The 72089-nt window shown below is 40.2% G+C and overlaps 1 protein-coding gene and 1 long non-coding RNA gene across 2 annotated transcripts; one reads left to right on the top strand and one right to left on the bottom strand.

Moving 5' to 3' along the window:
* Positions 1-35428: 35428 nt before the first annotated feature.
* klf5l (Kruppel like factor 5 like) lies at positions 35429-60705 on the top strand. Its single transcript, XM_080867761.1, has 4 exons — positions 35429-35695; positions 46944-47877; positions 48807-48866; positions 57237-60705. The coding sequence occupies exons 1-4, from the start codon at positions 35555-35557 to the stop codon at positions 57413-57415; spliced, it is 1314 nt and encodes a 437-aa protein (XP_080723887.1). The 5' UTR covers positions 35429-35554; the 3' UTR covers positions 57416-60705.
* Positions 60706-69794: 9089 nt separating this feature from the next.
* On the bottom strand, positions 69795-71452 carry LOC308387296. Its single transcript, XR_013969916.1, has 3 exons — positions 71408-71452; positions 70981-71263; positions 69795-70853 (listed from the first exon to the last, which is right to left on the bottom strand). It is a non-coding gene; the product is annotated as an uncharacterized lncRNA (long non-coding RNA).
* Positions 71453-72089: the final 637 nt, after the last annotated feature.

Below are 72089 nucleotides of genomic sequence, written 5' to 3'. Positions count from 1 at the left end.
CGTCGTGCTTGCATTGTTGCATCCAGTATTAGGTCAGAGCTGTGGCCAAACAAATATTGACAGGTGTCATTCATTTATTCCTTACAGTAAATGTTCTCTATCTTTACAACTGTGCAAACAAAATCATGTGGGAATTTGTTAATGTTTTACTTTATTAGCAGTTCACAGCATTCTGAATGTAACTCTAAAGGTAAACGTAAATCTAGGATAAATATGTTACACTTGCTCTTTTTACATTTATTCTCAGCAGGGTTGAAAATGAAGCCCCCATGAATGCGCCAGAAACTAGAAATTTTTCATTGGTGACTTGAGGCTGGCTCCAAAAGTCAGTCCACACAAAGTGTTATTAGAATGTCAGATTTTACAGCAGAACACAAAAGCTGTTTTTGGTCCATGTAGCTAATTTCCACTTTCATGAGAACAGTACACGGGTTAAAATTTTCATAACTCACCCAAATTAATGCTTAAAGTTACAGCTTATTAGGAGCACAGCTGCTTATCAACCTGTTTTTTTAGTGTTTAAATGAACAAAAAGTTTACGTTTCTGCTGCTCAGTACCTTTGGTGAGTGTATTTTGTCATCTGCCATTTAATTTCAATGTGAATTACTGATGAATTAACCACGCATACCAGCGAGCACTAGCACTGGCTAATAACTTCCCAGGTACACAGATATGCTTGTTTTAACTTTGCGAGATGCTGACTGGCCAAAACTGTGCTCCATCAACAAGTGGGAACCATCTACCCACTTCAGCTTTTCCAGTTTAGTTGGAAAGCTCCAAATTTCCTCCAGAGGGAGCTCAAAATTTATGGTAGGACATGTTTTAACCCTCTGATTTATAAATCATTTCCACTGATGGTGGTGTTTTTGAAATTACAGGGGTTTTTTTGCCAGTTTCAGCTTGTTAGCAATATATTACATTTAGTTTTACAGTACCACTTCACCGCCACACTTTTTTTCTTCTCTCTTCTTTCTGTTTTTTTAACAACTGAGTCACACAAAGGGCACCAGTTTCTGTTTATTCATGCATGTTCTGTAAATTACACATGAAGAGTCCTGAAAATTACATCATCCTTTGTACAAGTCATCTCAGTGTCAGCTGTTAATTTAAAATCACCCATCAAGAAGAAATAAATCTCCTCAACCTTAATGGTGCTTTCAAAAGAGTCCAAAATCCATTAACTTTTAGTGTCCTGGCAAAAAAGGCATGTTTATTACACTGACGAGCCATTGTACAGAAGACAGAAAAGTTCCACTGTAACAGATTCCCTTTGTGAACGTTTTAAAGACAGAAAATAGGTTAATCACTGCCTTAAAAGACTGGAAGTCAGTTTAAAAGCCTATCCTTTGAAAAACAGGTCTGCTGCACAAATGAAGCCACAGCATGTACTTATCTCCTCTGAAGCCCCTTTGACCCACACCAGCACTCCTCTCTCAAAGCCCTGCCCACAATCCCTCATCAGACCAGAGCTGAACACATTCCCATGAGAGCTCCCTGGAAGTAGGGAAGCACACCGTATGACAGTATGTCCCAGAGGTGCAGAGGATTAGCTATAGTCTCTCTGGAGGGGTCATTAGACTGCTGTGATTATCTCTGATCCCTCTGACAAACACACACACTTGGATGCATTGATCTTTCTTCGTTTGGTTCACGTCTGTTTACCATAAGACCTTGTTGCAGGAGGAAATCTGACACCTCACCTTGAGAAGACAGTATGCGTGTGTTGACATCATCAATATGAATTATTGTGGCTTTACAGTGACAGAATTGAACAAACAGACCAACCCAGTCTGACACCATCAGCAAAGAGGACGTGTGGGTGGCCACGCTATGCAACTGTGGCGCAATCTCATAGTTATAGTATATACACTGTATTGCTTCCCAGAGTCCTACTTTCAATTTTATTATGCCTATGAACCCTGTAGGAAGGTTAGACCTTTCTTCTTTCTTCCGGCTCTACTGGTCATCTCTATGATATATCTAAAATCATACTGGATGAGTTTAAGTACGTTCACTTTATAGAAAACATGTTTTGTCTATTTTCAGCTTTCTACATATTAGTTTTACACCGTACTTTTACATAAAACTAAAAGTAACTAATTTATTCTGAAATAAAAACCCCAAAAAGTGTGTAGCTCTATTCTCTGTCAGTGCTTCACATTTTAATTCTGTTTAATTCTTTTAAGATGTAATGCTCTACTTCTTCCAGCAGAGGGAGCCATGAACCACAAACATGATCAGACCAATAAACTGCAACAAATCCACAGAGTGTGATCCTTTATTTCTTTTTGTTCTGTAACTTAAAACCAAAACCTATTAAAAATAGATTCAAAGTGCATGAATTTCAGGCCGCATAAATTAAGTTTAACTAGTGGTGTAAATCAGGATCAGAGTCTCTTTTCCAGTTATTGCACCTGGAGTGCTACAGAAGAAATTAAATAGTACTCTCAGCTTTAGGGTGTGATTAGGTTGTTGCAGTATTTATGTCTTGTTTGTGCCAGTGAATTTTCTGTAAATTATATTCTTTTAAGGGGCACTTTATAGTGTAAGGTAAATACTCTACAACAGTGGTGTCCAACTCCAGGCCTTGAGGGCCGGTGTGCTGCAGGTTTTAGACGTGTCCTTGATCCACAGCTGATTTAATTGGCTAAATTACCTCCTCAACATGTCTTGAAGATCTCCAGAGGCCTGGTAATGAACTAATCATTTGATTCAGGTGTGTAGATCCAGGGTGAGATCTAAAACCTGCAGGACACCGGCCCTCGAGGCCTGGAGTTGGCCAAGCCTGCTCTACAGTAATATACAGAAAATCCCAACAATCAGACAATCCTGTATGTTCTGGCACAGGAGGCAGGATAAAGGACACACTGGCCCATATTGATATGATAGCATCACATATTTGCTCAAGATTTATTGGCAACACATCTGTGATGAAAATCTCCCGTTCCACCACATCTCAAAGGTGCTCTATTGGATTGAGATCTGTTAGATTTGGAGGCTATCTGAGGACAGCGTACTAATTTTCATGTTGAAGAAACCAGTTTGAGATGAGTGTAGGCGGGATAGGCACAGTCTGCAACAACACTCGGGTATGGCATTTCAGTGATTTCAGTACAGTTGGTACTAAGGGGCCCAAACGTGCCTAAAAAATATCCCCCACACTATTACAACAAAAGCAGCCTGAACCGTTTCCACAATGCAGGGTGGTTGCATGCTTTGATGTTGTTTATGCCAAATTCTGAGCCTACCTTCCAATGTCTCAGCAGAAACTGAGACTCTTCAAGATTCAGAGATTTTTTTATTGTCAATCCACTGCATGTACAGGACATACAGGAGAAACAAAATAGTTTCTCTCTCACCTTACTGTAAAGAAGAATTAAGAAAGCAGAGTGAAACATTTGAATGTAACTTGTGTGAGAGAATGTGTTACAGTCCAGGGCTAGTCGATATGGTATTGTCAGACCAGGAGCAGTCCTCTCAGATGTGCACTCCCAGGAACTTGGCACTGCTCACTCTTTCTACAGCAACACTAATGCTGCATGAATAACCTTTCCTGAAATCTACCACAATCTCTTTAGTCCTTTCTACATTCAGGAAGTGTTTGTTGTTTTTGTAAAAACACCAATGCCTTATTCCTGTAATTGGTTTCATCATTGTTAGCAATGAGGCCCACTACAGTCATGTCATCTGGAAACTTGACGATGTGATTGGTACTGGATGTTGGTGCACAGTGGTTGAATAGACACAGCGGGCTGACAACACATTCTTGTTGAGCACCAGTGCTCAGCGGGATGGTTTTTGGATGGGTCCAACCCACAATGCCAACCCACACATTTTATGGCCTCCCTTTGAGGACCCAATTACATAAAAAGGGTATGTTTGTATGAGTTCTTTACGTCTGGGTGGTTGAGGGCAGGATGGAGAGCAGCAGAGATGGCACCCTCTGTGTTTGACCTGTATGCAAACTGAATGAAGTCATGGGAGGAGGAAGAGAGGGAGGACAGGCTTTTTGTACTGCAAAATCAGCCGCTTAAAGCACTTCATGATGATGGAAATCAGTGCTACGGGCTCATAGTCATTAAAACCGAATTGGAGGGGCTTCTGTGTTATGAGTATAATGGTTGTGGCTTAGAGACACATTGGGAGATGTTGAAGACGTCAAAGAGCTCACCGGCACAGTTCTTAAAAACACGACCGGGTATATTGTCCTGCCCGGCGGCCTTACGTGCCTTGATCCTAGAGAGGATCCTCTTCACACTGGCTGGAGCCAAGCAACAGTGTTTGTGTTTACCTCAATGTTACTGTTGCACACACTCTCCCACCATGAGTCCTGCCTCCTTCCATAAAGATTTGTTTGGTGTGGTAGCTTGTTAGCCAAGCTAGCTATCTGATTCAGAAAAGTTTGGTCATCTTTTCTGAACCATTTTCAAGCAGACACATTGCACTTGACAAGGCCTAACATGAACATTAATTGCTTCACTTGGAGAGGGAATCACTTGGAAATGACAGATGAGGATTAAAAACCCCACAGATCCTTTAAATCAAGTAAGCACAGTCGTCATCCCACTCCCAGCAGGCGGGAGATACAAACAATTACTCACCTCAGAGGAAAAACGCACCCTCACCACCTTCAAGCTTTTTTTTCTATTTACCATTACGGTCTCTTTTTTAAAACATAGATATGTTATTCTCTGTTAACACAAACATTTTACCAAAGGAAAAACAGGGAGCCTGGCTGACTCTGCAAGAATTACTTAACCTGAAACTTGTAATGAAACACAAGCTGTATGTAACCGTAGTAAACTTAACTGATGTGATCTTTCATGCAGCGATGCAACTCAAAGGGCTTGACAGCATAAAATAAAAATGAAACATAACCACTTTTATATTTGTAAATAATAAGCATACACAATGAAAATAAAGTATAAAGTTTAGATACTGGAAAGTTCAATTACCCCAATTAAGACTTTAAAAAGATGCGATGAGGCTGCAGAGTTTTAGGGAAACTCTGTTTAACAGTAGGTTTAATCATGTTAATAGACAGTTTTTCAACTTCTGTTTTGTTTTCTTGTAAATGTGATGTTAGATGTTATAGTGCTATGGTTCTGTAAATTCAACCATAACATTATATAATACTGTAATCAAAATACAATTTTAAAGAACTGAATAATAATTTTAATCTATCCACAATTTCAAAAGCAATTTTTGACAACAGGAGACTTTTTTTTCCCCACTCCATCTTAAATGATCTCAGGCCAAGACCTCAGGCTCTGCATTTAATCATTGGATATCATTATAATAGTTATTAGCTATAGTTATCTCTGGCTTTCCTCTGCAGCATGCCTTTGACCTGTCTTCCTCCCCTCACCACCAACCAGTCGTAGCAGATGGCCGCCCCTCCCTGAGCCTGGTTCTCCTGGAGGTTCCTTGCTGTTAAAGGGGAGTTTTTCCTTCCCACTGTCATCAAAGGCGCTTGCTTATAGGGGATCATCTGAATGTTGAGGTTTTCCCTGTATTATTATAGGGTCTTTACCTTACAGTATAAAGCACCTTGAAGCAACTTGTGACCAGACTCTATATAAGTAAAACTGTCTTGAACTGAACCGAATCGAATTGAATTGAAGGCAAGATCTTGTTCATGTCTGTTTTTGCACTGGAGAGTTTGAAGTTACATCTGTAGATGCAGCAATGATTTGTGATCATTGTTAGTAGGTTTCAGAAGTGTTTCCGAGCTCTTGCACTACAGAATCACACGTATTTTTAAATCCCAAGGATCATTCAATTTAATATTGTTTTTAGCTTTGTTTTCCACATACAGAGATTTTTCCAGGGAATCAAGCCACAAATTCTTAGGAATAAATGATAATTCAATGCCAAATATTCATGTCACGTGTCTTTTGTGTTTGAAATTCCTTGTAATGCTTCCTTATCATGAAAGGCAACACTCTCCAGTAAAACTAGCTAGAAAAACCACAAAATGCAATGTTTTTTCTCTCACGTGTTTAGTGTTAATCTACTCTTATTAAAATGTGAACCAATCCTTCAATCCCAGTGATGTTACAGGTTTTTGGATTAGGTATAATAAATCAGCTTCTCTCTGAACTTCTTATTGATTATGTCTGAGTGCGGATGTGGGAAGTTTAAATGTCTAGCATTTAAAATAAGTTATATTAATTCTCAAATAGCTGAATTTAAGTCAAAATAAGGAACAAAAGCGTGTTTTTGCTGCTTGGACAGATAATGTATGAACACAAATGTTGGTATTGGTACAGTCAGTTAGCTCTAATCTCCATCCATCAACGTTTTATACATAAACTGTCAGAATGAACCGGGGCAAAGGTTGCAGCATATCAGTGCTTTTGTTGCTATAATCTCACAGAAAGCAAAGCAAACCAGCACTGACAAATAGCCCACCCACTCACACCCTTTTGTGTCTCACTCACTCGTCTGTATTTTTGAAAATAGCGTAAAAAGAAAGAAATATTTCTCACGCCAACTCATTGTTATCAGATTAAATTGCTGCGTGTTTTCCATAGGTTCCCATGAAATGTTTCAGCTGCCATGTCAAGTTCTACTTAAAGTTCGAGCGTATATAGTAAGATCCCCAAGACCAATCCCAGTTAATGATTCACATCTTTGTGATTTTTCAACTTTTTAAAGTGTTTGTATATTTTCTGTAGATTAACTAAATGAAACACTAGAAAGAAAGATGAGAATCCTTTCTTGCTGATTACTTCTGATAGCAGCAAAATGATGTTATGTTGGTGTGATAGCCTAAGGCAGTGGTTCCCAAACCTTTTTCGCTGAGCCCCCCTTTGTTTTACAGAAAAATGTTCGCGCCCCCCTCGCGCGCACACGCACGCACGCACTAACACATCCTCCAACCACACACACATATTTTGCTCAATTGCGGTTTATTTCACAACTCAAATATTTAGTAAACAATTAAGCAAATACAAGTAATCTGCAGGTTGTAATATAATAAACTACTAACTCTGTTACGCTACGTCCGCACCTACACAGGTGATTTTGAAAACGCAGCTGTTTCGTCCACACGTTTCGAATCACCGAAAACGGAGATTTTTTTAAAACTCATTTTTTGCGTTTACGTGTGGATGAGGAATACAGAGTTTGTCATGCAACATCAAAGGTATGTGCCTTTTTTTCACGTCAGCTGTGCACCACGTTATTGTTTACATGAGATGAATTGCAGAATGGCACATAGTCAGATTAACAGTATTTTGTCTCTATCTTCAGGTTTTACACGCTTACATATACACACGCAGTTACTGTCCGTCCATTTAGAAAGGCAGAGGCGTCCCTGTGTGATTATTTTACGTGTAGTTGTTTTTTTCCTGTGTAATAATATTCAACATTGCTGTCAATACACTTTTCAAAAAAAATGCCTCTCTGTGCAAAATGGGTTTAAAAACATAAACAACTGTGATCAGCCTGATGTTATTTGTATCCAGCTGTAACTTTACTGTATAAAGGGCTAACATCTCCAAAATGTCAGGAGTAGTTAGTCATTACAAGAAGTGTTTGTGAACTAAAAATCAAGAATGTGGGATACTGTTTGTCCGGGATTTGAAGAGCCCAGCGCTGCTCCCGATGAAGGAAAAACCAATTCTGCAGGGGAGACCTACCTCGGCACTTGTGCAGGTGAAAGCAAAGAGAAGATTTGCTTCACCATGTTTTCTAGTCTTTGGCTTAGAATGAAGCTGGTTTGGAAACATATTCAGCTATGCTTCATCTCCTGCTTTGCTTTTGTGTGTGCGCCCCGTGCTAGCAGTGTCCAAGCGTTGTTGTTTTGTTTTTTTTCCCTTTTCATGCCACGCCCCCTGCCTGCGCCCCCCCCAACAGGGGGCGGGCCCCACACTTTGGGAAGGTCTGGCCTAAGGCATCTGAGGTGAAATCTTATCTCATGCCGTCATCAAACGTGCTTCACTTATGAACATGGTAATTTTTGCTATGACCCTAACCTAAGTTAGTTTCCCAATTAGGAATAAGCAAATATCAAATCGCTGCCTGCTGACCAAGTTTTTCAGTATCTCAAGTCTTTATGTTACCCTGATGAGCATAAATAAAAATAGGCAAAGGCAATCTTAAAACCTAAAGACTTTTATCCATTTACAGAAACAGAAGCTAGCTGTACAGTTTATCAGGGCTTTCTGCTAAATCTAACCAAAGCTGTGTCCATAAAACGAATCGAACTTGAATGAAAAGTCAAAATAGATAAAAGAAAAGAATCTTCCAGCACAAAGCTTTTTGCACTTTCTACTTGCTTGGCACCACAACCAGTTGGTTAGGGTTGGAATACATGATGGTTTAGGTCGAAATGCACTCTTTTGCAACACATTTCCGATTGCCAGGGTCCCAAGCTCTACCACACATACACTTATTATTTGCCACTCGAGATTGCATAACTGTAAAACTCAGATCAGGGTCTACAAAGAGCCAATGGAGACATTTTCTGGGGGCGTGCAGTCGTGTTTGGCACCACATTTTCCATGTTTCCTGTCTTGGATTTCTTTGGCCCACTTCAATTGTCATTTTCGCTGAATGCGTAACCGCTTAAGATCTTTAAGAAGTGCTTTGTTTGCAGACATGTGCAAGCACATTTTTAAGCCTGAGTCATCGTCAGCACGCGTCAGTGATGATGTCACTACAGTCACCCAATAAACTGACAGCAAAAATGTTGCTGGAGTAGGAACAAGGGTGAGTGGAAAACTCCTCTATGACAGCTGTGCACAGCTGAAACACAAACCTTGACCTGTTTAGCAGTTCAAAATATTCTGCGCCATATTTTAAGAGTTATTTAACATCACAAACTTCTTTTTTAAGTACTGCAAGAGGAGGGTGATGAATACAACAGTATATTATAGTAATAATTCTTTCACTGTTACAGGCTTTCCTTTTATCTGATCGAATCTGTTTTAAGCTTCAGCCCTTATAACCTTTACATAAGAAAGAAAAGAAAGAAGATGCGTAAATGGACACACTTGTGAAAATGTGGAATGTTTTCTTTTGCAAATAGATTAAACCAAAGATTGTTTCTAGGGGATACATTGTCTTAAAATTCCCTTTTATTGTTGTTCTTTATCAGTTAAAAAAAAAAATCACAATGAGTGCACAGTTCACAAACAATATTAGTGCTAGGTGTATGTCTGTGAAAGATTATTAGATCAAAGATTAAAGATTATCATTCTCTTTGGATATATTGTGAGTAAGGCTCAAAGAAACAAATACTTATTTCAGTTGTGTGTTTGTACACCTGTGCAGTTTCAGCCTGACTGTTCTGCTTTAAAAGCCAGTGCTACACAAAGATAAAAGCTTACGATTAGAAATGAGATTCTTGTCAAATTCGATGCAGGAAAAACAGCATCAACCAAAACAAAAAAAGCTTCACTGTAATCACATTCTCTCCCCTTTGAAGACAAACTCTCTGAAAATACTGAACACCTCAGCTCTTTTACATTTTAAAAGGGGTGACCTCTTTTCATCTTGAAATCAGACAGCTTTCAACAAGAACGGGTTATCCTATAAATACTGATTTTATTTCTTTGTTGTGGCAAACTGTAATGTTTCTGCCATGTCACAACCAGCCCTAACACTTCTAAGGTATTTTTTTCTCCTCACATGCTATAGCAGGACTCTTTTTCACATGAAAAAACAAGTCAGAACCATAAACCGAGCATTTGTCCCACAGGTTAAAATGTTGATAATCGTGGGAATCATCACATTTCTCTTTTCCTCCGACTGTCTGTATCATCCTCTGATTGAATAGCCTGTTATCTTTGACTTTAGCACTGATGAGATAACAGTAAAAACATGTTGGAAAAGAGGATTTCGGGTAAATTACATGGTGTCAAGATCCGGTACCGTTTAAAAAAACATTTTTAGCTTTCATAAAACATGCTAATGAAAATATAGAAAGAAAGAAGAAAGTAGATTTACTGGAGAATTCCTGCCCTGGAGCTATTGTACTTTTCTCTTGGTTATAGCTTGTGGTTGCCAAAACACAGTTTGATGATTTGGTGTAAGCACAAACTGTACTGACTCAGCCAATCAGGTTTCACGTATGTTGTTTGGCAGAGGGAGGAAATGGTCTGGTTGCCACTGATGGATCAAAGAAACGCTCCGTGCAAGCATTTGTTCAAACATGTCACTGTATTGTTCGTAGCTTCGTTTCTTCCAGCAGGCACTAGCTCCATTTACGTGGATTTAAGCAATTATCAATCAACAGCAAACACACAATAGTAAGATGTAGATTCTGCTCTCGTCGATACCTGTTAACAGTTAGGGATGGGGTTTTTTAATCCATCATCTTCTGCCGCAGTGTAAAATGTATGTCTGGACCATTGATGACAAAGGCAGAACATTTTAAAAGGAGCTAATGAAATGCTCAGTTGTCATGAGACAATAGTCCATGCTTTCCAAACGGGATTGTTCCCTCTACGGCCTCCACAGACTCTAACGAGCTCCCAACCTACACAGAGACCAGGATTCTTACACGTTTCTGTCATGTTTCGGCTGTGTGGCAGGCAGGAGAAGGACCCAAACGCAAACTCAAAAACACAGCTTTAATGCTGGCATAAAGTGAAACACAAAAAACAGTACTAAACTTAAACTGGGGAGACTAAAGCACGAGGAGCCACAGGGAAAAATCACACAGCTATGAGGGAGACTACGACACTGACAAAGAGAAACACAGGGCTTAAATACACAGAGGGATAACGAGGGAATGAGACACAGGAGGGCACAGCTGGGAGAAATCAGGACTGGACGAGACAGAGACGCAAAACTAGAAACACTCACATGAGGCATGGACCTTCAAAGTAAAACAGGAAGTATCACACAGAGACGCGAACTAGACACAGTGGAGACAGCAACTAAGAAACAGAGACAAACCATAAGGCAGAGGTCTAAGAACCAAAATACACAGAGGGAAATACTCAGCTTTGAACACAAGAGACTAGACTAGAGGGAGTAACAAAAGACCAACCATGAGAACATAATGCACAATGCAGGGTGACAGAAAACAAGAAACTCAAACATGCAAAGACACACCATAAACAGAACAGAGGGGGCACAGAGAGACATGAAGGGCAGGGGAGACTTAACATGGGTTGAAACACAAGGGGGAACTAATAAGCAAATGAACATAGGAGGCCTAATGAGCTAAACATACTATAAACATCAAAATGAACTAGAACTCAAAACACTGGGTCCTAAGACCCAGGATCGTGACAGTTTCCTTCAGACTCTACTCATTCATATCCACAATGAGTGACTCGGGAAAATAGTGGCATTTTTAGTTTGCAGATGGAGAACCTGCAATGCCAAGAATTCTGGGGGGGGAAAGGAAAATGACGTTACATACATCAATAATATGTGTGGTAAATATATCTGTAGTTAAATTTGGAAAGAAAAAAAAGAAAATGTCTTAATGATTATTTTATGTGCCCCTGTTCATGATTCTAGCCTACATGTGTATGTCAGGGAGTTCAGGGAAGCCAGTATTGCTTGCGCAGTCAACCAGGCGTAGCGCATTCTCAGTCATTATTAATGGCTGTCAATTTATCACATAACACCACAGCGGGTAATCAGCTTGCAGGCATACGAGGCGTCCCCTTGCTGCTGTGTTTAGGCAAGCCTAACCCTCCTAGAACATTTGTGTGTAACCAAACTAATATCCCAAAATTTCATTATGATTTTTGTTATTCTGTTTAAATGAAGAATCTTCTTTTTTAATGATTGGAGTGACCAGTAGGGAAGTTAGAGTGGGCACAAAAACACATGACTGTCACGTGAGAGGGGTTGCACCCAGAAAACCATCTGTTTCTGCGCTTTTGTGACATGTGCACTTTGGTTAAAGTGGAAGAGAAGGTTAAATGTAAGTAAACAAATTAGTCTCAATACAATGGAGATTTTATGTTTTAAAATAAACAACATTTCACTACCTTATGATAGCTAAACAAGTAAAAACTGTGTTGATGATATTTTTGCTATTTTCTTTATATAAAAGTCATTATTCTTCTTTCAGAATATATTTACTTGCTTCTTGGGAACAGAATTTTTATCATAAAAACCTTACAAATATGCACACACACACAGATTGCGTCCGGCCTCTGGGGTTTTGCCTGCCAGTAAATAAAACACTACTTGGCTGTCATCCATTCAATGGAGCATCGTTTTACTGTTACACTATGGTGCCTAATGCTCCTGTTGACACGTTAAGGATGTCGTGACAGGGTGAAGTTACACTTGTCTGACACGGTGGAACCCAACTCATCAGGATACCGGTAGGAAGGCTTTGTATGAACAAGCACCGCAGACCTGTTTACAGATAAAGGTGAAGACAAGAGATCTCCCAACTAAACAGGCTTTCAAGTTTTTGATGATCTGTAGTTATACACATATTATATAATATGCATATATTATACAATCACATTAGTTGTTCTAGAAGGTTGCCAGAACTACACACTTTTAAGTTGAATTGTAAAATTATTATAGTGGCTTAAGAGGGATAAAGGAGGAGTCAGTGTAATGTAGAAAATAAAAAACTTGGAAGTGCAAAAGAATCGCGTTTATTCTCAGAGTGAGTCACTCCCATTAAAGTGTCCAACATAACCCAAAATTGTGGTGCTTAGCACTGTTATCCCACTTTAAGATGAGATAACCTACTAGCTGTGTGAGGCCTGTCTGCACAGAGTTTGTATGTGCATGCATCTTAGATTAAGTGCTGATTCTAAATTGCCATGATTGTGAAGAATTTGGACCCAAAATGCAGATTTCAGACAGGATTACATTTAAAAAAGCAAAACTTTATTTACACAAGGCTGCAAGTCCAGGTGGTGCAAGGACCAAGGAAACATATGAGGGGACCACTCAGGCAAGCAGGGCACACAGTACAACATGACAATGAAAACTGAGGGCTTGTTCCCTGATTACGTTGTGTTACAGGCATGACCCTTTAAGGGTGAAGCCTGATGGGAAATGTATTCCGGGTGGTGAAGGGACGTGTGTGGGACTGCCCCGTTGTTGTGGGTGTGTGTGGAGCGAGGGAGAGAGAAAAAAGGGGGAAAATCACGAGTAGCCAAGGAAGAGACGGAAAGAAAAGTATTAAAAGGAATATAATAACTTCCACGACAGCCAGAGTTGTGTCAGCGATGCTCGTTGTGAGTAAACTGTTACAGCCCACTGGTTCGCGCCTTGGAAGAAAATATGGAGGAAAAGTTCCGGTGAAGCAGTTTTCCTACGCCTCCTTCTGTCTTTTTACTAGCGGAGTTGACCCGTACAGTAAGCTAGTGGGGAAAACAAGGCACAGGTGAACAGAATCAACTAATAAGCAAGAGGCGAAGCAAAACTGGACATAATGCACATGAGACGAGAGACTATCAAAATAAAACAGGACACAAACTTAACTAAACCTAGCTGAATACAAACTTGCCAGAATGTAAAAGTCGTTTTCTCCAACCACTGAGACTGATGACTATATTTTTTTATCACTGTAGTGGCACTGTGGGGTCTACCACCCAGGCTGTTACCTGTGTCAGATGTTACCACATGCAGTTCATCAGCCAATTTCTTACATTTCTGATGCAACAGGATGCCCATTTCATTTCCTCAAGTTTTTGCCTTGTATGGTCATGAAAGGCAGAAAGGATTTTTATGGGACTGTTTGAGTAAAAATGAGTAAAAGTAAACAAGAGTACATTAGAAGGGGACAAAATGAGATGATGTGATTTTTATAGTTAAGGAAATTACTTTTTCTCAGAGATAATCTATCAGTTTTATCTTTACAACACAACATAACTTTTTTAGGTTAAAAAAAAGACGCCCAGATGATTTCCCGAATTGCATAAACATGTGGGAGGAACCTCCATGAAGGTGTGTGAACGGAGGTATTGTAGTCCTGGCAGTAACGACAAGAGTTTACATTTCTTACCCTTTCTCTGTAGACCACATTGAAAGTAAAACCACCTACAACTACAAAAATCCCAAATACAAAATGTGTCCAGACCATAGTGCAGTTGCAGTTGTAACTCGGACACATTTTAATGGAAACATCACAATTATTTTTATTTACTTTCTAACAAGCCCTTATGACACAGCAAGGTAACCTGTTGTTCAATGGAAACCTTGCTGCTAGCAGACTGCAAACAGGTTTCCTTTCCAACATTAACTGCCAAACAGATTAATATTATATAAACTGCAATACCCACATAATTACGCTTGGGATAACCAACTACCCGAACCAGCAAAGAAACACATTAACAAAAAATATGCTTTGAATTTGTTTTGTTTGAAAATCATCAGGAATGGCTCCAGTTTTGTTTTTCAGTCTCCTAGCACCCCGATTGTATCACGTTTTCCCTAGTTTGCTTGTCATAACCCCCATATTGATTGGCCGGTGAAGTGCACATCTAGTTGGAGTGTTTTTTGCTTGTCACACTCTCTGCGCTCAGCTCCATCACCTCAACCTTCAGATTTGTCCCTAGTCCCCACAAAGTACCATGATCTCAGTGAGGTTTTTAATAAAAATCAAGCTGTGTTACTTCCACCTCACCAGTTCTATGTCTCCACAATTGATCTCCATCCTGGGGCACCGTTCCCCTCTAGCCAGCTATTTAATTTGTCTGGTCCACAACGCGTGGCCATGGGGGCGGGAAAAATAAGGCTGTCATCTTCTCCATTAAGCAGCGGCTTCTTTTTTGTAGAAAAGAACGAAAAATTGTTGTGGCCGTGCATTGGCTACAGGGGAATGAACAATAAAACGGTAAAGAACAAGTACCCACTCCCACTAATCACCTCAGCTTTTGAGCCTCTTCACGGTCCCATCATCTTCACTAAATTAGATCTGCGTAATGCCTGTGTAGTGAGAATAAGGCAAGGTGACGAGTGGAAGACCACGTTCAACACTCCTTTAGGTCATTATGAGTACTTAGTGATGCCTTCCGTCACTAATGCGCGAGCCATCTTTCATACACTTGTAAACAATGTTTAAAGAGACTTTTTGAACCGCTTTTGGCGCATGCTCAATCATCCAGGTAAGGAAATCCCAAAAAGCTGATTCTGCTCATCTGGAGCTAGTGTTTTCATCACTCATCCAAGTGACTTCTTCCATCTCAGCTGACTACAGGTTTCCCCAATTCCTCATGAGCATTGATCAACAACCACTGATCAAAGATGAGTACCATTCACAGAGAGTTGGGGAATGGCTGCAATCACAGCAATCACCTTTTTCCTTGCCCCCTAATTTTTGGGCCAATTTTTGGTGCAGCATGTTTTGGGGTTTAAAAGCCACAGAGACACGTTGTTTAGAAAAAATGGTTTTGCTTAGGAGAGTTGTCCTTCTCTCCTGGATCAGCTGGAGCTTTCTTTAGGCGCCTTCCCAGTTTTGACAAATGTTCAGCTGGGATAACCACATATACTCAGGGCCTTTTTGACATGAGGTTCTTGTGTTTCCCTGGCCACTATGTCTGTGGGGATGGTGTTCGCTCTATGTTGTAACGTCCTGATGACATCTGGTTTGTACTCCGTTGGATGATGAGAATCAAACCTTAAGTACTGATCCATATGCATATGGTTTACAGTGAACATAAACAACTTTTAAATGTCCTCCATTACTGATGGAAATTTCACAGTCTAAGAAGTCTAACCTGTCGCTTCATATCCTGCCTGGTGAACTTAATGTGTTGGTCCTACAAGTTATGTGATCCGTGAATTGTGCTACATCCTGAGATTTAATTTCCTCCCAGATGTCATCCACATACCTGAACCCATGACTTGGGGGTGTTCCAAGGTAGGATAATAGAGCTCTCTTTTCCACTTCTTCCATGAACAAGTAGGCCACAATGGGTGAAACTGGGGAACCCATAGCACACCCCTCTTTCTGCCTGTTGTAGTGACCTGTGTATGTAAAATATGAACTACCTCCACTGCTTCGGTGACTGGAACAAAAGTGAAGAGAGATATAACATCAAAGTGTGGTGTCTCTATACACCACATCCAGATGTGGAGACATCACATCCAGAAAGCAACTCTTCTTCTTAAAAACAGCACCCCCCTTAGGTGGTGCAAGTTCAGTACCACAATAACGTAGGGAAGTTATTCAGGTGTTTTATATCATGAAATTAGATGCACCTTGATAATCTCTATCATGTCAACAAATTGCACCTCTGTGTTTACTTATTCCATATTTTAGTTTCCTGAAAGATTTATTCGTCTACAGAATGTCACATGGCCTACTTATCATGTATATAGCGTGCGTAGGTGCTCACATATAATCACACTGTCAACTGATTTTTTTTCCTCCTGTGCGTGGGTGGTAAAAGTACGCAGTTTTACTTGTATTTGCTTGTATTGTGACATTAGGCACAGTTCCAACACAAGCAAGTTCCATTTGAAAGAGGACTCAAGAGTCAAGGCCATCAAGTGACTTTTTAAAGACAAAGTCTGCATGAATCTTTCCTGTGTTTATATAAAATACATAGGTAGTAATAATAATTCAGGATGTGATTTCATTATATGCCAGGTTTTGAAAAACGCTGGTCTCACTCATGGATGTGAAAAGAAAAAAGTGGTGACACCTGTAACTGAGAAGTTTTTTTATTGTTTTCCTAACTACTGGATAATAAGTCAGAATGAGAATTATTTTTGTCCTGTTTTTATCCAGACACTGGATCATCTTTGGGGGAAAAATCCACAGTTTGCTTATCCAGTAAACAGCAACTAAATAATTAACATACTATATATCTCAGAGTATTTGTACACAGTGTGGGGCTCTAGCAGGCAGAAGACTTTAATTCAGCGTGCTCTTATTTGCAGAGATTGGGTGTCTCATAAAGAACCCGGGGGCAGCAGTGAGGATGTAGCTCAGCGGGAGCAAAGCTGGAGACAAAAGCAGCATGTTTTTCAGGGTTGTAATCCTTACAGCTCTTTGCAAAGGTTTTATACTTTTTACACACCAACAATGAAGAGGGAATAATAGCTCAGTCTACTCCTTTCTACTAGTTCTCCTGCTAGGTGAGATTTTTCACCTTTCCCCCTTTGGTTTCCCCAATTTCAGGGAGGTAGAGGGGTAACTTGATATGGTGGGAGCTTTCTGTCTTCAGGGGTTAAAATAACATCCAACCACCTGCTGCTCACCAGAAATAGTGGATCAGACGATTTATCAAACACAAAAATTTCCTTGAACCTAAGGTGAGAAGGGGCGATTTTTTCAGTCAGACAACTACAGCTCATTCAGAACTCTGCTGCTCGAGTCCTCACTAAGACCAAAAAAGTGGACCACATCAGTCCAGCTCTGAGGTCCTTACACTGGCTGCCTGTCCGTCAGAGGATAGACTTTAAAGTTCTGATGCTGGCCTATAAAGCTCTGAATGGTTTAGGACCAAAATACATCAATGACCTCCTGACCCAGTATGAACCATCCAGATCCCTCAGGTCATCTGGATCCGGTCTTTTATCAGTTCCCAGAGTCAGAACCAGACACGGAGAAGCTGCATTCAGCTTTTATGCTCCTTATATCTGGAACAAACTCCCAGAAAGCCTCAGATCAGCTGAAACACTCAGTTTATTTAAATCCAGGTTGAAGACTCACCTGTTCTCAGCTGCATTTGAATAAAGCACCAAATCCACACTTTAAGCTTAAATTTCAAAACTTACATTTAACTACTGATTTTATCTACTGTTCTGATTTTATCTGTTTTGATTTTATATACTGTTGTTTGTTTGTTAATTAGTTAGTTAGTTTATTTGCTTGTTTTATTCAATTTTAAATCATGCTTTTTATTTGTTCTTGTTTCTAATGTCTCTGTAAAGCACTTTGAATCACCTTGTTGTTGAATTGTGCTATACAAATAAACTTGCCTTGCCTTGCCTTGCCTGGTTGAGGTTTTACTTTTTGGATCTGAATCAGTTGATTTTTCTGCAAATCTATACCTGTATCTGTACCTGTGTCATACAAGGTAATGAATGGTGTTGGCTGCCATAGCAACAGTACAGGAAACAACTAACACACCACTCATTGTGTACTCTCTCTCACAAAGCTCGCCCTCTGCGTGATGTCACGCATGCAGTAAGATATGAAGGAATTCCAGGACTTCCTGATGCCCAAATATGGTCACACATCCTTCAGAGTTATCAGCGACTTAAGTGTTGTGTAACACCTTTTCCGCTCGCTGTTTGAAACACTTAGTGAGAGGCGTTCATTGTCTTGTGATAATAAACTGATATACTCTGTGGGACACCTGAGTGGCTTTCAAAGCTGTCTTCTTCACTTTTCTTTTTAAAGATTGTTTTTAATTCATTCTGGAAACGTTCAACTCACATTTATTTACATAGCACCAGTTCACAACAACGGTTGCCTTAAGGCCCTTTATATTGTAAGGTTACGACGCTACAATATTAGAAAGATATCAACGTTTTGCATTAAAGTTATGATTTATTAATATTTTATCTAAAATTGGGGGCATACCCCCTCTTCAGTGCTTTTTAACATTATGAAACTGCATGAAGCTCATTTTCTAGAAAAAAATATGAATAATATTTATTAATTTATATACAAATATATATAAATGTGCTTATATATTTATATATAAGCACCATATTACAGGAATGATTTGTACTTGACAGCTTTTATGTTGCGTTGTTAAGCCATAAACTGTGTCCAGTTGTAGATTTCATGGCATTCTTCCCTTCAGTTGCCGAAGAGAGAATTGCTACTTATTGTAATTTTGTAATTTCTCCATACTGACTAATGTGCTGGTGCAATTTTGTGTGGTTTAGAGGGTAGACTTACAGGAGACAGAGTCATGGCTATAAATTGTCTGAGTCTTTGCTTTCAACATACAATCAATAAAATTGTTCCACCAGCGATTGGTGAATTGCTCTGTCTGAACTGATAAGAGCTCTTAAAATGACACATCATTTTAAGAGCTTTGTCGTCACAGCAACAGGAAATCAGGTATAATTAGCAAGTCCGTTATCTTTCCCTGGAATTAGAGTAATAGGACATCCCTGTAACATGCACGGTTTCTTTTGATGGTGGTGATTGACACACTGGGTGACAGCTTTAGAAAAACAGGTCTTTCACTCCCAAACTATCATTTTCAGTGTTCAGGATCAAAGTACTTTAATCTAAGCCGAGATATATTGCTAACCCTGCATAATTACCATTGTGTAAGTGAAACATGAACCGAGAAACCCATCGGTATGCATCAGAATGTTAACTTTTTACCTCGGTAAAAGAAGACCATTATGTCAAAATGCCAAAAGATATGACGCATACTGTGTGATAACACAGTATGTGCCAGAAATCTGTATTTATTTATTTATTGTTTAATTATTTTTGTTTTTGCGGTTTTTTTTTTAATTTACAAAACTGGTCAAATATGAGCAAAAAACCTCCCTGGCTAAGATACTAAACCCCAAGTTGCTCTCTGATGTGTTCATCAATGTGTTTGAATGTTAAATAAAAAGCACTTGGGCAAAGAAAAAAAGCGCTTGTACGAATGGGTGAATGAGGAATGTTGCAGTGTTTTGAGGGCTCAAGAATGTCGTGTTTTGATCTCTGGAATCGAAATCTATCCTTGTGAGCACGCAGTAAGCTCAATGATTTCTTTGTTTGCCAAAAAGCAAAGACGTTGGTTTGATGTCATCATAAAATAATATGCATCAGATTGTGAAACTGTCAAAAACACTACATCATGCAATAGCGATCTATTATTTTTCCAACTTCCTGATGAAAATGGACCGCGCTCTTAAACTCAAAACATAGTTTTTATGGTGTTAATATTTGATCTCTGCAACTGTTTACTTTTATTGGATTCTCTTTATCTGCTCTTTATTAATTCACCTGGCCAGCACATAAAGAGGCTGAATACTGTGCTGTTTGTTTTTACTGACTGTGGAAATCTTGTGTATCAATGCTCTCTGTATGCTGTTGTTAAGTGGCCATCACCACTTATCCACAGACCCCTCGGGGTCCCAACGGTTATTTTTTTATCTATAAATCTCTCTAAGGGCTGGTCCATTTCTATCTGTGTGTCTGTGTATGTGTAAACCATAGCCAGTATAGCCTATGTAAGTATCATACAAATGTTTGTCCCCAGCACCAGAACTGAATTAGGAAAAAAGGCTTTTAAATACGCCTCCGTTTCCTGGAATAGTCGACAGAAGGAGATGAAACTGTCAGAACTGGTTAGGATAGGGACTTCAAGTCCGTTTTAAATGTTGCTCTTGTAATGATCTGTTTTTGCGCACGATTTCCACATTTGTCTTCACTTGTTTGTACTGATTTGTTATATTATTATGTATTGTGTTTGTTTTAATGTCTGCTGGCCTCTCATCCAGGCCTCTCTTGAAAAAGAGATTTTAATCTCGATGGGACTTTAACCTGGATAAATTATGGCTATGTTGAATCCCTATTCCAACTGCTGTTTTTGAAGATTCAGTATTTGGCTCAATTTAGAGTATAAGTCCTCAAAAAACGTTTGAAATATATGCATATACTCTGTATGTGTTTGATGAATGAGGTGGCTAGTAGGAAGGAAAACTCCCTTTTAACAGGAAGAATCTCCGATGGAACCAGGTTCGTGGAGGGATTACCATCTGCTATGACTGGTTGGAGGTGACAAAAACACTGTAGAAGACAGCCAGAGATTTGTCATTACTATTGAGTTATTAATGCTATATTTATTATTCAAGACACTATTTTCTAATCACACTTTAAACTTTGTTCAGTTGTTACTAGAAAAAGTCTGCCTCCTTTTTTTTACCAGCTTTCCATGTTGCCTCATTTAGTCTCTCAACACCTCGAAGTTGACAAAGTCTCACCTCTGTACGTACTACTGATAACTGACGTAATACAGCGTAGCAGCTCTGAGTTTGCTCAGATTAATTTTTAAGCTCTTAACCTGAAGAAAGATAAATATGCTTCTTTTGGATGATTCATTCCCAGGAACAATCAGAGGCTGTTCAGATTCCACCCTTGGTCAACAAGAGGCCTGTGTGTCCAAACAGCCAATCTGAGTCTTTGTTTTATTTACCTACCATTCACTGTATGTATCACACGGCTAAAATGGAAAGAAACATTCATTTGATTACAGTCATCTCATTATTCTCGTTATGATTCATTACACTTCTCTTTCTTTTACTATTACTACGCAGTAAATATCTTTCCACCCATGAAAAAACAAACAAACTACACAAACTTTACTCACTACAAATATACTTTCAGCTAAGTCAGCCCATTACCCTTGTGTGTATCAGATGTAATGCCTAAACAGGAAGCAGTGAGTCTTTCGTGTAATGAGGCAGAGAGATACTGTGGTAGATGGAAACTAGAGATGTGCAAAGTAGCTGGTATTTGTATCTGTATTTGTATTTGTTGAGGGGGGGAAAGCATTTGTATTTGTATTCAAGTAAAATTCAAAAAAATTTCCATTTTTTTTTGTCTGACACTTCTAATTAATGTTATAGTGTAAGTATTCTTTCATTATATCCATTATAGTAATTATGGCTATTCAGTATTAGTTGATGTTGTTCCATAAATCCAGCAATGAACATGTAACAAAGAACGTCATTGAAAAGAAAATAACATAACAGCCATTGCCTCATCCATGGTTAAACCAACAACTGATAAAATACCATTGTGAACATTATGAACTCCACCACCACCCTACCTTCTTGGAGGATGCTGAACAGACAGCGGAACTGACTTGCAGGGGCAGAACATGGTTGTGATGATGAATTGGTGCTGGTGGGGGGAGTTGGCAGACAGTACCAGGAGAGGAAGCTTGAAGTGCATGTGATTATGCATAGCAGATGTCGACAGATGTTTGATATCTCTGCCTCTGACTTTTGCACACATTACATATCACTTTGGTTTCATCTGCAGAACTGTAAAATGCTTGCACAAAGAACTTGAGCAAGTTTTTTGGCTGGTGGAGGACCAAGAGGTGGCTCAGCAGCAGCCACACTCTTTTCTATGTGGTTGCCTAAATCCATGTGGGGAGTTTCAGCTAAGTTAATGATGACAGGAAGCTATGCTAAGGTTAACTAGCCTATAGTCTACATCTTGCTGTCTTAAACTTAAAAGTACCATATAATTCCCACAAGTGCATACAATTCAACTCAACTACACAAGCATTGTTTTAACCTTTTAAACCGAACGTTAACGTTTCTCTGTCAAAAGCCTATTGTCTAATTTACCGAGCTAACAGAGCTACGTAAACAGAGCAAACATGAGAGCACCCGAATGCAGACGTGATTAATGCAGCGCAATGGAATAATCTCCTGATCTTCGCGAAAGTTATAAACTGCCTACCGAACCCAGGTAAGGTACAAAAAAACGTATTCAACAAAAATAGTGATGCAGTTCAGCCTTTTTTCGCTCAGCCGAGCCTTCTCTGTTGCTGTGTGGAGCAGCCCGTGTCAGTCACTTCTTTCACACGACACTCACTCACTCATCCGGTGATGCACAGCGGTCTCATGAGGAAACTCAGCTTTTTGATATAAAGTTTTCCTTGTTCCCGAATACAAATATTAGTATTTTGTATTTGTTCGAAATAAGTACAACAAACACGTTATTTGTGCCTTTCTGAATACCGTATTCGGGTACGCATTACAGGTGTCTGTAATGTAGAATTAGTTAATAATCTTGCAGTTTATTTTCATTGGACTCTTTTTGTTAGTATAGCAAACCTCAAAGTAAAAGGTTTTAATAACCTTCTAACCCACATGCTGTATTTTTCGGACCATAAGTGGCACTGGATTATAAGGGGCATTAAGCGAAACAAAACAGATAAGTCAAACTTTACTCTACTCATTCTTCTTGCTTCCTCTACTTCCGTACCATTGATTCATTAATGTTGAATTCTCTCACAGCTGCTCTATTCCCATGTTGTTGCAGTATATTAATGACTAACCTCGTATTGTGGATGGATTATCTCAGTTGTTCTCCTGACTGAAGTTTGGTCCGTTTACAGCATCCTGCCATGCGATTGCATTTGTCCCTAACCATCAGGAGCCCTCATGTTAACTTTTATTAAGTGGAAGAAAACTTCTTTCTACAGTCAAAAATTAAACTTCAGATCTGAGCAAGCACCGAGCACGCCGCCACTGGAATGTGAAATTCCCAGAGAAACCCCCGGATCCTCCCACTGACATGACCGCTGCGTCACCAGGCAAACCACCACTCCGACAGGACTTAGTGCTGCTGAATCTTTGATTTTATTTATTTTCGCTGTGTTTTACTTCATCTATTTGAAAGAGTGAGTCTAAAAACAAAAACTTATTTTATTTTATATGCTGGAAAATGTAGAAAATAGGTTTAAATGATAAGATAAGATAAGATAAGATGACCTTTATTAGTCCCACAGCTGGGAAATTTGTTTCGTTACAACAAAAGTGCAAAGTTAGGTAGCAGAAATTAGAAAATAAAATAAATAATTAAATAAATTTCTTTAAGTCAAAAACTGTTACATATAATTTAATTTTTGCTTGATGCAATGTGAATAAAATCAAAAGATTAAAGCTAATAAAACAAATTTTAAGAAGAGACTTTTTCATTTGATTCAGTTTTATATGATGGATTATGCAGAAAGGTCTATTGCTTTATATTATATTCAGGTTGTGTTTCATGTTTTTTAAAAGTAGCTAAGTAATAAAGTAACTAATTACTTTTGAAAATAATTAATCATTAAAGGAACAGGATTACTTTCTTGGACAAGTAATCGGTAATTAGTAACTAATGACTTTTTTCAAGTAACTTGATCAACACTGTTCTCAAATGTATGGAAACCAGAAAAAAAACACATTTGTATTAAAGCATTTCTCTTTTTTTCATTTAAGAAAATACTTTAAGTCATTTTAAATTATTAACTGGTTTGATCTGGTATTTGGTGCTCACGCACAGTCAGAACATCATAATGTGGGTGGCTTGAGAAGACATGAAGAGTAATGTTGCAATAACATTTTTGATGTTTTTCTCACTAGGTGGAACTTCCTCTTTCAATTGCTTGATTGATTGATTGAGCTACCGTATCAGCACATTACTGTGGTCTCTGAGATAAGTCCTATATACTGCAACCCGGCTGAAACACAACAAGGGGGTATGGGCAATAGATTACACACACTCACCACCCACTGCGTTATGTGCTCTTGTTCAGCTGCCAGTTAATGGAAATATCAGCGTATCGTGTAGCACCATCTCACTGCATTTAGGCATGTAGACACTGTCAAGATGATCTTGTGAAGTCCAGACTGAGCATCAGATTGGGGAAGGAAGATGTTTTAACTGACTTTGAACGTGCCTTGGTTATTGGTTCCAGAAAGGCTGATCCCATACAACCATCTCGAGAGTTTGGTCCGAAAAAATATCCAGTGAGCAGCAGTTCACTGGGCTGTTGATTATAGAGGTCATTAAAATAAAAACTTCTTACAACCAAGGTATGCAGAGCAGCACGTCATTTCTTGAAGCAGATGGGCTACAGTGGCAGAAGCCCACATGTAGTGCCACTCCTGTCAGATAAGAACAGGAAAGTGAGGCTGTAGTTTACATGGGCTCATCAAATTGAACAACAGACCGGAAAAACGTTGAACCTCTTAATAATGGCTGATCATCATTTAAATGCCACAGCCTGCCTGGAGATTGTTGTTGACCATATCCATCACTTTATGACCAGAGTGTACCCATCATCTGACGGCTGATTCCAGCAGGGTGGGTGTTTTTGTTGACAATGAATTAACTGTACTCAAATGGCCAACAGAGCACCTTTGGGATGTGGCAAACAGCAAAATCACGTCATAAGATGTGTAGCAATCAGCAGAAACTTTGATATTATCAGGTCAATATGGGCCAAAATCTCAGAGGAATGTTTCTAGCACCTTGCCAACCTTTGCCACGAGGGGTAAAGCAGTTCTGAAAGCAAGAAGGGACCCCGTGCTATATATAATATAAGGTGTATATCCACTTCTGAAGCATTTTGGTATTGGCTATAACATGAACATCACAGAGCCATGTGATTCTATGCAGAGAGACCATAAAAGAACTTAAAAAGAACCGAAAAATTGAAACCGACAAAGTTCTCACACAGGTTTTAACATTAGGCAAGGCAAGACAAGGCAAGGCAAGGCAAGGCAAGTTTATTTGTATAGCACAATTCAACAACAAGGTGATTCAAAGTGCTTTACAGAGACATTAGAAACAAGAACAAATAAAAAGCATGATTTAAAATTGAATAAAACAAGCAAATAAACTAACTAACTAATTAACAAACAAACAAACAAACAAACAACAGTATATAAAATCAAAACAGATAAAATCAGAACAGTAGATAAAATCTGTAGTTAAATGTAAGTTTTGGAATTTAAGCTTAAAGTGTGGATTTGGTGCTTTATTCAAATGCAGCTGAGAACAGGTGAGTCTTCAACCTGGATTTAAATAAACTGAGTGTTTCAGCTGATCTGAGGCTTTCTGGGAGTTTGTTCCAGATATAAGGAGCATAAAAGCTGAATGCAGCTTCTCCGTGTCTGGTTCTGACTCTGGGAACTGATAAAAGACCGGATCCAGATGACCTGAGGGATCTGGATGGTTCATACTGGGTCAGGAGGTCATTGATGTATTTTGGTCCTAAACCATTCAGAGCTTTATAGGCCAGCATCAGAACTTTAAAGTCTATCCTCTGACGGACAGGCAGCTAGTGTAAGGACCTCAGAGCTGGACTGATGTGGTCCACTTTTTTGGTCTTAGTGAGGACTCGAGCAGCAGAGTTCTGAATGAGCTGTAGTTGTCTGACTGATTTTTTAGGTAGACCTGTAAAGATGCTGTTACAGTAATCAAGCCTACTAAAGATGAATGCATGGACTAGTTTTTCCAGGTCCTGTTGAGACATCAGATCTTTTATCCTTGATATATTCTTGAGGTGATAGTAAGCTGACTTTGTTATTGTCTTAATGTGTTTTTCTAAGTTTAGGTCTGCATCCATCACTACACCCAAATTTCTCGCCTGGTTTGTGGTTTTTAGATGTATAGATTGAAGTTCTCTGGTGACCTGTAATCGTTTTTCTTTGGCGCCAAAGACTATTACCTCAGTTTTGTTTTTGTTTAGCTGGAGAAAATTGTGGCACAACCAGTCATTGATTTCCTCAATGCATTTACCAAGAGCCTGTACAGGGCCTCGGTCTCCTGGTGACATTGTGATATATATTTGTGTGTCATCTGCATAGCTGTGATAGTTTATTTTGTTGTTGTTTATAATCTGTGCCAGTGGGAGCATGTAGATGTTAAACAGAAGGGGTCCCAAGATGGAACCTTGGGGAACTCCACATGTGATACTTGTCTGCTCAGATGTGAAGTTACCTATTGATACAAAGTATTTCCTGTTTTCTACGTATGTTTTGAACCAGTTTAGTACAGTTCCTGAAAGACCTGTCCAGTTCTCCAGTCGTTTGAGTAATATGTTGTGGTCAACTGTATCAAATGCTGCACTGAGATCCAGTAAAACTAGGACTGACATTTTTCCACTGTCTGTATTCAGACATATGTCATTAAACACTTTGGTCAGAGCGGTTTCAGTGCTGTGGTTCTGTCTAAAACCTGACTGGAAGGCATCGTAGCAATTATTCTGTTTTAAGAAGTAACTGAGCTGTTGAGAAACTGCTTTTTCAATGGTCTTACTTAAAAACGGGAGATTTGAGATCGGCCTGTAGTTGTTCATTTGTGTCTTGTCAAGATTGTTCTTTTTCAGTATAGGTTTGATTACAGCAGTTTTTAGTGATTCTGGAAACACACCTGATAATAAAGAAAAGTTGACGATCTGTAACAGGTCTGACTCTAAACTCTTTGAGACCTTTTTGAAAAAACTTGTTGGCAGGACATCTAAACAGCAGGAGGAGGAGTTCAGTTGACCTAAGATGTCCTCCAGGTCTTTGCTGTTAATAGGTTGAAACTGTTTCATGGTGTTTAAACAGTTTTTTGGTGGACACAGTACATATCCTGGATCTGCTGTTGATGTACCAATTGCTTGTCTAATTTTTTGGATTTTTTCAGTGAAGAATTCGGCAAAGTCATTGCAGGCCAACCTGTGCGAAGATCTCTGGTCATGATACTTCTTCATATTCATTTAGTCTTTATTTTGTCTTCTGGGTTACATAATGAAGGTGTTATGAAAGCATGATTATAATGATCATCCTTTTTAAGGCATCCAGCCTTGACTTGCATGCGTATTTCCCTGTGCGTCTAAAGAATTTCAGTGACAGGTGATCTCTGCAGTAAACCAATTTAATTCAGCTCTTGTTAGGGTTACAGTGACAACGTTTTATGCATTAGTGACTGTTTTGACTATGTTTGATTTGCATATTAGAAATGCATCATAAACATGATGCAAGAGAACAGTGGGAAGGTACCTGAAACTGACAGAAGATGACACGCCTGGAGGTCTTTGCACACAGGTTTTGTCGTGACAGGTTTGCAGGTAATCAATCTTCAACATAAAACATTAAAAAGTTTAAAAGGTTCTGTGCATGTACAATCATAATAAATAGCATTTTCCTCTGAAATACCTTGTTTTAAATCCTTGCTGCACTTTCTGGCAGTTATTTTCTACAATATTTAGCTTTAACCCACAAGTTTGTATGGCTGTATCAATGAAAATAAAGATTTGCCGGCACTTGTACCTGTTGATCTTCACATCAGCAATGTCTAAAAAGGAATAGATACTAACAGAGGTTTTCATGAAATAACACACTTACTGTAGTGCCTTCATTAAAGATTGCTACCTTTGAATACAGTAAATTAAAGGTACACTTTATTTATGTCTTACTTTTCAAGATAAATATCATATGGTGCTTCACAACAAAATACCAAAAGCGCAAAAACAAAATGTTACCCAAAAGAAGTTTAAAATCATGAGTTTTTAGCTGCTTTTTGTAAGAGATCACAGATCTTAGGATCAGAGGGAGACTTCCAGGGTCCTTCAGTTCTTAGCCTTGCATTCTGTATAGCCAGCAGGCTCTGATTACATGAGCTCAGCTATCTGCTGGAGATAGAAAAGTTCACAGATGTACACCTGTACATGTCTATGAAGATCTCTAAAAATCTAAACCAGACTCTTAAAGAAGACTTACGTCAACTGGGAGCCAGTCTAACTGAATTACCACGTAACACGTGAGTGGTCAGAAGACCTAGTGAGAAGAGCAGCAGCAGCATTTTTAACAAGATGCAGATGTTCCAAGGAAGCTTTGTTATGGCAAATGAACAATGGATTACAATAATCCAGTGATGTAATAAAGTCTTTAATAACACTTTCCAATTCAAAGCATGACACGCAATATTTTAATGAGTAATGTATAAAACAATAAAATACAGTGAAAGAAAGAGTCAACCAGTGATCCAACACTAGCATCTAAAAAGTGGTTGGAGCCCAAAGTTACCCCTAGATTATTGATAGAAGATTCATAAAAACTGGCAAGAGAATTGAGAGTTTATATTATAAAAACAGACTCCCGCATTCTCTTCATTACATTGGAAAAAATTGTCTGCCATTCACCTTTTGATTGAGTCGAAGTAACTGTGCAAAATCTGCAACTCAGAGTCATCTGAGGGTTTAAAGAGATATACAACTGACTGTCATCTGCATAGCAGTGATAAAAAAATGTCCTTAACAGTGTTCAAAATGTGCAGAAGACAGCGCAGATCTAACAGATAGAATAAAGGCCCCAGAACAGAGCTGTGTGCTCACTGTGGACTAGAGAAGTGGACGAATAAAACCCAGGTGGACCCACCCGGTATTTCATGGTTAACAGCATCCAACCGAGAAAACGAGTCCATCATCAGCAAAACAGAACATACACTAACATGTCATTACGCATTAACGTGGCATTAGAGACTCTAAGAAAAGCTGCTTTGATTAAATGAGGCCTGTGAATGACAGATTGATTTTATGCAAAATGCTTAATTTGTCTAAAACAGCTGTTAGCTGCTCAGCCTCTAATCTTAATGACAAAAGATCATTTTTAGATTGCTCTAAAACTGCTGAGATGACAGGATTCTGGGCTACATGGTGGCGAGGTGGTTAACAGCCTCAAAGCAAGAGAGTCCTGAGTCTGACCTGTGGAGTCTGCATGTTCTCCCCATGTTTGTGTGTGCTCTTTCCAGGTACTCCAGCTTCCTCCCACAGTCCAAAGACATGCAGTTAGTGGGGTTGGGTTAATTGGTTATTCTAAGTTGTCTGAATGTGAGTGTGAATGGTTATCCATCTCTCTGTGTTATCCCTGTGACAGACTGTCCAGAGTGTACCCTGCCACTCGCCCTATGGTAGCTGGGAAAGCCTCCAGCCCAAGACATTTTTGAATAGAGATGCAGGTAAAACATCAAGAGGGAAGCAGGACGTATTTATTGAGTCAACTAATTTGATTAGCTTGGGTCTTTACCCAAACAGATAAAAAGCTTTTGAAAATAACAGCATGAGCTCTGAGTAGGACAATTTTAATTTGAAAAACTTGGGAAAGCAGGTGAAAAACAATATGACTAAGAGTGTCAAATAAGATCTGAGGATTACCTCTGGTCTTAGAAACCAGGAATGGAAAATAGGCAGCTGTCACGTCTCCTACTGAAGTGTTTAAATAAACTGAAAAGAAGGAGATGAACTTTTAAATGAGTTGATCGCCACCTTTGGATATTTTGTAAATGGATTTATTCAAAGGGAAACGTTTCAAAGAGGAGATAATCTAATTTTAACAGGTCAGAATGACATGAAATGAAAAGACAATGATCATTAAAATTAAAAAGATTAATTACGAGATCAAGTTTCATCCTGGGGGGATAAAAATACATTGAAATTAGCAGAAACTTTATTAGCAAAAAAGAATACGGATGGGATACAGATGGTCAGAAATCAAAAGTGTCCTCAGAATGAATAAAGTCAATATTTAAACCCAAAGTAAAAACGAGGTCCAGTGTGTGCCCTTTGGTATGCGTGAATCCCAGCACGCTCAATAAAATGAATCAGAAGAGTAAACAGTAATAAAAACCTCATGACAAAGTGGATAAAACCTTAATCAGAGTTCAAGCATGTGTGCTTTACTGAAATTCTGGCGAAACCGTGGTTAGCATTTTGCCTTAGAGGTGTGTTTTAACACTTAAGGCCTTTCCATGTACATTTTCCTTTATGAATGCTCCAGTTTCCCCCTACAGTCCAAAAGCATGGTGAGTAGGCTCACCATAAGTGTGAATGTGAGTGCTTCTGGCTGTGTAATAGCATGTTGTGCCACCCTCTTCCTGCAGTATACAGTGTTCACTCTGCCTGTAAGAGATTGAATTTAAGTTAATTTTGGTCATGCTTCACTGCTGAATTGATTTATGCCAAGTCTGAGACTGTCAGGAAGCAAGTTTTACTACAGTGTCTTGAAACGCAGGCAGTTATTTTGAAGCATTATCAGTGCCGTGCAATAGAATTACCATCATTGTTGTCCCAATAAGGGTATTAAAACGTTTATTTGTAAGTGGAACTTAAACTTCTACCACTATCTATGTTAAATATTTCTCCCAAAAATTTAGACTCAGGGTTAATGTTACTATTTCTGTCTATGGCATCTCTTTCCATCTTTGCAATTAAAGGATTTATACGGTAAACGTAGAGTGCACAACAAGAACAAAACGGAGGCGGGTACATGGGGACAGACACTTAAGTTTTTTTTCATTCAACAATATCTTTATTCATATTTTAAAAACATTAATAACAACAACCAGGCAGAGCAGACTGTAGTTCGGGTATGTACTGAGCATGTAGGATTACAGCAGAGAAATTAGTCATCCTTCTCATGCAGTTTGAGCATTTTAATAACTGACCAAGCCCAAACGTCTTCCAAACGCCTTTTAGGCAACGAAGAAAAAAATGCATGTTACTAAACAATGGTTGGGGTGTCATTTTTTAAATTCTCCATGGTATGACTGTGTTTGCACAATAATAGTTTAACAAAAGTGACATAGGCCACCTTTGAGGGGTGTAATTAACAGTTAATCATCTATATTTTAGCTCACAAATCTGGTTTTGTGGCTCCAGTTTGTCTTTCCTCTTAGAAACAACATGAAATACAAACACATAAATCATGTGTTTGATGGATTGCTGATCAGTGCAATCGGCAGGTTTCACAGTACTTTGACTATAGAACTGCTTTGGTGATCTTTAATTCTTGCTCTGATGCCACCACTACGTTGTTTTTGGAGATTTTTAATTTAAATTTTGGAGGGCAACGTCACTCTTAGGACTAAATAATAAAAATGGTGATCCTCCATCAAGTTCCACAATCAGGTCAACGTTCAAGTGACCAAGTGGGCTCATTTATTCTGTGTAATGAGTTTTTCTGTCAGCTTTTTGCGGTAATTGATCCGTTTATGTGGCAACAAAAGTTGAATGTTGTGTGGATATAATTCTGAGAATTTTTGGCTTTATATAGCACGTTCATAGTTTTACTGAGCACTCAAAATACAGAAGTCACAGGGCAAACATTTAATGTCCAAAGTGACAATGAAACAACTCAGATTACACAATCAAAGGGACTTAAGAGTGTATGTCAAATATAAAGACATAGACACATTAAATTAGTCATTAATGACCCAAATTGGTCAGTTTAGTCACTAGAATAACTTGATTACTTTAATTTTTTAATTGTCATTTTGGTTCATCATGGGCACTCACAGCATTCCCATCAGCCTCAAATGTAATTTTCTGTGCCAGATTTTAGCTTTCTGCCAACAACATAAAATCATAAGGTCATCAAGACTGTATCATATATAATATATATATAATTTATGCATCAGCATGTGCACACGTTAGCAGTCAAAAGCAGGTTGCTAGTTAAAAGTTCCCCTGAACAGAGCTGCAAACTGTGGGGTGGGTCCCACTAGTGGGCAGTGGACAACTTGAGAAAAATATGTAATGAAAATAAGTTGTATAAATGGGTTTCTGTGGGGAAAATAAACAGATCCAAGTCTGCTGATGCTATCAGACTGGTGAAATGCACCTTTAGATAAGTAATATTCAACATGGTTCTTTTCTTAATGTTAATGATTGATTTAAAGAAAGAAGCTTATGCGTAAGTTCAATAAGGAAGATCTGTAATCACTCATCTGCCTGCTTTCCTGGGTGTTCAGCCAGTAGTCTGTTCTTTACACCACTCCACTTTCCCACACTGTCAGTGTCAGTGGTGTCATCATTGCTCTAGTCCAATCATCTTCTCGCCCACCTACATTGAGCCACTCAGCCTCCACTCTGCGTCATGCCCTTTGCCATTCTACCTTTCAGACTCTCATTCGTGCAACCCACCTCCTCCCTCCAACTCACCCAGGTCACTCAGAGCTCCATCCAAGTGTCAGTCTACATCTTCAACACCACCAGCAACTAGACTCTTGGTGGGTCTGTCCTAAATCCTCTAACTGCTGGGTTTCTGTTCTGCAGGGTTGAAATGATGAAATTTAGAGCGATGGATATCAGAGCCAGCAGCAGCCAGCTAATCATATCTCGCACAAAAAGAAAACAAATCTTGTGAAGCTAACATGTGACTAATTACTAACTGATTCATTTCCTCATACTGCACCGCTACACCACATTTTTGGGTTATCCCAACTACCAGATCCCACTTTAGCCACTGCATGTTACCCCCAGAAACTCTAGAAACTGTAGGAATGATCTTGTCCCTGGAGGCAATAGGGGATGGGTTGTAAATTAGTCAGCTATGGCCTCCTTCATTTTCTTTTATCTAAAAGTATTCAGAATGTTATGTTCCCCTTTGCTATAATTATAGACTCTAAATATGCAGGCCAACCAGTGTGGCGGGAGTTCCTATTGTCATATTAAGTATACAGAGAAAAGCATACCATTTGTGAATTTTCCCACAGATTCTCAGCACATTCAGACCTTAAGTCTGACATCAGCAAACTGACGCAATTGGACAATAAAAGCCTAATGATACGTTGTTACTCTTTTCTGACATCTTTTGACACGTGCATCACGAACAGCTCAACCATGTTCTCGCTAGTTATGTGCATAAATAAACTCAGTCACACTTCATGAAAAAAGACAATTGCCAAATGATACGTGAAGCACAGTCTCTAAGTTAACAGTCGTGTGATTTACATCAACCCAACCTTCGTTGTTATGCAGACGTCATATGGTCAAAGCTGTATTGGACACCCTAGTAGTTTTCGTGTCTGACTGCAAATGCACTGGAAAAACTGCTGCTACAAGAGGGGAAAGGTTTAGTTCTGCGGTGTGAAATATTGTCAGATACAGCACTGATAAGACACGCACATGTTCTTTGGTGTTAATTGTGACAACTCTGGTTAGGTATTTCCTTTTTTTTATTTTATAGTAGTGTTGAGTGTTTGCCATTTGGTTTTACTTCCACTTTTTGTTTAGTTTGCTTTCAGCAACAACTGTGTTCAATCAGCTAATAAATTATATATATATACACTAAACAGATTTTTGTCTCTTTAGATTTGAATGAAACATTTGAGATTTTATATATGACACAAGATAGTTGATAAGTGGTAAAATGGTAAATGGCCTGTATTTATATAGCGCTCTACTAGTCCCTAAGGACCCCAAAGCGCTTTACATATCCAGTCATCCACCCATTCACACACTGGTGATGGCAGCTACATTGTAGCCACAGCCACCCTGGGGCGCACTGACAGAGGCGAGGCTGCCGGACACTGGCGCCACCGGGCCCTCTGACCACCACCAGTAGGCAACGGGTGAAGTGTCTTGCCCAAGGACACAACGACCGAGACTGTCCAAGCCGGGGCTCGAACCGGCAACCTTCCGATTACAAGGCGAACTCCCAACTCTTGAGCCACGAGTGCAGGGTATTAATAACTATTAATACCCCGCACTGTGTTCATTAGTGCTTGTTTCATGATACTGCTCTAAGTCACAACGGTTTGTGCCTGCTGGTTATATTTAAGAAAACCACCCTCAACAAAATATTGTTGAGCCTGCTTAAACATGCCAACAAAGTTGCCTGTTTAACAATCCATAACTACTTGCTATAAACACAGTGGAGTCAAATTTCATCACAATTAACAATGATACGTGTGCTGGTGTTTTAAGCTGCCAGGATTGAAAGTGCCTTGTCTACATGCACGTTTTGTGGCTGAAAACAATATGAATTTTAAGTTACACAGCATTTTTAATTATCAATTAATATGATATACAAACAATTTAAATCTTGTGGCAAAGACAGTGAAAATTAAGATTAATGTTTGGGTGAAGCTAAATAAACAGAGCGCATTCAAAGGGTGAGCAAATCTTATTGCTCTACTCTAAGAAAACACAAGGTTTAAGCAATGAGCTTCACTGACTCATTACCCACATTTTAACTACTCAGTGTGGAAAAAGTCACTCGCACCAGACTTATTCTACACTAGCTTCGCCCTGGTCACACATCCAGTCAGCTTCTTAAGCTCAAATTAGGAAACTGAGCTATTGCATTTCATACTTTTTGTGGAAAACGTGTTCAAATATGAAAATCTGTTCTCTTGGTGTGGCTTTGGAGAAATTTCCAGGGCTAGTTTTAGGCTACATATATTCAGGTAGGCTTGTTAGGGCAATCACTCTCTGAGAGACTGATGAAGGTTTGCAAATAATTGCTGTATAATTTATAAATGCAGACATGTTGCCATCAGTCTGAATGTGTCTTTGCCAATGATCTCAACTTGAGGGGATTCGACTCAACTGGCTGCCAGCTGCTTGTACTCTGGTTATAATCCTGTAGAAGGCGGCTGCTGAGCACAAACGTTAATGTGTGAATGTAAATTTCTGCTACATATCAAGTGATTTTCGATGATTTATCACAGTTAATTAATGTATTGTCAGAAACAGATTGCATGTAATTTCCAAACTTGACCCCATTCAATCTCAGAGCGACAGCATGCTGACTGTCTTATGGTAACATTTGTGTGTTGGTATGCTTGACAGTCTCATTTTGCAGCAAAAAATAAATAAATAAAATAACAGAAGTAACATAATTTGATCTTATTGGATAAAACTGATACTGATAAAATTTAACTTTTTGCACACATTGTGATGAGTGGATGATACATGTGGATGACTTCACCCTGCGTATATGACACATTCTTATCCCTGGGTGTTTGACGCTGCGGTTCAGTCACGTGTGACAAAATATCATTTAAACAGCTTTTTTTTTTTTATTCAAAGCAAAGAGAAAAATAGAAAGAAACCTTGGTTAAAATGTGTGTATTTCATATGCTTGGCCTATTATGCAGGGGCAACATTTCACCTGATGCTCTGTTATTTTCCTGCAGGTGAGTCCCGCCTCCTTGAGTGGGCTGGAAGTCTGCTCTGATTGGCTGTGTCTAGTTGAGCTCAGGTAAAGTCTACCTGCGAGCTACAAGAAAAGGGAGGGCTGTGGATTACACCATAGCATTCAGCTCCAGTAGGGCGTTATTAACGTTAGTAACTGTATATGCACTTAAAAAACAAATTCTGAAAAAAAGATAAACTTGTTTAAGCAGAAACTTTAATGGCAACGAGTGTAGGATTGGCCATGAATCCGCCCCACGCGACTGAAGAAAGGGCAGTTTTCACGCAGCTGAAGCCGGTGAGGATGTCGGGAGCGGAGGGCGCCGAGGACACGTCCGTGTTCGAGGACGTCAAGCCCGCGGTAAGAATCTCCCCCAACCCGCTGAGCGCGGCCGGGCTTCAGGAGAGCCGGAGATCCGGCCTACCTGAGAGTTTGAAGGTGTTCGCTGCTTTTCGCAGAGGATGGGAACCACGTGCCGCTTTAGGCAACACGTAGTTGTTTCTGGCATAAGCAAACAGTAATAGTCATGTAACTGGCTGAGGGGCTAATGTGTGTCGTGTTTATCAGGCTGCTTTTTCATGTGACATGTAGCAGCTCACCTGTAAAGGCGGGCAGGCAACAGGTAGAAGTCCTGCATAGAGGCGCAGCTGATGGGTTAAAAACAATTGCAGCTTGGAGAAACTTGTGGCAACTTGATGCGCTATGCGGTTTTTTCATCATATACTATAAGGTTTTATGTGGATACAGCGGGGAAAGCCATGCACATTCCTGCTAATATACTTTTGGGGACACAATACCAGGTGTTCTAGCCTGCCCTTGTTGGCAGTTGTTTTTGCTCTCTATATGCTGTTAAATGAAAAGCTACATACATGTTTGCTATGTTTATTTTTATAATCTTTCACATTAACAAGTGAAGCTGAGTACATGTGCACATTACACCTTGTTTCCTCAAATTTTATTCACCATCCCTACCTGTATATTTTTTTATCTTGGGGTTTTGGTCACGTGATATAGCATCAGGTTGAAATTTAGAGAACTCTGCAAAACAGCTTCTTCTATATTAATCACTGCAGTGCTTTGGAGAGCTCACTGTGCAAGGCTTTCTGGGGATACTTCCTGAAATTCCCAGCAAGCATCTCATGGTTTATGTAGATATATACACGAGATACATGGGGTGCCTAATTGTTTTCAGAAAATCATAAATGCAAAAACAGTACACTATTCACAGCAGAGACATGACGACGGCATTAAAGTTAAATGGCTGTGAAGCACGTGTTGTTCCTGCGTGATCGCAGCAGAGCACAAACAGAAACCGAACGCCTTTGTATGGTGCTGAGTTTGGTCTCCTGCCACATATTTGGTAAACAAGTAGCTGATCCACAGACCTAAGGCTAAAGCCACTCTGCCAGCTGCACGTGACCAACAAAGCATAGCCAAAGTGGATTTGACAGGTTAAAGATGTTTGCGGTCTGTTCCTGGCTTTTATTCCATAGGTTCATATATGCGGATATGATACACGTTTCTCACAGGCTGTGTCTGCACGCAATAGGTTCAGCCTGAAACATCATTAGCAGAGTGGGCTGGATTCAGGCTGTGCCTTTCGGCAAACATGGGAGTAAAGCATACATTAAAAGCTTTTTTGAAAAGGCTCAGTGGGCTTTGCTACTAGACGGGTGCAAACATCTGTCCACAGCCATCAACCATTTAGATATCTGCATGTTTGTACAACTTGAATGAAGTTCATTGTGCTGCTGTGGTATGGAGGAAAATATTTGTATTATATTTTCTAATGGCAGATCATTTGTTTCAGGTTATGCTGCTTCAGTTTTTGCCTGACCAGCACCATCACTGAACTTTCAGTGGTGATGCTTTATATTTTGTGGCTCTTCTATACGGAACTATTTTATATATTCTGATCAAAAACTATACATAAAAAAACCTTTATTCTATATAACAATGACCATCGCCTATTACGCCTGCTTAGTAGTTAGTTATTCCAGAAACAAGGCAGTGCTAAAGCAGATATTTTTAGACAGGATTACCCTAAAACTGAAAAGCTAGATTTTCATGAACTTAATTGAGAGGGAGAATACAGGGCAAGGAAGCACAGGACACCAGCGTTTCCTCTATTACAGCTGTCTCAATGAAAATCACTGTGTGAAGTAATCAACCTCTAAGACATGTGAGAGCACTGTGTGTAGCCGCAAAAAGCTTAAAATGATGAACCCTGTCGTGCTCCGCGATGGCTCATTTCAATTGTGTGTCCATGAAAGGGAGCGGAGGAACGAGCAGAGAAGTTTTGAGATGCTGGGACGAACATTGGTACTCTGAGTTAAGCCATCATGCTCAGGTACTGGATAAGGCAACTGTGGGTAGTGTGGGTGATTGATTTTTAGTAATCTTTTTAGATTTTCATCCAGTTTTCTGTACGACTTGGAAAACACGGTCTACCTTGTCTGCCTATCTTCCTGCAGATGTATTTAGAGCACAATGGCTGCCATAAACTAAAGTATTTTACAACCTAAACTGGTTTGTGTTCTTGTAGAATTCCATGAACTGAAATGTAAAATGTCTGAAAGCGTGAACCCAGAAAAAGAAGCGTAGATTTTAAACTGTCAGTCACTGAGATGATCACAAGACAAAAAAGCGAGACTTGTTTGTTAGGTTCCAGATATGATCAACTATGAAGGTTAGCATAGAAGTTGTTAATATCAACTTTGCCACTGTTTTCTCCAACAGTGTGACTTGTGTCAGTTTCGGCAGTTGCGTCAATGTTTGGCTCGTGCAGCCAGAATTCAGCTGCTGTTTTGTTTGGTGCTCATTGCTGTAACATGCAGTGGTCTTTGTGGAATTATACTAGAGCTTAACTCCAGTGATGTCGTGACAAACGTACGTTGCCCGACCTGTCTGAGCAGGGCTCGCATGTCCACAGGCCGCCCAGAGGCAAAAGAGAGGATGATAAAGGTCGACCTCGTGAGAAAGTCACGGTGGCAATGAAAACTCAGTGGGAATGGTCGAACTCCAGGACTTCGAATGGCTGGAATATTCTCCCCTTTGTTGTTTATAGTGTTGCTTTTCTGTAGCCATAAAACAAAATTAGCGAATGAACTCACTGATCTTGAGACGTGCTGTTTGGAAAATGTTTCAAAGCAGATCCAGCAGCTTGGTCTTCTTTAATAAGTCACAGAAAATTCATTAAAGCTAGTCTGGGTCCAGCTGATCTTTTTAGCTCGGTTTTGGTAAACTAAAGCAAAAACTTGACTTGTTTTCAGAAGTTAGTGGCTAACTTGAGGTTTGGATTCGAGATCATTGGTTAACCACATGCTTTCTGCTTAAACTGTAGTTGCTTGACAAGGCTGGTGAAAGAATTCTATATTTAAAAACTACCAGTTTAATAACTTTAAGGACCACCACTGTAAATGCCACGTTGTAACCTTAAAGTCCAGCTCTCTGGATAATTCATGGATACTCGTACTCCTTTGCAGATCCGTGCTCTTTTTCTCTGGCCTGACTCATAACTGATAACTGGACTTTATTCTCTGGACTCTCGACTCTGCAGCGAAATGCCGTCATAACATTAACGTGGGCCTATGTAGACACTTTATGGCTGATTTCCGGAACTTAACTCCCTGTCATTGTGCACTTTCATGCACAGTTGCGTACTACCTCGAAAATGGCCCACAACTTTACTAGTCTCGGCTATTAACACCCACCTCTTTTGTGCCCGTATATTTTGGACACCTTTTCATGTATTGCACACTTTTTTTTTATATACAGAAACTTATCATGTGAGCACAGGACTCTTGAGTTTGGTGTTACAAATAAACACTAATAGTTTAACATTATCCCTTTGTTACTGTTGTCATAGTGCTGTATCCTCTCCTTCTATTTACTTTAAGCATATTGAGACTAGTTCTTTAAAAGCCATACATTCCTTGTGATTACACGGGCATTTATTCAGCCTGCACATAAATCTGCTTAATGAGTTTGAAAGGAATTCTTCATTTATGTTGCAAAACCACAAATCTGAAAAGCTTGAAGGGTGAAAAGCTGTGCATTTTTCTCTTGTAAATGATGTGTCACTATTAGAAAAGAACCAGTCCTTACAGGCATCAACATTTCAGCTAAGGTTTGACTGTTCATTACGGTATTGTTGAGGCATCATTTGTGTCTTTGTCAGTCTTCTGACACACTGCATTTTTTTAAAAACTTGAACAAATCTGTTCATGTTCTTAAGTATTAATACCGGAATAAGTAACCGATATGAAACTTGTTTCCAGATTCTTTTGTCATTATATCACCTGTGGGTTTCCTGTATGACTGCGCGCAGACGACAGGGTAGGTTACAGAATAACTTAATGGAGCATAGATCAAGAGCATGTCGCCAGTCACGCTGAATGCTTCCTGAAGATCAATATTCAGATACGGCTTTATAAATATTTTAGTTGTACCTCCTGGGATACGCGTGGTGTGTTTGGGTGTATCCTTCCTGTGCCATGGTTTTGACCAGACTTGCCTTCTTTTGTGAACCCCGGTCTCCCCCATTAGTTTATAGTCGCACAACCCTTCCTTTATATGGCCCTCGCGGCTGACATGCAGCTGAGGTCTGAGATGGTTTTGGTTTGACTAATGATTTGACTTCCAGGACAACACATGCAGCTGAATTTGCATCTGGGCAAGTGTCTGCTGACTACGAGTTTCGACTTGCAGGGATCCCTACAGTGATCGGTGAAAGGAAGTTTGCTGTGGGGAAACACTTTTATTTGCGTTATTGAGAAATCTAGGACAATTTTCTTTTGTCTCTATCTAAAGTGAACTTAAAATTTATCTAGCTCCAGGAACTCTTCTTCTACTCGTATATTTATTGATTTTTTTTTTTCATCTATAACATGCGTGTTATTGTGCTCACCTAACTGCCAGTTTTGTCTTGTTTTTTTTTGTTTACTCAACCGTCACTGCTGTTGATTGCCATTGTGTGTTTTGTAGCCACATATCAATAAACAGGTTGTCTAAAGACAAACGCCTTTGATTCATATGGGAAAATACATTGTAGGTTCAAAAGTCTCTTTTTAATAAACCTTATTGTATTCACACCCATAAATCAGTCTGATCACACTGCATCTGAGAGCAACAAGAAACCTAGGAACAATTCCTAGCATGACTCATGCTTTGCTCTGTTCACTTTGTTTGGTCTGCTGATGTCAGCTCTCCCCATCATGCCCGGCTGTGTTACCATACCAGACAACACATGCTGCCCGCAGACAGTCATATTCTGCCATTTCCTAATGCTTATTGTCTGCAAACTCATCTACCGAAGCTGCAAAATCTCTTTAATGACCACCACTGTTTACCCTCTCGCTCGTCTGGAAAAACAGTCAAAACTGCTTTTGTGAGGGAAAAACAAAAGCTGAAATCATTTTGTGGTGAGACAAAAAAAAATCTCTGTTATCTCTAAACATGCAGTGAGATACTGGACTTCCTCAGTTTCTTCAACCCAACTGCCGGCTAATCTTGAGAGACCATTTTCTGGAAGAACAGGGAACAAAGACCGATAAGAAATAAGAGACAGAAATAGGATAACGTGTGAAAAAGGTCACCGTTTGGGCAAAGTGGTAACAGGAATATAAGGAAAGTGTTATTTCCTTTCCAAAGACTTTGCCTCAGAACGGCGTAGGTTTACACAATGATTAACAGCAAAGACAGAGACTTATAAGTGCTAGTTCATGCTGCAGGTCATTGCTAGAAGCAGAGCTAAAATTAAGATATGTAAATAAAATAACAATGACCACAGAAGGGTTCCTGAGGATTCTGCCTAAACATCGGTTTTGCCCTCTTTTACCTCAGAACTGTAAACCAAGAAAAACAGTCCTTATTCAAAATTACTGTTTGCAATTTTATGTGTCAGTGCAGTAGCATATACAGTATAGTAGTGTGTCTGTATATACAGTTTATTAGCTATGCCACATCATCAGTGGCATATAAAATACCCCCAAATTTTCCAGATTATGTAGTTGTAACAAAACTATGCAATAGTTAACGCATGCTTAAACATCCAGGTAAGGAAATCAGACACTAAAGAAGGCACTTGGGTGAATATCGAAAGATTTCTCACCCTCTTCACTCATCTTCAGATGTTACTAAAGCAGTGAGGCAGTACATTTTTAAAACAAAGCAAATTCTGCTGGCTTGTTTCACTTTGCCACTTTTACCCTGGAAAGCTCGTCACTTTCTTGGGAAGTCAAACACGCTTCTATTTCTCTGTGATCATCCGTGCCAATAAAACATCACCGTGGTATGAAAGGTCTTGTTGTTGCCCTGATGACCTTGTCATGATTTCTGCTCTGTTGATTCCCAGCCAGGGAGCCCTGACGCAGAGCTCTGTTTTTTATGGAGATCCAAAGGCGAACGACCATTGCATTCCTGAAAGCCATAAAAGAAAACTGGCGTGCAGACGAAGCCATTTGTTTTGCAATTAGCAGGAGGAGGGGGATTGACCCTGCAGCTTGGAGGTTTTCAGGGTTTGAATCAGGATTCACACGGCTACTCTGTGCAGGCGGAAAACGACACTATTCTCGATGATGCTGGCATGCGTGTGGTGGATCTCACAGATATTTTAGAGATGAATAACAATATTTATATTGAGGTATGCCTTACAGCTAAGAAGCAAAGAATGTGGATGTTTTGAAATCATACCAGCTTGAGTATGACTGCAGATATGTTCAGTGTATTAGAGCCTCACGCAAGCTTGATTCTGAAGGCTAATTTTCATAATGAATGGAAACTTGAGGTTGCAGTGACTGTGAAGGGAAAAATACCAACAAGTCCAAAGACAAGTATATGCTGCTATGTGTGAACATTATTACTGATGAGTAGTGTAAAGTTTTTGCTCATTGTATTAGTCGGCCTTAAAGGATACAGTGGGCCTTTAAGAATGGACGTGAAATTGGCCAGAAGTGTGGAAACTCCCACTCTGCCCCATAAACCTGAACACAGCTGATAAGAGATTGTTGTTATCAGGCAGAAGGATTCATAGCAGAACAGTTATACATGTTCTCCAATTATTAACCAACTCAGTCTTTGCCGAGAGATATTCTCCTCATTTACCACATAAAACAAAAGACTTTCTGAACTGTAAACCACTGGACTCCTTTGAGATCACCGTGCTTCTCTTGTTAATGAATTAAAGGCAAAAGAGAAACCCAGAATAGTTGTAGGGCAAATGAAGGAAATACGTCCTCTTATGCAAAGGAGAGGGTTTTAACCTTAGCCCTGTTTATGGGGCTGAAGTGATAACGTTAAACCTTTCCTGAAGTCTGGTGAGAGTCGAGACAGGAGAGTTCTTGCTTTTGGCAGGGACTCGTTTTAAGTCGATTGCATTTTTAAAGCTCTTTCAAAGTTGGTCAACTTAAAAATATGTACATTCTGTGCATTTCCAAGTAGCTGGTATTCTCTGTAAATATTCTTTGATGAGAGCCCTAACCTTTCTCTTCATGCCTTCATGAAAAGAGCATATGGAGAGTTTGCTTGTGTTTGTATCAGCGTACAGATGCTGACAGGAAGACAGATCAACATCAGTCCAGTAAGGGGACATGACCAAGGGCACCCAAAGGTGACAGCTGCCAGCACCCCGGCACTACAGAACCTGTTTGTGTCCCATCGTGAAAGGAGCTCTCAGTCAGAAGGAAACAGAGAGTCTGTTTTTGTTTTCACTTTTTTTTCTCCCCCTCAGTAAATACCCAAGACTTTCGTTTCACCAGGTGCTCAGATTCCACTGATGACAGGGCAGTTTACCGGCGATGAATGGCGGCCATCTATCCTAGCCCTGCAGGAAACACGCTCTAACAGTAATACGCACATACAAATGTACACACAGAGACATGTGCATATAGCAATATGCAAAAAAGGCACGGAACGCCGCTCACGCCAGTCTTTAGTACTTTGTTTCGTCCTCTCAAACACAAGGAGTATGCTTATTCGTTATACAGTGACTTTTTTGAGTTTGTTTGGCGAGGATTAGAAAAGAATCACAATGAATAATAAGTTAAGAATAAGCCAACAGAAAATCAGAACCCACGTACACGACACAAATAATACTCCCATTTATTCCCCGCCCTCAGGTTTATGTTCTTGTCATGTTTATAGTACTAATCACTGCATCGAGGCTGTTTGGAATGCATGATAGGCATTTCTATTGTAAACCACTTCAGCGACTGGTGCATTTGGCCAAAACTCGTTTTCACTGTAAAATCAGTTTTGCTCATTTTGAATTCATCATAGATTTAGTTTTCCCTTCTTAATTGTGCCTCTTTAATTCATGCATTTGCCTATTGTTTCTGTTGTTAATTGTTACCCACCATCAGTAAAAACAGGGATGCGCCTTTTAAGTAAATTGAATTGCACGTAGTAGAAATTTTCATGCAGCATACACACATTCCTCAAGTTCAAGTGCACACAGACCAATAACCACCCAAGGTTTGTGTGTGCAAATACATCAACAGCTTATTAGCAGAGTGTGTGTGTGTGTTGGTGTGATGATGGGGCTGGCACTGGAAGCAGCGCTGCAGAATAAGCGCATTGAAACAAGCCCGCTCTGCTCTTTTGTTCGGTTGCAGGACACGACCTCCAACGCATCAGCACCTCATTAGGTCATTTGTCCCAAATGGCTCGTTTCAGAGCGGGATTTTACTGCGAGCTGTGGATTTGTGATCTCCCACGGAAGGGGCGTAGTTCATGGAATTCACTCTCCCACCGATCGGGTCGAGATCAGTTAAAATAATTCTTGTCTTCCAATCTCGAATCACCCCAAAGAGCACTATAACTGGTGCTGAAATAACACGTTTTTGGTCAGTGAACATTATGTTTCAGTGACTGGCAGAGCGCAGTATTTGGTTTGAGTTTGTGAGTTTATTCTGGAGTTTGGAAATCTTTACAAACAATCTCTTTGAATCTAATCAGATGTCCCCGTTAGATTAGCTGCACTCATTCAGACATAACTATCACTTTCAGAATTAATCATCACTTTTACCGCTCACGTGGCTTTCTCTCCGTCTCTTCTCCGGACCTTTGTTCTTCCTGATTCCCCCCACCCCCACCTCTCTTTTTAACCTGGTCGCTCCTCCCTCCCATCATCCTGGGTGTATATCTGTCGTCACTGTGCGGATCAGATTTGTCTGGCAGGTCTATTTTTACCTGACAGTGTTTAGGTTTCACTGCACCTTTCTCATGCCTTCAGCCTTTGTTTTGGTTTAGCTGTAAGTGCTTTCTCCCCTTTTTTTTTCTCCCTCCTCCTCTTCTTCGTGCATCAGACTGTCGGCCACACCCATGGAGCCAACTCTCTACCTGTTTGTGTGTGTTAGCATGCTCGTGTGAACTTTAATTTGTCAGTAAGTTGGTGTGCATGAACAGTATGAAATTCTGCATGCATATGTACAGCATATAAATAGCCTGCATTAAACGGCTTTGTGCATTTATGATCGTAGACACAGTGTGTGGCTTCTGCAGTCTAGATCCTTTTTTTGTTTGACAGCTTGTGCACCTCTGAAGGAGCAATAGTCCACATGTAGACTTTAAATGAGAAACGGTGCCAAGGTGCACTTTGGATGAAAATCAAATGTTTTCCACTTAATCAGAAGAAAATATCTGCAGTTTATTTTCTTCTTCACTCTGTCTGTTTCATCCTGTCACCTGAAAATGGTTCTTTTGTGCTCCAGCAGACATTCTGGTAGTTGTAATGATAAATGCTACCTGTTGCATTGAAAACCTGTGTAGCAGACACCCATACAGTGTCTCACTTTTACAATTTTCTTGGCCTCCTCCAACTTTCAAGCCTTTTTTTTTTAATGTAGACCTCACCATCTTTAAATTAGCGAGAGGAGTACAAATAAAAAATACAGTCATAGAGATGTAAGTACTGTGGATCAAAATTAATGAGGTATAAGGTGAAAAATGGGTTTTATAACCTTCCTTGTGCAACTTTTAGTGAGTGAATTGCTAAAGTGGGATGCCTTCTATATGCATCACTGTGAGATATCTGAGAAATCACAAGTTCCTTGAAAAAGAAACTTGTTAGGAACAAGAACGCTGCGCAGCTGGGGATCCCGTCACTACACGGAACCAGATAATCACATCTTATTTACACAGAGCTAATTAGCTACTAGTTATATAATAGGGAGTTATTAACAAACTAATTATCAAATATAAAACCTTCCTTACATGCAAAGCCATTAATGATCTGCCTTCTCATCTTACCATTTTTGATCCAGTAGAGTTCTTTACTCCTATAGTTAGAACTAGATTATATGGCCTGGAACCTTCTCTTTATTTATGCTGCTATACGTCCATCGGGACCTCCCATGATGCAGTGCATCTCTTCTGTTTCCTTTTAATTTCCAGGTATTTGCCTGGCACTGTTGCACGTCATTAGTTTTGTCTTCTCTTTCAGTAGCCTGGGCTTTTTCATCTCTGTCTTCTTTCATTCTGTACATCAGGTCTACGATTACAGGCCCCGCCAGCCTGTCCATTGTTGGTATTGTTTGTGTTTTCTCAATAATTTTTTTTTTTTGCTTTTCCCTCTCTCCCAACCGGTTGCAGCAGATGGTCGCCCTCTCTAAATGTGATTCTATTGGACGTTTCTCTGTCTAGTGCTCGGTCACGGGGAAGTTGTCAGATTTGCTTCTTTAAGATGACAAGACTTGAACAGACTATGTAAAGTGACCCTAGATTACTTATGTGCTTGGTCTGCCACTGTGTAAATGAAACTTAACTGAAGGTTTGAATCTATTTGCATTTTTTTTTTCCTTACAATTTTTTTATGGAATTCTACCTGCGTTGCTCTCGCTGTTGGCTGTTTGCATCTTCTTCTCTTTATCCCAATGGAATGAAAATGTAAAACACGTCCCTTCCTTTGTCCCAATGGATTTTTACTGGCAAAAGCCTGCTGCGCAGTGAAAGCAAAGGGGCAAGGCTTTCAGCTTTCAGCAGGGAAGCATTTGTTTTTAAATGTGTATCACCTGTAAGAGTGTATGCATGTTTATATGACAGTGTCCAGGATTATTGCTGCAGCTGCATAATTGTCAGTGAATGATCATTCAAGCACATAGCAGGTGTGATGCACTCTAAAGGCCTGGAGGCTACAGTATTATAAGGTTTACTTGTAGGTGAATTCCCTTTTTAGCTATCTGCCCCAACTGTCAATTGTGGCTGCTTGTCAGGACATTGAGCTTCAGTAGGAAACAGGAATGTGAGCTATGACGCAAGGAGGATGCTGGGAGAAACAGCATCCTCCAACCATGCTGTGTTTCCTTTTTCATGGAATGGGTGTAACTTTCTGCATCCACGTTCACCAAATAATCTCTTAAAGCGCTGATCAGATTAGGACTCAAAAGCACATGAAAAGAGTCCAAAACTGTGAACATGGAAGTCTGTCGTAGATGGATGGGATCTGTGAGTTTTAACAGCAACAGTCATGTGCAAATCTCAGCTTATGATGTATTGTTATTTAAAGGGTGTGGTAGGATGTTTGTGAAATAACTGTGTGAATGTTTTTTCCCCTAGTTTCAGTACACATTTGAAGTATTTCTGTTAACTTTGCGTCTCTTTTCTTTTTCAGATTCAACTCGAATTAGACAAATACCTTCCCCAGCACAGCAGTCCTCTACTGAGTACCCCGAATGACACTACCGACAAGAAGTACAGACGAGAGAGCGCCTCCGTGGTGGACGAGTACTTCGCAGAGGACAAACCTGCCACCCCATACAGCCTCAACATCAACGTCATCCTTCCCAGCACCACTCACCTCCGCACAGGCCTCTACAGGCCCAACACCAAGACCCTCACACCACAGCAGATCAAGACGGAACCCGGGATGGAGGTGCCCTGCTCCATCCCAACCAGCCAGGCCCTTCCAGACTTCACCTCGGTGTTCAGCGTGCCGCCTGTAGTCAACAACGTTTTCATAAAACCGGACATGAGCGCTGGAGGAATGGTGAGCGTGACCACAGGATCTCAGCAGCAGCAGCAGCCAAACTTGGTCACAGAGCTTCACATCGGACCTCCACCTCCACAGCCGCAGGTCTACCACATGCCCATCGCGAGCAGTGGCGACCTCACCATGACCCTATCGCACAACAGTCCCTCACCGCACGGCTCCAGCAGCGGCAGGACCATGCTGAACCTCAGCAACGCCACATTGCCGACGACCAACGGCAACTACATGATGGCAGAGCACCAACTGCCACATCATCATCCCAGCTACTACCAGCACTCTCCAAACAACTCATCCCAGCACACAGCGCCACACAGCCTACCGCCTTCGCCACCAAATTCCCAGCCCGGAAGCCCAGACGGCCAGGCAGAGCTGCTGAGCCTAGCACCCCAGGGTCCACCCCCTTACCAGCAGCGTATGGGAGGAATAAAGCTAGCGGGGATGTCTCATCATGCCATGCTGATGACACACGGCCAGGGTGTCTTAACAGGTCCAAAATACAATAGGCGAAACAACCCAGAGCTGGAGAAGAGGAGGATTCACTTCTGCGACTACCCAGGTGGGTGGTCTGTTTCCATATCACTATAAACTATGGTTTACAACTGAAGTTTCTCCATTAGAAAGTAAACCCACGTAGCTGGTTTTAACAACGATTCTCTGAAATGAAAATAAAAATATGAGCCGATGTGAAATAAAACTACGTTATCTGACTTCACTTTCATTTGCATGTCCTATTGTCTGGACCGGTATGTACCATTGTGATGCTCAAGGCAAAACTGTTTCCAAAATCAACATGAACAAGTCAAACCTTGCAGCTTACCAGGATGTACGCAACACATTGATTTTTGTGCCTCACCGCATGCCCCCAAAGCCCAGTCAGGGGCAGCTTTTGTCTCGCTGTACTGGGATCTTACTGGTGACATCACCTGAAAGCGCGAAAAGTGGTACACTTTGCCGGCTCAGGGCAGTCGGTGCTTCACTTACAATCTTTTCTAAATTACCAATGGGACACACAAAGCATGGTTCAGTCAATCCCATATCTGCACACATGAACTAGTCCAATTCCCAGTGTCACTGAATGTAAATAAACTCTATACCCAAAGCAACACACATGCAAATCTTTCGGCAATGCACGGCTCTGACCTGCAAACGAAATCCTCACAGTCATTAATACTGTGAGAGAAAATGTGCAAAAACCAGGCTGAAAGCAAACTTTGCATCAGTTACTTTACTCTTCGTTTTATAAATAATACATATTATCGTTGTTCCTTTAACTGTTCATTGCAGTAAAGACTACAACCTGTTGCTATTCAACTAAATTTGCAGTTAAATTAGAAGCAAGATGTTGCATTATGTTATCCAAACAGTGTACTTTTAATATGTTATGAGTAAGTAAACACCTAATGATTCATGTTGAAGACAGATTTTGTGCTGTGTCCTCCTGTCAGCTGTCCTCCTGGCTTATGATCCTCTGTTATTTCCTCACAGGCTGCACCAAAGTTTACACAAAGAGCTCCCATCTGAAGGCACACCAAAGAACACACACAGGTAAGAAAATAATCTCCCCGAGGGCTGAAATACAGTCTTTGCTGTTATTTACAAATTTATACCAATTTTAATTTAGGATTGATTCACCAAACATTCAAAGGTTGGAAGTTAGTTTTTTAACTTTACACTGTAGGTGGTGAAGCAGCAGCATGCTGCAGTCATGCATCTTTGTCATCCTCTAAGTTCAGTTGCTTTAAGCTTATTTATTTGTGCTTTATGTCGGCGCCAGTTTCGATACACCCAGCAACAATAATAGAGATGATGTTGATGAAGAAGGTAAACGCAATGAAAAGAAAAGGCACAGAAGCAACATATTTGAGTTTTTGTTTTTTCTGCGCCGTGTTTATACATGTTCATACCTGTCTACGTAGCGTCCCCAGTGAAAGAGAACAAAGGGCCGAGGGAGGAGGGTAGGACGAAGAAAAGAAGGGTTAAAAAAAAAAAAAAGAGGAAAGACACGCAGTTAAATAAAGGCCAAACCAGTTACTCCTGCTTTTCAGTTCCTGAAAGGAAGGATGGAGGAGGAGGAAGGTAGGGGGTTCGGAGAACGGAGCAGGGGGGCGGAGGGGCTGGTTTCAATGTATTTCCCTTCTGTAAGATGAAACCTGTGAATTCCCAGAGGCCCTAGACCTGGATTTTGAAGATTTACTCATGCGATTAAAGCTGCAGAACTCCTCCAGTGTGAAAATATTGACAGAGCGAAGCGTGAACACGTGAATGAACAGACAAATAGAAACAGATCTCTCTGCGGTCATAAATAGATAAGATGAAATTTTATGGATCCCAGTGGGGAAGTTGGGCTGTTGAAGCAGCAGGATGCAGCAGCACAAAAGACAAACGGGCTTCGAAACATGCAGTGAGAATGGTAAACAAAACAAGAGCAATTAAAGAGTACGCTGACAAGTGTGGACCTCAGTGGCTTCAGCCGCATGTTTCAGCGCCTGTTGTTTGTGAAAAGAAAACAAAGTAACCTTTACAGTATTTACTGTATCACTGGCTAAGCAGTATTTTTGGTTGTGGCTCCAAACCTGCAGTTTGTTACGATATCATGACCAAATGTAGACAAAATTCGGACACTTTTATTATGACCTACAATGTCGAATTTCATATTCTGCCCACGTGCGTTAGATCTGTGTCATGAGGTGTGACTTGCAGTGAATTTATGAGTTGGCACGTGCAGATACCTTTACAAAGCAGAACAAAGACGTTCACATGCCCACACACACCTCGCAGTGCACGTCCCATCCTTATAATCATCTGGCAAGTCGATGCGGCTACTAAATGCGTCTTACTAGCAAACCGCAACTGGACGTAGGCTGAGTGCGTGATGGAGTCATGGGCATTCATTTCAAAGAGTGCGTCACGGTTAGCAGATCCCACAGCAGCAGACATGTCACTGACCAAGGATTCCTGGTTTACTTGTTTTGGTCAGTCCACGGTTCCCACCGCAAGGCTTCGCTTGCTGTCTGGCCAAACCAGGCTTGTTTGGTCTTGTTTTGCATTCAGTTGATGACTCATAAGTTGAGCATGTAAAAGAAACATTGCACCGACTGTTCTGAACTCCAGGAAATGTTTAAGGCAAATCAAAAGAAATTTACAAAGCTAATGCAAGTATTTGAGGCATATCATGACACAATACAGTATATGTGACACAAGGTTTAGTTATTTTATGTGTATTTCCGTAACAAATGTGATTTGCTGGATGGATAGTCGTTTTACATCGGCCTTAAAAATAGCTTGGCTTATCTATTGATTAGGTATCTGCATACTGTGCTTGTGGAGTGCCTCACAGCTGCGTTCTAGGCCCCCCTTTTATTCTCAGATTTATTTGGGTTGCTGAACTTAGTCACACACATGAATCGGTGCGTAATATTGGACCTTAAATATAAACCAAACACTATAAAATTGCCACTGACTTCACACTGACCTTTTTAAAGTTACATTACAGCATTAACCTTTCTATAATTGGTTCTGTTTGCCTGAGTTGAAGCAGTCCACACCTTTAACTCATAAAGAATGCTGTATGTAGTTTTCTTATCAAAGAAATTGAAAATAATCTATTTTCTAGAGAGATTATCGTTATTTTATTATTAATCTACACATAGTATCTTAACAGGACCTGCCAAGTTTAAACCCATGTTTACATTCTGTAGATCGATAGATAGATAGGACTGATAGGATTGCAGTGTTTGTTTACTCGGTGTGTAACTATGAACCAGTCACAAAATCAAAAGTGAGACATTTACCGAGAGTCGTGTCTCCCACCGTTTTATACCACCGAACCAGCAGCTACTCACGGTGTTCAATGGTGATAAACTGGCTGTTATTGATCCCGATTAACCCAAAAGTGTTTAATTGGGATGGCTCATTAACAACTACATAGTAATGTACGCCTGCATGACTGGTGTCAGTCTGTGCGTACAGGGTTTCCTGTGAGGTATTAACACATACGTTGCATCAACAGTCTGCCGGCACAGAACCTTTAATGTGGTGAAACATCATCCCTCATTTATGTCTGTTTCAGTTCACTGCCAGAGAGACAGGAGTTGTTTTTCTTAAGGCAATAGTATCAGGAAGTCCTTTGGGCGTGCGTGTGTGCGTGTGTGCGTGTGTGTGTGCGTGCGTGTGTGTGTGCGTGTGTGTGTGTGTGTGTGTGTGTGTGTGTGTGTGTGTGTGTGTGCGTACAATACAATATTCTATAAGTCTTTCACAAAGCATTAGTCATGTTTTCCCAGGCTAACAGACTTGTGCTTTTGCAACTTACTGCTAACAAATCATTTGCTGTAGACTGCAGGTCCCCGGTCTGGGCTTGGGTTTAAATCTATATACACATAGGGTCCAACAATCTGGTGGCTCATTGAGCTTGAAATCCTCTTTAAGTAAAGATCTTTATGTTCAGATTCCCACCCACAGATTAAAGATTTGCATGTTAAGTGAAATGGAAACTTGAAATTGCTGTATTAGTCTGTCTAGTATGGTCTAATGTTCGTACACAGACCTTTTGGCTCCAGTTTACTTTTACATATGACCAAATCTTTGGTTACTTTTCAGTCCCTCTGCAACAAAACTTTAAGGTACTTTAATAAGCTATAGTTACTTAGAGTTACTTTGTTACCCACTACAAAAAAGATAATAAGACAACTAAACTGAAGACTAATAATAACACATTTGCATAATAGGAAATAATAAAGGCCATTAACATCATCGAATGAGGTTATAATTCAATCATAGATATACATTTTTGGTTCGTTATATGTTATTTCTTTTGTTCCTTCCTTCCTTATTCCTAATAGCCATTACGTCTCAATCCTGGTGAGCTTACAGGCATTAACCTCTACATCATAAAGTTGCTTAAGGTTATATAATAATGTGTAATTAATAGTTAACTTTTTTCTTTTGCAGCTACAAGACTGCTAAACAATATATACCATAATATTGTGCTATAAGTGTGTATAAGCTTCTTATTCCCTATAATCTCATACTTATATAAAGATCTTAAAAGAAAGTGTTACCAAAAGGACAAAGAAACCCAAATTCATAACCACTGATTAGTCAGATATGTAGTAGCTGCTTTGGTGATATAATTATTCAAATAATGGAAGTTAGTAAATCTTGAGGTATAAAGTGCTGATGTACTAAACCAGGACATGAAGTAATAATATTTAGGAGTAAAGTGTAATGACTAATGTAACGTTAGGCTTACTTATGTTGAAGATTAGACTTGGAAATTGTATAATAGCTTAAGATATGACACTGCCATGATATATTGATGCTGTCACAATATATTAGAGTCAATCCCACAGGACACGTGACTGTTACATATCCCAAGAGGAAGCCCTAAAATATATTGTTATTACAATCTTTTCATAGATTACACCTTATGGAAAATAAGCAAAATATTTCCTCTGAAGTGCATTTAGTGTGTCATTTTTAATTTTATACAGAGGAAGGGTCGGGCTATGTAATCCACTACTGTGATCAACATTTAACAAGATGGAGCACATACAGGTCGCCCATTTGAATGAGGAAGAGGAAGAGCAGCTAAGCGGCCGTAGCCCAGGTGCCCTCTGTGGAGGCAATCGGCATGAACCCCCTGAGGGAGCATCTGATGTGAATATTGTTTAAGTGCATCGCTATCTGTGCTCATCGGCACGTCTGTGATAACAGTCTGCACCTCCCACTGGTTCGTGGGCGTAACCTTGACCGTGGCCTCAGCAGCCACTCCAGCTCTTCACATTGGCTTTTGCAGTTGTGTGTGTGTGTGTGTTTACATGTGTGTGTCTAAAGAGTAAAATACTATCAGTTTGATTAGGGAACCCTCCAGCCCTCTTTACAAACACAGAGTGAGCTGATAAAGCCAAGAGGTCCACAAAGAGTTTATTGGCGTCCTGAAGAGCCTGAAAATGTTTGCTCTTTGACTCAGTAAAGCCAGGTAGAGGTGGTTATAAAATGTTATTATTACACTTCTGGTATATTCTACTTGAGTGTGCATTGCCATGACATTAAGCAGAAGGTATAGAAATGCATTAGGTTAGAAAATCTGTTGTTGTTTTTTTATGGACAAAAACAACTTGGAAAAATCAGTTTTGTGCACAAGTTAAGACCCAGATCGTCATGATTCTGAATGTGTGTGTTTCATGCATTCATTAATATATGGTAAATGGCCTGCATTTGTATAGCGCTTTACTCAGTCACTAAGGACTTTACACTACATTCGGTCATTCACACATTCACACACTGGCAATGGCAAGCTACATTGTAGCCACAGCTGCCCTGGGGCACACTGACAGAGGCGAGGCTGCCGGGCCCTCTGACCACCACCAATAGGCAACATGCCCAAGGATATTTGGCATGCAGCCAGGAGGCAGCCTGGGATCGAACCACCGACCTTCTGATTAGTGGCTGACCTGCTCTGCCACCTGAGCTACAGCCACCCATGTGTGCATTCTAGAGAAAGAGAGAGATAATGGCGTTGCCGTTTGTAATCGGCCACCTGATCAAACAGCTACACAAATGCCTGTGAAGTCTTTTGAGTACTGGTACCTTTTAAGAAGCGTCCCTGTTAAGCGATTTAAAAATAGATAGCGAAGTCATGCAAATTTCCAGTTTCCACTTGAACAGCGCTGACAGCCAGAAAAAAGTTAAATTCTTTGTGAAATGTCTCAGTATTGTCAAAGCTCAGTTTTTCTAGTGCATGAGGTTCCAATACATGATGGATGTGTCAGTTTTTACCTTCTCATGCATGTGTAGTAAATCTCCCACAAACCCATTTTCCCCCCTTTGACTAAAGGAAGGGATCCTATGCAAGTTTTTTTTTCTTCTTTTTATCCACCGTCTATATATGTACCAGTCAAGTCTGTTTGTTCTGCGTGTGTGTGTGTGTCGTATTTCACCGTCATGTTTGCTGTAGCTTTCAGGGATAATAGTCTGAGAGAGGCGTCTGTGCTTTTCACCTCATCAGCGCAGCTATAGAGGAAAACCAAACACACCTGTGGGTTGAGAACCTAAACCTTTTATATGGAGACATTTGCACTCCACCTCTTCACACACATCAAGTGCGGTTACCTCTAGAAACAGGATATTGCCCTCAAAGGAGGCTGGAGTGCCTGTAATGTGGGGTTTCGGGGCTGGTTGGATTGTTTAAAATCCATTAACGTGTTCATGATCATTTAATTTTTATTTATTTAGAGCCGGTTAAGAACATGAGTAATCTCAAGGCACTTTAAGGTAAAGATGCTTGAAAATAGTAGAGAAACCCAATGATCCACTGAGCTAGCACACTTGCGGTCCTGTTATTTTTAGCTTGTACCTGCCCAGAAGAGTGGCTGGACTAACTGAGGACAAAATATTTGGAAATGTGAATTGCAAATACACTTTTTTTTAGGATAAGACGCACAAAATGTTGCATTTCCTTCCTGTCACCTAAATTCTCCGCCCGCCCTTTGCTCTTTGGACCCACTCACTCCATTAATGGCTGTCACTGGTGATTGATGGTCAATAACAGAAGCTATCTAATCAGCACAAACAGGGCCCATGCTAATAATGAGCACTTGATGGCCCACACAGCCGAGGAGAGGCACACTCCCTCGACACTGCCTGATAGGTTACCTCAGCCTATCAGACAGAACTTAGAGTCTTAGAAATTATACTTTATGGCATTGAATATCTACCGGATTGCTTATTTGGAATGTCAACAACACTACAGTCTATTGACAGTGAGCAAACAGTACAAGGTATAAAGCTATCGCTTTTATTCTGCATTGGAACCAATAATAAATCTAGTCTGGATACTTTCCTGGAACTGGGGCATTTGATTTAGGAAAACGCCATATTTAAACTTTTAATCAGGGCATGAACTTTTTTTTTTTCTTCTTTTGGAAAGCACCGACTCAAAGTTGAAGGAATCTGGCCTGAGCAGACCTTTATTGTTTGCTTATCTCCTTTTCACTTATGTTTGTGCTCAGGCCTCGCATTGATTCCTGAACATTAATTTCCACCTTGGCTATGAAAGATGACTTTTTTCCCCCTCTTTCTCTCTTGTCATGTGCATACCAACCCTTTCAACTGCGCCTTTTTTTCTCTTTGTTGATGATTAGCTCACTGTTTGGCAAGAGCACGTTGCGGCACAGCAGAGAAATGTCCATGTTTGGGTGGGGTAAGATAACTGTCGTGCTAGATTTACTTAACTCGTTATTCCACAGTGTTTTGAATTCCCATTCTACAGGTTCTCTGTCATTATACCTCCTTACCCATTACTACCCACTACTGTTACCTTATAATTACAGGAGCATAATATGATTTATGTCCCAGACAATCAACAATTCAGGGACATTGTGCTTTTGCAAGAGTTCAAGTTGTACTTTCTCCAATAATCCTTTTAATTTTCTCTAAAACATGGATTTAAAAAAAAAAAAAAGCAACTGATGACATGAAAACAAAGCAGGCTGTGAGCCTATAGGGTTACACAACACTAATCTCGTTTTTACATCCACACCTCTGAACAATTTTGTTTTCAGTCTCCAGCAAATGGCACAAAGCCATAACCTCCCCTCCGAAAACAAAAAAATGGAAAAGTACAATCTCACAATTACATTTATTAATGTGCAGTGTGACAATCAAACACTGCCACACCTGTAACAACGACTCGTGCTGTGCTCCGAGACTCCTGACACAAAGGCCGCTTTCAGTGGTTACAGATAAACTGTCTTATTGATGTTCACTCGCTTGTGATGGGATATTAAAACAAGTCTAATTCTTGTGAAGGCAAAATACTTTGATGATAATCACATTAGAAAGTTGACAGAATGACATAAAGTTGAGCTGATAGAATAAAACGAGCTCCATCCATCCATTTTCTTCTGGTTATCCAATTCAGGCGCTCATCAGTTAAATATTATCAGAGAGGAGACAGACTGCAGTGCTGACAATGGTTTCGGTGCGATGTTTGTGTGGAGTTTCTTTAGGATTCAGAAGTAAAGGAATGATGCAAGCACACAGAAAATTGGTCGTTAATCTTTAATGCTTTGAAGTCATCAAGTTTTACTGCAGAAAAACTTGATTTGCTGCTGTTATATTTACAAAAAAAAAGGAAAAGCAACCTTCTTAACTTTCTCCCTCGTATGCACCAAGTCTGATAATTGAAACTGTAGCTGAAAATGTCCATAAAGTGAGCTGGGATGACACGCACGCACACACTGCTGCAAGGTCCTTGCAAAATTTCTTTAATTCTTTGTGTCTTTTTTCATTTTTCTTCTGTTAATTCATGTGAAAACAAGTTTTTTTTACTTTTCCAACTCAAATCTTTCCTTTCACAATTTGACACTTGTTTTTATGCACACCACCGTCACAATGGTTGAACCCATTGTCTGAAACACTGTTTCATGAGATTTTTATCTCGGTTTAGTTTCGCTGAAGTCAGACAGGAGTTTTTACAGAAGGAAGCAGTAAACACCAAAAGTGCATGCTAACTGCCATTCAAACAATCCCCCCCACATTTAGAAATACAACTACACACAGACGTCATACAGGCACACAAGTCTTATTGTGAAGGGATGTTATTTTTAGAGTGCTGACATCACTGTAATATTTCAAACAGCAGGAAACAAACCGCCAAACATCAAAACACTCAGAAATATATGAGCTAAAATTATATCTGATAGAAAACACAATCTGGTATGTTAAAGGAATTTTCTTTAGCACTTATGTTGAATGACTGAGTGTGGGAAAGTGGAATTGCTTTCTGTGGTGTGTTCAAGTAAAGTTGGTCCTTTGACTGATGTGTACTCGAACTTGTCTTTGCTTTAAGAAATTTAAGAAAAAACCTAAAGTATGTAGCTGATGCCTCTGCGCTCTCCTCTTCTCTTTTTGCAGGTGAGAAGCCATACCGATGCACATGGGACAACTGCGACTGGCGCTTCGCTCGATCCGACGAGCTCACCAGACACTACCGGAAACACACCGGGGCCAAACCCTTCAAGTGCATCGCCTGCAGCCGCTGCTTCTCACGCTCGGACCATTTGGCTCTGCACATGAAGCGTCACCAGAACTAAACCAAATATACCTGCATATACAGACACACTCCATGTTGCATAAAGAGACAGCCGCCTGAACCAATCAGCTTTATAAGAGTCAGAAAGAAAACCAAAATCACCCCACCCCCAAGTGCTCTGGTGTTTAATTTCATGAGTTGTCCAAAAATCAAATTAAAAGTTGCACCGCACGTGAAGTTTACCCGTGGATAAACTCCAGCGTAGGTGCTACACCAACAAGTTTTTAAATAAATAACAGACCTGCATATCTGTTGTCAACATGTCGGGTGAACAGGCCTTACAGTTACTAGCTGCTCTCTCACCCGGTTAGTTTCATTTGTTGTTCAAACAGCAAAGGGGATCCAGGCAGATGATAACAGAACAAGACTTTTGGAGCTGCTCCATGTTAGATAGAAATCTGTCTGCAGTCAGTCGCTGCAGAGTTTGCTGAACTCTCACACCAGAGCCGACGGTTTAGCAAAAAAATTCGACCACTGTGGTGATTTTGGAGTTTGTCCTAAATCACATGCTCTCTCACGAGCAGCTCGTGAATCTCGATTCGAATCCCTCCCTGCAGACTTTGCAATCAGGACTTGGGACTCTGATCAAATCCTGGAAAACTTTCTTCTGCTGCATTTTTAAAAAGAGTAAAGAAAAAAAAGGAAACCACCAGCAACAACAACATGAACGTTTCAAACAAATCTGCTGCCAACATCATCATCATCTTCACCTCTGTCACCGCCTTTTATCGATTGAGGTATGAACTGTAAGTAAGAGGTGGAAACACTTGCCTGTCCTCTGTACATACTTGTTTGTAAGTGTGCGTATGTGTGTTTAATAATATGACGAATGTATTGAAATTTATACTTGACAACTTCTTTTTTTTTTCTTATCGAATGTCTTATCCCACTTCAAAACTTCCTTGTGGTAGAAGGGTCAAGGGTCTTTTAAAAAACAAAAAGAAAGAAAAGAGAAAAAAAGATCAGTCGGAATCAGAAAACTGCACAGAAAAGTTAATCATCTCCTAGTTCTGCATGTTTTTCTATACAGGTAATACCTGTTGAGCTCACGGAGCAGCGCAATTTGCCAATGTTTGTATCCATGACATTACCTGTTGCCGTGGCAACGGAGCTCCTATGACAACAGTTTGGTGTTTGCTTTCCTTTTCCATTCAGCGCTGTTTTTCACCCTCTTTTTTTTTTCTCTCTTTTTGCTTAATTGTCCTGTATTTATTCAACACTTCAACCCAAGAAAGATAGAGATGGGTGGATAGCTCTATTATGTAATCAGGTTTGTTAATACGCCGTGCGCCTGGTACATTACGCTCTCACAGGCGGCCCTATTAACTGAAAGAACAGGAAGTGCACATTCACATGAATGCTTAGCATTTAATCGATGGGGCTGTTGCATCTTTTTGACTTTTATTTGGAAAGCATAGAAGGCTTTTCGCCCCCACACTGTTTTTGAGCAGTGCTCTTCCAACATGCTTGAGCACTAAAGAAGGGAAACCTTCACTATTCGTGGAAAAATGTTATCAAGTAGTGGATGCTGTAAAGTGAACAGCACTAAAAGTCATCTTCCTGAAAACACGATCCTCGTGGAGATCTAAACCTTCTCAGGGTAAAAGGATTAGCAGCTGTGTCGTGTCCTCGTGCGGCTTCTCTTCAGAACAGACTTAAACGTCTTCCAGTAAATCTTGCACGCTGATCAATAACAGGAGTGCTGCTGGAGTTCATACTGTTTTTTGTTTGTTTTGTTTTTCACCATTCAGAGGCAGTGAAATGTTTGATCTGCAGTGGCAGTGAACTTTTTCATGCCTCAGTTATAAACCAGCAGGCATACACCCACTACGTTTACCTACCTTATTTTGCAGAGTTCACTACAGGCTGTTTTTATCACTTTTTTTCAAGCATGCTGCTTCTCCACAGACCAGATCCACCACCCACAGAGTTTCAGCACAACCTCATCACAGAGACACACCCTTAAAGATATTGACTTGGGGTCTGTTGGGTCTTTTTATATGACATAGGTGAGATGGAGATTTCTAAAATCTACTGTATAGTATGTTTACATTACCTGTCAGATTTCTTTCAACTGGGGTAAACTGTAAAGAAATTCGTGGGCTTTTGTGATTCTCCTTGAGCCTTTTATCTAAACGTATTTAAAGCGAGGCCACTACATTCTCAGATTATTATTTTAGGGTCTTTGCCTTACAATATAAAGCGCCTTGAGGGACTGTTATTAATGATATTAATGAATTGATTGATACTTGGTGAGCATAGTTTTGGTATAATGTGCACATTAAAGACAAATTGTACTCTAATATAAAAACAGTACAAAATCTACACTGATTATTACAACAGAAGACGACAATCTTGCAACCAAAGAGGTTTTTCTAAGTGAACGGTGCGTGCACACCCACTCTCTTTAAACAAATAATCCAAGAACGTAACAGTGGCAGCATTTCAGAGGTCCAGAATTTGGATCCTGTAATAAGAACAACTGCCGTCTGCAGACATGTCAAAGCTGAAAATGATTAAGAGCTGTCTATGTTTTTTTTTTTGTTTGGTCTTGTCGTGAGCCCTTAAAAAAACAAAAAAACAGGAGGGTTAAAATATAAAACAAATACAACTGCTGTCAAAGTGGAGCCAGAGAGTGCAAGACTCTGTCTGCAGTGGAAACGTGCAGCATTCAAAGTGAAGCAGCTGAAAAGGAAAACATCTGTTGTAATCCCTACTGCTGCTGTTGCTTTCCCAGGTGTCTCGTACCATTAGCACTGTGCCTCTTTGTTCTTTTAAAACAACAAACTTTGTGAGCAAATACTCAGCCGTACTGGTGTTTTCTTATCTGTAACGGGTGCGTGATGCCAGAACATTTAAACAGTCGCATCGTCCTTATTGTCATTTTAGCTTGGCCCTGTTTGTATCGAGAGGCTGAAGGTTCGGCCCAGATCCCTGCAGGGGAAACGCATCCTGTTATTTCAAATCTGATTGTTTTATTTTATTTTTCATCCCAAGGAACAAGTTCTCCTGTCTCTCTAAAGAAGGGAGCTCTGACCACCCACTGTGTACATACTGTAGTTTTAGCTTCATCGAAAGATTTTGTAAATATTTGTTTTACTTCCTATTATAATATTGATATTTTTTCCTTTTTTTAAAATAATGGGATTTTAGATCAGCCGTATGTGAGTTTGTTTAATTTTGTTTTGATACTTAATGTGTGTAAGAAAATTATCAAATTGTTTATGTTCCAATTAATAAGAACAATGGTTTATTTTGCTTTTTGTTTGTGCAGTAATGATGCTGCAACAAAATAATAAAAATGTTCATAAAATAATAGATTATCTGGTGTTTCTTACATTTTTTCCAGCTTTCCAAACTCTTATATAGGAAATAATTGGTGGACACGTTTTAGATTATTTGTGTCGCTGCTGTAAAAACAGTTGTTATAATGAAGAATCACTCTGACAAACACTTCAGTGCCACACAGCAACCAGTAAATACCACATTCATCAAGTGGTCAGAAATAGGGCTGGGTCGTCACTGATTTCTAGAATCGATTCGATTCATGATTCAATTCCATTCGATTCAAATCAGGGAAATTTTGTCTCAGACAGTCAGAAATATTATAATTCAGATCATTCATCAGTACATTTCCATATTTTTATATCAATAAAAAAAGAAAACTGACCCTTGCCAGACTTTATCAAAGGTGTAAGCATCACAGCAGATGCCTTTGTGTCAAAGTAGCTGAAGATAAAACAGAAAAACATGAAGGTGATTTTCCTGGCCTGGGATTTTATAAAAATATTCTGCAGTACATCAAAAACAAAAGAAAACCATTAATCAACATATGAACATTACCTGATGCTGCTGACATGAAGCAAAGCAAAGCTACAGAGGTTTGATTAGAGACACAGCTAAGCGTTTTGCAATTTTGCATAATTTAAAGTTTAAATTTGTTCAGTATTGAACATCAGAAATGACGCTTTCTTTTCGGAAGTAAGTAAAAGGAAAAAAACGTCCGACAGCGCTGTAAACAACGGTAGACTTGTGCGTAACTAGCAAGCGAATAATGCAGAAAACAGATTTTTAGATGAGAGAGAGAGAGCTGTGCATGAAGTGTGATTTTTATCGTGGTGGAAGCAAAACAGGAAAAGTAAGAGGGAATTCATGACGATGTTTATGTGAAGTGTAGTTTGCTGCTTCTTTTGCTGCTGGTTCGGTCAATATTGTTTGGTGAGAGATAAAAACCTGCAGCTTCCAAATCTGCGCAAAAAGGGCGTGAACACAAAGCGCGGACCCGCCGAAACATCAGAATCGGCGAGCTGTCGGCTTTCAGCCCCGACCGTGTCCGTGCCGTCGGGTGATAAAGTCACATCTCGCTGATTCTGATGCGTCGGCGGGTCCGCGCTTTGTGTTTACATCTTTGTGCAGAATCCGTGTTCCTGCTCTCATTTACTGTTTTAGCTGTTTGGTGGTTGTTGAAATTTTGTGAGGTTTAACCTGAGATTCTGGCGTTTCGTGCAAAATAAATTTATATTTAAAAATCGATTCAGGATTTTAATGAATCGATATCACGTTATCCAAGCCAGAATCGATTTTAATCGATAAATCGATTATCAAAACCCACGCCTAATTACTATTTCCATCCATTTTCTTCTGCTTGTCCAATTCAGTGTTGGATGCAACTGCTGTTGGGCTGTCATAGCTGACCCTGCACAGGTCATTGCTAAAGTTGATTTAACTGTTCTAGCTGTTCACTGTGTAGCTTTTCTAACCGAACTGATCTGATAGCTACAATAAGAATATTATAACTATTAATTTGCCCATAAGCAAAACTCTTACTAAGACGCACAGCATAGATCTTTGACCAGTAACCAATCAGAATCGGCTGTAGCGACCACGTATGTGTACACATACAAGGAACTGGCCTATGGCTCTGTCTTTGCTCTCAGTGTACATAACGTATTTCTCATACAATAGTGGAGTCTGCAAAGATGCTGGAATAAATTATGGAATATATATAATATGGAATAAATAAGTGATAAGTAGCTTCTATATGTGCAATTTATGCATGAGGATAGATAGATGGGCATGGTTATGAAATTAATTGGCGATAACCTTAAATATCTGAATTGCAAAGATACAAGGTTGTTGACGTCATGGAAAAATCTCACTTCCACAAAAGAATCCTACCTATGAGGAGATAATAGATTTGCCAGCTCTTCACAAAAACAGTGAGGAATCACAGTCACTCATTGCCCTGTATCAACTCATCCACTTTATTGTGGCTTTGCAGGTCGGCGATACCTGTTTGTCATTGCGTGATGTGACAGGTGGAGGATAACGCTGCTGTCGAGCAGCTCTGCTGAGGCTGCGTGACACAAAAGAACCTGATATTTTGACAGAAGAAAGTCAACAATTAAGCAAGAAGAATAAGGGTATAATGACAGAAAGGGTGGAGTCACCGCTGAGTTCGCTGGCAGGAGAAGTAATCATTATGTTTGCGCCAAGACGCTTTCATTCAGGAGCCTCAGAGATTTGCTTCATCATCTGGGGACAACGCCCTTAATGCACGGTGTGTATGCAAGGGTGTTAGCCTCCTTATGCACAGTACGAATGAGTAAGAATTGTGTGCTGGTAGGGATTGCATGTGAATGTGCACTGACTCAGTTAAAATTTAGTTCTTAGTGGCACTGACTGCACCTCAGCCTATGATTTTAGCTCTTTCTGTCTTCCCCCAAATTACTAAAGCTCTTTAACCCCACAAGCAATTTATCTCCACTGCCAAGTTTTTTCTCAGTCCTGACTGTGACTCCACTCAGGATTTCCATTTCAAACGGATTCTCAATATTCCAAATACTGGAAGTTATGTTATGTAACTTTTTTGGGCAGAGCGTGATGTCATCATGGGTGATAATCTTAACATTACACACTGTAGCGACAAGCAAAACAAACTTTTTTGGGGGGGGGGGGGGGGGGGGGAATGTAAATAGTTTTTTATGTGTGACAGAAAAATGTATTATCATTATTAGTAGTAGTAGTAGTTCTCCCATTGACCACTTTCTTTCCATAAGCCTTATTCACACAAGCACTTTTTTCCATGCCTAAGCACTCGGCCTTGTCTACTAATCAGAAGGTTGACCCGCAGACAACCTGCTCCACCTCCTCCTGAGCCACAGCCTCGCTGGTTAAGTCATGCAAAATGACATATTCTGATTTCCTGAGAACATAGTTAAGGTTAGAGTTAAGTTTGGGACCATAACTGCTGAAAACCTTGTGTTTTGGGGTGTTTTACTTTAAATGTGAGTGACAGATAATGACCAATCACTGCAGGTTTACTTTTGTAGTTCTGACTGAGATGTCAGATTCAGGGGTGCAACATTATCACATATACTGGTTTAAGCACATTGTCTTAGTAGACTGTGCTGTTTAGCTTTTGTGTTAAATACAGAAAAATGGAGGTAGTAGGTTTCTATTATTCAAACACTTCTCACTATGATTTGATAAGTATTTTCTGGTTCCACTGGGGATCGAACTCAGGACTTTCTGCGTGTAATGCAGACATGCTAACCACTACACTATGGAACCACAATGCAGAGGAAGATGAGCTGACTGACAGCACATGTGTTGGTTAGTTTCATGTTTCCATGTTCTGCCCACTGCACATGTTCAAAGACATGCACTGGTTGGGTTAACTGTCATAGGCGTGAATGGTTGTCTGTCTCAGTGCAGTAACTATCTGATGAACGCCTATAACAGCTGTTCACCCAAACCTATAATCCTCACAGTAGTTGTAAAGACAATTAACTAACCACAGGACTTTTACAAAGTTTTTATTACTTTTTGCTTGTTTAGGTCAATTGATTTTTAAGTGACAGTTCACAACAGCAGTTATCCCAAGGTTCGCTATATTGCAGGGTAAGATTCATGCCATATTAAAGAGTGAACCTCAACAATCTCACTTGGGAGAAAGAACTCCCGTTAAATCCTGCAGTATCAGGATGTCTAAAAGTCAAGGATACGTGACAAAGCACAGACTAACGGCTGGAGAATGCACAAAGTCTATGACATGCAATAGTGGCATGTAAACATGACAGGAGTGCACGGTGTGCCGCTTAAAAGAAAAGCGTCAAAAGAATTCTTTTAAATATCTCCCTCACTGACAGTTGCCAGATGTTAACAAGGACAAAGTCAGCTACAGGTTGTTCCCTGCAGGTACCCAGATGACTCACCTGTTTATCTACAATCAGTTCCTTTTCCATTTGATGCTCAGGTACATTTTCTTTGGCTTCGACCTGCCGAGCATTCACCCGGGGGCCTGGTGAAGCTGGCTGTTTGACTCGCAGCTCATTCCACAGTTGCTGCAGTAAAACTCCTGTCAAAACTTGTCGATCTGATTCTGCAATGCTGCCTGCAGTCCTCTCTCTGAGGAGTTAAAATAGCTCTAAGACGAACAGCTGTAGAGATAGATAGAAGACCTCTGAGGATTGTGAATACATTAGAAAATATTTCTTCCTGCATCCTGAGCTATTTCTTCTAATGATTATACTGAACACTCGATGTAGTATTTGTCTCAGCAAGCTGCTTTTTGTAAGCTCATCCTAATTCAGTTCTTCGCTGCAGGAAAATCAATACTTTTACATATGCGTTGACAGTACTGGTAGATATTAATACGCTGTTTATGTGAGAGGTATTAGATTCGTAAATAAGCTATATAGACGTGTTTGAGCTAACGATACCCGTTATCTCTGTCTGCGGGTTTAGGTTTTGTTGAGCCGGCTAACTCCAAGAAATCCTAGCGAGGTTGAGCTTCCTTCATACCCCTCTGGCCAGCATGCCGATTATTTTTCAGCATTAAGCTGCATCATTAGCTCATTTTGAGATAATGATATTAGCTATATGAGCGATATCATTGGCTCGTTTTGCGCTAATGATATTAGCTATATCAGTGTTTCCCAACCTTTTGGAGCCACAGCACATATTTCACATTAGAAAAATCACACGGCACACCACCAAACAAAAATGTCACAAATAGCAGATTGATCATTTTTCCCTGCACACCAAGTATAGCGGAATTAGCTCGGTTTGTCCCTAGTATACCTTTTTTACTTTTTTTACTACTTTTTCTTTTCAAATATTTATCTATTGTAATGCGCTGCGTTGTCTCACTCACAGCATGCCTATGTAATTTCTTCTTCGTCTTTTTCTGTTTTACTCGCTGTTGGCAACCCATTTAATTAGAGCAAGCAGTTGCACTGCCCTCTAGTGGAAGAGGGTGTAATTGTTCTGCCGTTACTCACGCCAGTCGCTTTGGAGCACCAATCAAGTGAAAACAGATAATCTGGAATACCTGAGCATTTCTCACGACACACCTATGTGCCGCGGCACAGTGGTTCGGAAACACTGAGCTATGATATATGAGCTACATCATTAGCTTATTTTGAAGTTGAAGGCAGTGGCACTTCTCCAAAAAGTTGGGACAACAAAATGCTGGAAATATCCGTAGTACTGAAAAAAACAGCTGGAGGAACAGTCTGCAACTAATTAGGTTGGCTGGCAACGTGTCAGTAATTTGACTGGGTATAAAAAGAGCATCTTAGAGAGCTAATGAACTAATATTCTCACCAAACAGTAAAATATTTCAGTATCATTTGATGTGTTTCCTGTGTTTTGTTCTGAATAAAATTTGGGTTTACAAGATTTCCAACCTACTGCATTCAGTTTCTGATTGTCTTTTATGCCAGTGGTCAAGTTGGTGGTAGCTCAGCACAGGCCAAAGTGGTGGACCTGTTTGAATATTTGCAGTCCAATTTATTCTTGTCAGTCTACTTTTTGTTCTTTACTATTTTAGTTGATGCCTCAAACTACTTGCAACACAGTGCTGTATGTTGCACATCTGCCTGTGCCGCTGTACTTGCTCGTGTATGATAAACATCTTTCCCACTGTGTAACGCAGACGTTGCACCTGTTCAAGAACTTCCCTTGTCTTCATTAATGCAGTGAGAGAGGTGACCTTAAGTAACTTAGCAGATTTTAATCACCATTAACTGAAAGCTTCTGTGTGGGTGTGCACATTTTTGACTTGTGAATCAAGCAGCTGGATGAGTAACCTCTGGTGATAGATAAGGACAGGCTGGCTAGACAGAGATAACTTCCCGCCTCGCGTGTTTCACCAAAACGTGCCCAGGTCAACCCTCTGTGGGGAAGCTTCCTTGCCATCCAGACCCTGAGCCTGAGCCGGCTGGTCTGACTGGAGCATTATATATGGTCTTGTCTTGGTCAGTCATCTCCTTTTGCCTTTTATTTTATTGTGTTTGTTCATGTTTTAACATGTGGGAATATTTTCAGCTCTGTTAAAGTGTTCTTCCAAGAAAAGATATTGTCTAACCAGGAAGATAGTCTGGATGCCATCAGCCTCCAGCACCACTGTGAGGAATCTCGAAGTCATTTTTGACCACGATATGTCCTTCAGCGCACACATTAAACAGTTATCTAAGACTGCCTCTTAGGAAGATCGCTGTCCCTGGTCCACTCCTTTGCTGCGTCTTTCTATACAAATCAATAAAATAACTCTTATTTAAATATTGGTTCCTCTCAATTAATTCATATTGTTTCATCAGTAACTAATTTTGTAGGGATGCTTGTAGTGGATTTACTGTATGAAAATTACATAATCATAAACCTCTAAAAAAAACTTTGTTGTGAAGCTGAAGTTCTGAGATTTCTCCAGCTGTGTGTTTTGTGAAAAATATATTTGTGGTCTGGAATGTTTTGGTTGTGGTTGCAAAAACAGCATAACTTCATGTCCGATCTTAAAACAAACAAGATGTATCTTTAAGTGATAAGTCGTCTGGTATCTTTTCATCAGCAGTCATTAAAGATCTCTGCGCTGCAAAATGTGCACCTCTTGGAACTATTAAAGTAAGGTGAGGCTGTTGTACGGCAATGACTGACTTGTTTCAACAAAAGCCAGGAAAAAAGTCACTTGACATTTCTTGGAACGTCAGCCATATGCAAGGCCGTCTTTACTTGGAACATGCACAGAATCCTCTTCATAATCTTTTGAAGAGCCTTTTGAAAGGCCACGTGACCCGCTTCAGCATCATCTGTCAGGCAGCTGTCGCGTATAGGCGTTACTATAACTGCATGCATTTATGGCAGTGCTGCAGACAAAAGCAGCACACTGTGCCATGCCCAGATAACATGTGAGAGGATGGAAAAGGAAAACGAGCCAGCGGATCTGTCAAAACAACCCACAATGCCCGCAGACTGTGAGTTGTCACTTAGATATGCAGGGATCAGCTGTATTGTTCACCTGGCTTCCATGGTTTGGTGAGGACCTGCTTTGACAAGCTCTCTCATACCCACAAGTATATTTTGGATTATGGTGTAAAAACAACTTGTCCCTGTGGCCGCACAGTGAGATATTTATGGCAGTCCTTACCGACCCTGGCTGCAGTTTAACTGCACAGTCACGACGGGTGAGTCAGACAAAGGCTCACGTGATTACTTGTTGCACTAGTTGTTATTTTGAGTTTTACCTTTAGACAAAATAACCCTTTTCTGGTCACTCTCCTTTATTTTTTCTTATGCACCCATGACTGAGATGTAGGAAAGCACAATACAAAATTTGGAAACATGTGATCACAGAGGTGTACTTATCAGATTGTATGAAAACGATAATCACAGCAACAAAACAACATGAGCGATCTACAGTAAGCTGAGCTGAATCGGGAAATTGTGCCGTCTATCAAATATGTGTTTCGGCCCGAGCTTACATTAACAGGCCAGTGAGTGGAAACCTAAATCATAAATGCAACTTTAAAGACGTCATTCACTTTGAAATTTCTCACTACCAAACATGGCTGGTGTTGTGCTATGAATCTGATTTGTCCTGTAATGAATTTCTTCTAAATTACTTTATATTTATAGGGATGTAGCACATTAACTTTGTGCTCACTCTTCATTTTGCACACATGTGTGTTACGATCCAATGTTGTCAGTGTTTTGTGTTAGGCGTGACTGTTATGTGTTTCCTGTTTTACTTTGAAGGTCTGTCTTATCTCAGTGTGTTCAGGTTACGCTTCCTTGTCTCGTCAGTTCTGATTTGCCCCAGCTGTGTTTCCCTCCTGTTGTCCATTCCCTGATTGCTCCCTCTATGTATTTAAGCCCTGTGTTTCGGTTTGTCATGGGTTGTGATCACTGTGGTGTTGGTATCTTAGTTTTGTAAATAGCTGTAAATAGATTTGTAAAGTAGCAATTGAGTATTTTTTCAACCTTGTATATATTGTTCACTGCAGCAGCCAGTGTGGTGGGCCAATGTTTTTGTTGCGTTCAGGACACGCCTAGACCTAGAACGTAACATGTGCATCATATTTCATTTTATTTTATTTTATTAAAATTGTCCCAGATAATGAGAAACATCCGTGCCCTCACTTGTGTCCAAGCTTTTGGCTTTCTCAGCTATTCTGCTGTAGATTTGCTGCTGTGACCCAATTTGGGCCATTTGACATCTGACTCTGTATATGGTATATCGTATGTATACAGAGAAACACGTGGTTGGCTTAATGACTTCAAGGTGTCCGGTTTCTGTTGCTCCAAACAACCCGAATCATCACCCCTCCACCGCTGTGGAGGTTTTCACCAAATGTGTTGCTGTGTTTTATGGCCAAACATCTCCACTTTAGTCTCACATATCCCAAGGACATTGTTCCAGAAGTGGTTTGTTAAGATGTAGCTTTGCAAACCTAAGCCATGCTGAGCCAGGAAGAGGCTTTCTCCCAGAAACCCTTCCAAACAACAACATGAAATTTTAACAGCTAACATGTTACCTGAGGCTTTTTTTTTTCTTGTCTTTTCTTTTTATAACTTTTTTGACTTTGGGGTTAATTTTCTGGGACAAGACACACCCGAATCCACAATCTGGGACAGTGAAACACAACCTAATTATAATTTAAATGGGTGGTCACCCTGTTAGACTATGTCTGTGTTGCAAGAGCGATTGTGCAGAAACGGTGCAGCAAAACAAATTTGTGACTGAAAAATTACAGGATGTAGTTCCTGTTCTTCGGGTAGAACTGTGAACCCTCCTAAGAGGATTCCCCATTAACTGCATCAGCCAGAGGGAAAACTGTTAAGCCAACCTCTGCATCGTGTTGTTCATCTGCAAATGCATTTTTCTTAAGTTTATCTACCTCTGGAAATCTGTCTGGAGATATACCATATTGTTGCATGGCGTAGCGGCCAGCATACCTGCCTTAAACACAAAGGGTTCTGGGTTCAATCCAAAGTGGAACCACAATAACCTGGACACTGAAGCATTGATAGACAAACTGCTCAAAGTTGTCTGCAGATACAAAAAGGAGCCTGTGTTTCACATATATAATGATTACAGTTTTTCTCGATTGCTAAAACACATTTCTTGAAACTACGCCTCATATCCTCACAACAGTAAACACAAATCCATAACATCTCACTCAATTTCCCAAACATCCTATTTCCAGGTCAAAATGAAGCTCTACACCCAAAACTATTCACTCCTGCTGAAAAACCAAACTTTGCCCACAGACATCAAACACAAGCCCTCAAAAACACACACACTACAACAGAGTTTTGCACACTGGTACAATTAATTCAAAACAATAGTTCCAAAACAAATAGGTTGCTTATGGTTCTCCCCTTCAAAACCCTTGTCACATGATAAACACAAAAGACGCAACCAATGTATGTACAGTGGCACATTGTCATTCATGTACTATACAGTACAACACACACCAGAAACATTATCCCACCTCAGCATCTTGTCTTTGGTCTGGGTCAGGCCAGAGAATCTCATCCACATCACAGGCTATATTGGCCCCAGCCAGGCAGCGGGGGTAAAATCCTCTTGCATGCCTGATCCACCCCTGGCATGCATCTACTGATATGTCTAGGCAGGCCTCTTCCATGGCCTGAAGGAGGTGAACACGGACATAAGGTTCTCGGTCATACACTTTCCACCGCCATGCCGAAAATAACTCCTCTATCGGGTTTAGAAAGGGAGAGTATGCAGGCAGAAAGATATTAGAAAACCTTGGGTTATTGGTAAACCAGTCACGAACCAGAGCAGCGCGATGGAAGCTGACGTTATCCCACACAACAACGTAGTGAGGCTGTTCTGGCTGTGCTGGTTCCCTGTAGTCCAGCTGGAACATATGTTGTCTTAAACCATCAAGAAAAGCAAGGAGAAGCATAGTGTTATAGGGTCCTAGTACGGCATGGCGGTGGAGTACCCCTCGTTGGCTGATGGCTGCGCACATAGTGACATTCCCCCCACGCTGACCAGGGACATTTACAATAGCCCGATGGCCAATTATGTTCCTCCCCCTTTTCCTTCTTTTGGTCAGGTTAAAACCTGCCTCATCCACAAAGATTATTTCATGGGGAAGAGGCCGTCCTTCAATCTCAAAGATTCTCTGCAAAACACATAACACAGTAGAGTCAATCGGTACCCTGAACCACAGTTCAAGAGTGCTGAAATGGCAGCATAAACTGCCATGCTGTGATGGTACACAATACTTTATACAGTATCAAAACTCATACCTGAACATATTCCACACGTTGGTTTTTCACTCTGTCAGAGTTTCGTTCGAAAGGGACTCGGTATGCCTGTTTCATCCGGAATTGATTCTTTCGGAGGATGCGGTCAATTGTGGAGAGGCTGATGGCATTTATGCCTCGAAAAAGATGATCATCCTCAATCACTCTCCTTTGAATCTCTTGCAGGCGGATTACATTATTTGCAATTACCATGTTTACAAGTTCCCTCTCTTGCTCCTCCGACAAAAGCCTTAACCTGCCTCCACCAGGTGGTCGTCTCTGTGTCCTACAAAAATAGAAGCAGTCATTACTGTAACTGTCACACATTCATTTTACAGGCAAATAATGGAAACATACTGAAACTCAAGACACATAAGTTCAGTAACTTAAACATTACTGTACAAAGCAGTCTTACTGCAAGTACACCTACCTGTTTTCCTCCCTGAAGGTTCTGATGATGGAGGCAACAGTGAAGCAACTCAAATTTGGTTGTACTCGTTGCCCAGCCTCCCTCATAGTCATCCCATGGACAAGGACATGGTCAACTAAAGTGGCTCGAATTTCATCCGAGACTGACTGTCTTCTTGCCCTTGCTCTTCCCCTTCCTTGTCGCCGTCGTTCTCCACCTCCACCTCCTTCACCACGTCCTCCTCCACCTCTCCCTCCTCCTCCACCACCTTCCTGTTGTCCTAGACCACCTCCTCCTCTTCCTCCACCACGTCCTCCTCCTTCACCACGTCCTCTTTCTCCACCACGTCCTCTTCCTTTGCATCTCTTTGGATCCATTGTTTCAAACCTGAATGAGCTGACTTTGGCCCTTTTATCTATCCATCGCAGGTTCTGATTGGTGTGTGCTAAATTTTGACTCCTAGTGTTTCCACCTGGTTAATTGTGTGCTAATTGAGCTCAAGCTATGCTGACTTAAGTTAACATTATTGCATGCTAGTACTTTCTAAATGACTACATGGTGTAAGCACTGTAAAATGTAGGGATTTGTGTGTAGAGTTTTGCAGTAACAGTTCACCAAATTTGAGTCATGTGTCAAAGCAGGGAATAGTGTTTATAGTTCAGGGAAATGGGTGAGCTTTTTGAACAATAGCGTTACGGTTTTG

The sequence above is a fragment of the Rhamphochromis sp. 'chilingali' genome (assembly GCF_963969265.1).
Source record: "Rhamphochromis sp. 'chilingali' genome assembly, chromosome: 19".
Taxonomy (NCBI): Eukaryota; Metazoa; Chordata; class Actinopteri; order Cichliformes; family Cichlidae; genus Rhamphochromis; species Rhamphochromis sp. 'chilingali'.
Note: the sequence above shows the minus strand (reverse complement) of the source record. Positions and strands in the feature narration are given on the sequence as shown.

What these genes read in the sequence shown, in the direction of transcription:
- klf5l (XM_080867761.1), top strand. Translation starts at nt 35,555, where the DNA reads ATGGCAACGAGTGTAGGATTGGCCATGAATCCGCCCCACGCGACTGAA. An exon ending in TCACTTCTGCGACTACCCAG is followed by an intron (nt 47,878 to 48,806) that starts GTGGGTGGTCTG and finishes ATTTCCTCACAG; the next exon opens with GCTGCACCAAAGTTTACACA. An exon ending in ACACCAAAGAACACACACAG is followed by an intron (nt 48,867 to 57,236) that starts GTAAGAAAATAA and finishes CTCTTTTTGCAG; the next exon opens with GTGAGAAGCCATACCGATGC.